At 37.9% G+C, this 69531-nt stretch overlaps 6 protein-coding genes, 1 non-coding gene and 2 pseudogenes across 8 annotated transcripts in view; 6 read left to right on the top strand and 3 right to left on the bottom strand.

Annotated features, from left to right (window-relative positions):
• Positions 1 to 3030: 3030 nt before the first annotated feature.
• On the top strand, positions 3031 to 4743 carry LOC137748934 (putative acetyltransferase At3g50280). Its single transcript, XR_015956388.1, has one exon. It is a non-coding gene; the product is annotated as a putative acetyltransferase At3g50280 (transcript).
• Positions 4744 to 5850: 1107 nt separating this feature from the next.
• Positions 5851 to 7567, top strand: LOC137747849 (putative acetyltransferase At3g50280 pseudogene; annotated as a pseudogene).
• Positions 7568 to 12662: 5095 nt separating this feature from the next.
• Positions 12663 to 20225, top strand: LOC137747252 (histone-lysine N-methyltransferase CLF). Its single transcript, XM_068487326.2, has 17 exons — positions 12663 to 12934; positions 13576 to 13680; positions 13785 to 14104; positions 14919 to 15080; positions 15664 to 15748; positions 15920 to 16075; positions 16160 to 16207; positions 16284 to 16355; positions 16453 to 17162; positions 17647 to 17782; positions 17896 to 18119; positions 18321 to 18452; positions 19068 to 19158; positions 19335 to 19382; positions 19458 to 19586; positions 19672 to 19749; positions 19829 to 20225. The coding sequence occupies exons 1-17, from the start codon at positions 12872 to 12874 to the stop codon at positions 20018 to 20020; spliced, it is 2751 nt and encodes a 916-aa protein (XP_068343427.2). The 5' UTR covers positions 12663 to 12871; the 3' UTR covers positions 20021 to 20225.
• A 5220-nt stretch (positions 20226 to 25445) lies between these two features.
• On the top strand, positions 25446 to 28194 carry LOC137746985 (PI-PLC X domain-containing protein At5g67130). Of its 2 annotated transcripts, XM_068486987.2 has the most exons (9): positions 25446 to 25711; positions 25795 to 25917; positions 26060 to 26197; positions 26418 to 26516; positions 26618 to 26921; positions 27001 to 27221; positions 27309 to 27395; positions 27668 to 27768; positions 27854 to 28194. In XM_068486987.2, exons 1-9 carry the CDS (start codon positions 25589 to 25591, stop codon positions 27858 to 27860), a joined length of 1203 nt encoding a protein of 400 aa, XP_068343088.2. In that variant the 5' UTR covers positions 25446 to 25588; the 3' UTR covers positions 27861 to 28194. The 2 variants fall into 2 exon arrangements, with proteins under 2 accessions (XP_068343088.2, XP_068343087.2); XM_068486986.2 differs by having other exon boundaries at positions 27668 to 28050.
• Positions 28195 to 28919: 725 nt separating this feature from the next.
• LOC137748338 (F-box protein At5g67140) lies at positions 28920 to 31473 on the bottom strand. The gene is made up of 5 exons (XM_068488480.2): positions 31243 to 31473; positions 30963 to 31109; positions 29689 to 29824; positions 29495 to 29593; positions 28920 to 29396 (listed from the first exon to the last, which is right to left on the bottom strand). Exons 1-5 carry the CDS (start codon positions 31329 to 31331, stop codon positions 29187 to 29189), a joined length of 681 nt encoding a protein of 226 aa, XP_068344581.2. The 5' UTR covers positions 31332 to 31473; the 3' UTR covers positions 28920 to 29186.
• A 1339-nt stretch (positions 31474 to 32812) lies between these two features.
• On the bottom strand, positions 32813 to 44839 carry LOC148698682 (uncharacterized; annotated as a pseudogene).
• Positions 44840 to 56916: 12077 nt separating this feature from the next.
• Positions 56917 to 60351, top strand: LOC137746619 (transcription factor SPATULA). The gene is made up of 8 exons (XM_068486626.2): positions 56917 to 57648; positions 57990 to 58085; positions 58215 to 58280; positions 58377 to 58442; positions 59102 to 59416; positions 59497 to 59566; positions 59694 to 59823; positions 59913 to 60351. The coding sequence occupies exons 1-8, from the start codon at positions 57307 to 57309 to the stop codon at positions 59944 to 59946; spliced, it is 1119 nt and encodes a 372-aa protein (XP_068342727.2). The 5' UTR covers positions 56917 to 57306; the 3' UTR covers positions 59947 to 60351.
• Positions 60352 to 61587: 1236 nt separating this feature from the next.
• Positions 61588 to 67274, top strand: LOC137746616 (nicotinate phosphoribosyltransferase 2). The gene is made up of 15 exons (XM_068486624.2): positions 61588 to 61995; positions 62132 to 62279; positions 62394 to 62513; positions 62638 to 62772; positions 62885 to 62946; positions 63188 to 63263; positions 63764 to 63865; positions 64111 to 64227; positions 64340 to 64398; positions 65071 to 65245; positions 65478 to 65612; positions 65687 to 65785; positions 66475 to 66583; positions 66722 to 66834; positions 66936 to 67274. The coding sequence occupies exons 1-15, from the start codon at positions 61847 to 61849 to the stop codon at positions 67011 to 67013; spliced, it is 1677 nt and encodes a 558-aa protein (XP_068342725.2). The 5' UTR covers positions 61588 to 61846; the 3' UTR covers positions 67014 to 67274.
• A 240-nt stretch (positions 67275 to 67514) lies between these two features.
• LOC137746620 (DNA polymerase alpha catalytic subunit) overlaps positions 67515 to 69531 on the bottom strand; it is a 9665-nt gene continuing 7648 nt past the window's right edge. Inside the window, exons 23-31 of the mRNA XM_068486627.2 lie at positions 69499 to 69531; positions 69249 to 69362; positions 69056 to 69145; positions 68898 to 68971; positions 68544 to 68763; positions 68320 to 68373; positions 68095 to 68214; positions 67919 to 67993; positions 67515 to 67818 (exon numbers count right to left, since the gene is read on the bottom strand). The exon at positions 69499 to 69531 is cut by the window's right edge and continues 51 nt beyond it. Of these exons, the coding sequence (XP_068342728.2) occupies positions 67672 to 67818; positions 67919 to 67993; positions 68095 to 68214; positions 68320 to 68373; positions 68544 to 68763; positions 68898 to 68971; positions 69056 to 69145; positions 69249 to 69362; positions 69499 to 69531 (927 nt within the window). The 3' untranslated portion in view covers positions 67515 to 67671. The remainder of the gene's footprint in view (positions 67819 to 67918; positions 67994 to 68094; positions 68215 to 68319; positions 68374 to 68543; positions 68764 to 68897; positions 68972 to 69055; positions 69146 to 69248; positions 69363 to 69498) is intronic.

Genomic DNA, 69531 nt, shown 5'->3' on the forward strand with positions numbered 1-69531 from the left:
CTGCAATGATTTCCTTTGATTGCCACCACCAATATTCTCCCCCTAAACTTAAGAACAAAGCCCAATCAGTGGTTGAGGCGTCGGAGGTCATTTTAAGGTTGAATCGAAAACACCCATTTCTAGGGATTCCGGCGGTTCTTGGCATTTTTAGATCACTTCCCGGCCGAATTGGACTTTAGCCCAGGTATGAAAGTTGCTCCTCATTGAGATATTCATTCTTGTAAACTTTGGGAATTTTTGGAGTTGTTCGATTTTTTAGCAAGTCGGGGTGTGCAGCAGTGCATGCGGCGGCTCATAGGGGAAAACCTGAGGTCCCTCCTGAGGTTTTTCTACGTGCCGAATCCGAATCCGCCGTCCATTTTCCCAAATTCTAACGTTGTAGTAGAGTTTTACTAAAAGGTTCCTTATTGTGTTTAGGCGCGTTTGCGGCAAGCGACGTCATCCTCCCTAGTTTAAGCGGTCCTTGGACAATAAAATATGTGAGTGGACCCCTTCTAAACTTATATATTTTTCATAAAATATTAGCCTAGCATGCATTGCATATTTTATGAATGGAGCATGATTTATATTACATTTTACAGATTTTCATACTTATGATTTATTTAAATTGCTTTTACGGAATAATTTACGATTTATCAGATTTATATATTACTAAGGGTTATAAATCATTGGATTTTCGTTTATGAAAATCTATGGATTCACATATATGTTTATTATGGAATTATGAATATGATTTGCCATGGATTTATGAGACGAGGTTTGAGCTTTTAAGCTCTGATGTTTGATACGAGTTTTGAGATATGTTTTGGTACTTATCTAGTGGGTTATCATATGGCACATTCGCACATCATGGGTATAGATGTCTATAGCTATAGGACACAGATGATGAGGAAGAGTGAGATATGATATATTATATAGCCCAGCTTCACTAGCCACGGCTAGTGTCCATGTAGATGTATGATATTTTATACAACTTCACCTTCGGGTGATAGACATGTTATTCAGCTTCACCTTCAGGTGATGGACAAGTACTGCCTTCGGACGACTATGATACCCCTAGTTAAGTACATCACGGATACGATTTACAGATGTTTTACATGGAATGCTAGGGTTTTTATAAAACCTATATGTAGTATTATACATGTGTTTTCAAAACAGGGGGTTATAATGTTCCAAAATAAAATGTTTTCCTACTACTATTATTATAAACTTGGTCCATTCACCTTTCGGTTTTTGTGCCTCCTCAGGAGTTAGGATCGAGGCACATGATCCCAGCGTCAGGGCACTTCGGCGTAGTTATCCTCGAGTATTCTCTGTGTAGGTATCATTTCCTTCTTCGTACCTTTTCCTAATAATTCTTTCACATAGTTATTTCTTAGTTGTATACTCTGAACACGTTCCTACTTTGGTATAATCATTCTAATTGCATATATTTTAATTATATGCGTGTTTTAATGGCTTTGTCACCCTCGGGTGTCGGTCAGCACGTGCATACCTTGGTATGTGGGGATATCGGGGTTAGGGCGTGTCAGATAGTGGAGGCTCTACCAGGAATACCGCTCTGTATTTTTGTCTTCTCTCCTTCGTACCTCACGGCTTTTTGGATGTAGTTGTAGGTACAAAAGGACCACAAAGATAAAATGAGGTTGTGTAATACTATTGGATCCATATCTAAAACATAACTTACCATTAATGCCCGATCCCATGGTAGCTGAGTAGTTCACCATTACATCAGATGCCATGAGTGGTTGGAGGTATTTATTTCTCATCCATTTGCCATTGTTTGGTTGGAGGTATTTATGTCTATTTCTTTGGAAAATGATCCTCTTTGGATTCTCTATGTGGGAATTTGGTGGATCAATTAACCACGATCGTTCATTGTATATCGTACGGTCAGAAATTATTTAAAATTTAAAATTTAAAATTGAATATAAATTATATATAACAAAAATTGACCGCACGATATACAATGAACGACAATAATTGATAAATTTTTCGAATCCCCACAAAAAAGATCCGATGATCATTTTCCTATTTCTTTGGCCATAGATTCCAAATCTGCTAGTATCTCTAGGCTTTCCTTCACATTTATCTCTGATAGTTGGGTTTTGGACCCGTTTTCTACCTGTCATCCCTGTAGACAAGACCCTTCAGGCCCAAGATTTGAGAGAGGTCAGAGGTTTAGTAATTTTGGAAAAGGGGATCTGAAATTATGAGAGGAAAATTCTGGATGTATGAACTTGAAAACACTATCTTAAATGGAGTGACTTGAAAAGTGTAAGGGATTGGAGTAACTGTGCACACAGAGGGATCAGAGGTTTAAGAATTTTGAAAAAGGGGATCTGAAATTATGAGAGGAAAAGTCTAGTTGGATGGACTTGAGAGCGCAATCTTAAAAGCTCCTATAGATTTTGGTGACATGGGCTCCTCCCTGGCTCTCACAGAGAGAAATTTTTTTCAATTTAATTGAGTTTGGTTGAAAGAGGATGAGGACAAGATGAGGACAAGGAGAGATTTTTCAGTGTGATTGGTACACGAAATGGTACATCACGTGTTATTATACAAATTGTGGAATATATGTGCTAAAAAGTTAATAACTTAAAAAAAAAAAATTATCACCACTTCTATTAAAACATATGGTGTACCACTTGTATTCTCATCACAATTAAAAATTTCTCGAAAACAAGAGGATCAGAAATTGCTTTGTGGTGGGGTTGAGTTTTGTCGAGATTTGGGTTAGGACACGTGGGATATTTGGAATCAAAATTAAACTTTTGATTATTTTTTTTATTGTCATGGCTAACCTGTGGTATTGCTATATGCAACGTACATTTTTTCCCACCAAAAAAAATTGAGTGGGGCATCCATCTCCTGGGTCTAAGATGGCTCTATCCTTCTGTTCATATTTTAGCCTAAAAATTCGTCACATGTAATGGATTGTGTGAGAATGTAAATGACAAAGTTCTACATAGGTGATGCAACAAACCTTATCAGATATTATAATGAGTAAAGTTATTTCCAATATTACCAATTAATTTTATAATTAAACCTCAACTTCAAAATCCAGCCTCCCAGCAAAGCCTAGTATATAAATATATGCCTACCTCTCGAACCTGAGGATTGAGCCTGTCCCAAAAAACAAAAAGATAGCGAGTTTGCAAGACATTAGGAAAAGCCATGGGAGGCGCCAAGGTCATCTCAACATGTACAGTGCAAGCCGCGAGCCATAATGTTAATGAGTATTGCTCAACTCAAAGAGTTGAGTTAACTCCATGGGACCTTCAATTCCTTCTTGTTGATCCCATCCAAAAGGGACTCCTCTTTCACAACCCGAAAACTTTATCACAACATATTCAACATCTGAAAGCCGCCCTTTCTCGAACACTTAACTTCTTTCCTCCACTTTCCGGTCGCCTTGCCACTATTCACCACGACAATAACACCACCTCCTTTTTCATCAATTGTAATAATGCAGGGGCCCTGTTTGTCCATGCCAAAGCCGACGGTGTTACCCTCTCCGACATAAATAAATCTGTCTATGTTCCTCGTGCTGTTGTCCACTCTTTTTTTCCTCTAAATGGTGCTAAAAACTACGAGGGAACCTCTAAGCCGTTGCTTGCAGTGCAAGTAACTGAGCTTATGGATGGTATTTTCATAGGCTGCACCGTCAACCACACAGTTGTTGATGGCACTTCCTTTTGGCACTTCTTTAACTCTTGGTCCGAAATTTCTCGGGGTTTTGATTTTGTCTCAAAGCCACCTGTTCTCAAGCGTTGGCTTCTCGATGGTACTATTAGTCCCTTTCGAATTCCATTCTCAAAAATTGAGGATCAAGTCTCCGATAAACACATCGGAAATATCCGAGTACCATTACTAAAAGAAAGAGTCTTTCACTTCTCAAAGGAAAAAATTGCTCAGCTGAAAGCAAAAGCCAATGCTGAGATTCAACTTGAAAATACTAAAACAAAAATCTCCTCTTTACAAACAGTGTTAGCTCATCTTTGGCGGTCTATAATCCGTGGTAGTAATGGAGATCTTGATCCTGATAAAGAAAGTAGTTATCGATTTCTCATAGGTGCTAGGTCAAGAATGAACCCACCATTGTCACAACAATACTTTGGCAATGCAGTTCAAGCGGGAACTGTGACCATTAAAGCAAGGGAAGTTATCGAGCGCGGGCTTGGTTTTGTGGCTTGGGAAATGAACAAGATGGTGGCTTTGCACACAGAAGAGAAACTGAGAAAATTCTTGGAGTTTTGGGTACAAGAGCCTAAGTTGCTGAAAGAAGGAAACACGGCTGTTCACGCTTTGGTCACAAGCAGTTCACCACGGTTCGACGTGTATGGAAATGACTTTGGTTGGGGAAGGCCAGTTGGGGTGAGAAGTGGTGCTGGGAATAAGTCACATGGGAAAATTACAGTGTTTTCGGGGGTTGAAGAAGGTAGCATTGATATTGAAGCTTGTCTTTTGGCTGAGACTTTGGAGGCTATGGGAAATGATTCAGAATTCATGGATGCGGTCACAGTCTAGTTGTAGGACCGTTCACCTTCGGGTTTGTGGATGAACGCTCTGTATCCTCCACCTTTATACTCCAAGGAGCTAATATCGCCTAATATTTTATTATAATAAATGTTTTGATGCGTAATCAAATTGTCATTCTCTATTGATATGTCCAATTTGCTGGTGTAATCATTTCTTCTCAATTAATATTCAATACAGAAAACGCATGTCATGCATTTCTAATTTCTAGAGTGGAATAGTAGGATAACATATGAATGCTTTGCCAAGCGATCACGCATTGGCCACGGGAAGCTCGCCATGTGCATGGTAACGATTTTGGTTGAGGAAGGCCTCTGGCAGTTAGAAGCGGCGCTGGGAACAAGTTCGATGTCAAGCTGACGGTGTTTGCCGCGGCTGAAGATTGAAGCATTGATTTTGAGGCTTGTCTTTCGCTGCAGACGGCGCAAGCTAACTTTCTTCATGGCGGAGGACGAAGAGTTCATGGCTAGTGTGGCTTAGTGAACTTTATTTTACTTTATTTTATGTTTATGTTTTTCAAAAACTTCGGCGTAGGGAGAAACTTTATCATTAGGGATCTTGACGTTGATTTCTTTGGTTTATTATTGTGCCCATGTTTTATTTTTGTGTAATTTATTCTTAAGAAAATCCACCGTCCCACTTAATTATAGTCTGGTTTGGTATTGAGGTAATTCTGAAAAAAAAGTTGGTATAAACAAAAATTGGGAGCTGTTTTTGTGTTTGATAAACATTCAGCTTCAGCTTTTTTTCACAATTTTGGATGAAAAAAAAGCCAAAAACAAGAAGCTGCAAAACTCAGCTTTGAAAAACCGGCTTTTTTTCACATCTATTTTACATAAAAGTTTACCAAACACTATAATACTGCCTTTTTTTTTTTCAAAAGCACTTTTAAAAAAAAATTACCAAACACTTTGCTGCTTATTTTTACAGCACAATAGAATCAGCTTTGTTTCAAAGTACAGCAATACCAAACCAGTCAAATCCTCCAGTCAATAATTGAAAAATTGGTTGGTTTTATTACTGTTCTGGACAATTAAAAATGGTCGTAGACTTGTAGGCGTTCCCCTTCACCATGTCATCATGAGTCAGCTTACAGTCAGCACCGTAAATAATGGGTCAGAATTATTATAGGATAGTGTCGTTGTTTTGTTTTATTTTTATTTTTATAGGATAGTGTTATTATTCACATTTTTTTTTTTCCCACATTTTTATTAATTTTTATTCGTTGATTTTTTTCAAATAATTTGATATTAAGAAAAGTGTGAAAAAAAATAAAAATGTGCGTATAGAGACACCCTCATTGTATCGCATCATAATCGATGCTAGCCTTAGCCTCCAGCCGGTCAACAGCAGTTCTAATATTTTTATTTTGTTGTAATTGTTTATGGTCCAGTGCCACACAATATTGTAGCCTTAGCCTCTGTGTTTTCCAATTAAATTTTGAAACGAAAAAAATGAGTCGGATTCGGCATATCTCCACGACGATTGTCCGGCCAACAAGCTGTGATCATCTCTTAACTCGAAGATTAATCGAGTTAACTCCGTGGGATTCGAGACTAATCCAGCTTGATTACATCCAAAAGGGACTTCTCTTTCAAAAACCAGCAGAGAGCAGCTTGATACGACACCTAAAAGACTCCCTTTCCCGAACTTTGGATATCTTTTATCCACTCGCTGGCCTCCTCGCTGTGACGGAAAATAAGGATAAAACCCTTTCTTGTTTTTCTATCAACTGCAATGGCGACGGAGCACAGTTTGTCCATGCAGCTGCTGATGGTGTTGGAGTGGCTGATATTCTCGACCCTGTTTATGTTCCGGAGGATATTGTCTCCAACTTCTTCTCCATGAATGGGATTTTGAACTACGAAGGCGTGTCAAAACCCTTGCTTGCCGTGCAAGTAACTGAGCTGGTTGATGGCATTTTCATAGGTTGCACAATGAATCACTCTGTTGTTGATGGGTCATCATTCTGGCATTTCTTTAACACTTGGTCGGAAATCTCTCGTTCGGGGCAAAAATTCTCAACCCCCTCCCATTTTTGATCGCCAACTTCTTGATGGCTTGTTTCATCTCCCAATTCCAATACCCTTCTCACACAGCGGAATCTCAGATAAGGTCGCTCGACCGATCTCATTGAATTCTTTACAAAGGGTATTTCATTTTTCCAAAGAAAAGATTGCACATCTCAAATCCAAGGCCAATGCCGAGACGGGCACCAACAACATTTCATCCCTTCAAGCACTCATGGCCCATCACTGGCGAGCGATAACTCGTTGTGGACATCTCAACCCTGATCAGGTGATCAGTTATCGTGTTGCAGTAGGATTGAGGCAAAAATTGAAGGCACCATTGCCAAAGGAGTACCTCGGAAATGCACTTCAGGGAGTTTCTGTGAAGTCCACCGCATGTGAGCTTTTACAACACGGACTAGGCTGGGCGGCTTTGCACATAAACAAGACGATTGCTTCCCCGACAGCTGAGGAAGTGAAGAAGATATTGAAGGATTGGGAAAAAGCCCCAAGTGCTAGTACTGTTCCAAATATGAGGAATGCTATTCCAACAAGTACTAGTACTGTTTCATTGCTCATAGGAAGCTCGCCGCGATTCAATGTGTATGGTAACGATTTTGGGTGGGGGAGACCTGTTGCTGTGCGAAGCGGAGCTGCTAACAAAATGAATGGGAAAAGAGCAGTTTTTCCGGGGGCCGAAGATGGATTGATTTTGAAGTTTGCCTTTCGCCTGAGACTCTACATGCTATGGCAGAGGATGCAGAGTTCATGGAGGCTGTGGCCACATGAAGTAAACCCTGCATGTCTGGAAGCTGTCTTGCAGATTAAATTACCAATTTGGTTAAATATCCAAAGGTTAAGGTTGGTATTATTAGCTTTCCAGATGAATAAAGAATCTGTAATAAATAGACGGTTTGATGACCATTTCGTTTTTAAATTTTGTTTTCAAATTGAAGAATTCAAAGGGAAATCAAATAAAAGTGTGTAAGAGGAGAAAAAAGTATGAGAAAATCATTTTCCTTACTTTTTCCATCTTCTAAATTTGTCCTTGTCATATTTTAATTCATAATTTCATGCTTCCTTATACCGGCATCTCCAATTTTTCTTCTTACATCGTTTATTGGTGTAAGTTGACTCGATACAATTAAAAAAATGAGGAGTAAGTTTATTCGGTTCGATACCACCCAGAGTATTAAGCCTAAACTTTTAAGAGGTTTTCTATTTAAAATCGCTAAAATAAATCCCGGCCTAGTGCTCCATCTCATATTAAAACCCTTAAACAAGTAACGTCATTATGTTTTCGTTCCGTGTTTACTTTGTTAATTCATCTTAAAAATCAAGCTCTGTACTCAGACTTTGTGTTTTGTTTTTTTGGTTGAACTACTCAGAATCTGTGGTTTTGTACCATATTTCGTAATAACAACTTCAAATCACGGAAGACACCTGCTTGAACATTGGCAAACCCTAGATTTGAGCGAATTAATTGAGTTTTTTTAAATTGTTACCGAGTTGGGAGTTTAACACCAAATAATCATTACTTGTTGAAATAACATAAAGACATGCCAAACAATAGGTACGTCTCAAACGCACATTGTATAACGTTTCATCAGAAGGATACATTTCAAAAATAAAAACTTTATGTACCAAACGTCTGGTACGTTCTAAATTCATATTATTTTTGAACTCAACAATCAATATGTCAACATAAGATTCACTTAAGTATCAAACTCCCGGTACATTACAAATTTGTTATGAAAAGAGGGCATTGAAAACTTACAGTACATTGAGTTTAGAAAAACAATTCATTCATGATTTGTAGTTGATCGTAGGGGTGTTGAGTTCAGAAGTTTATCGTTGTTGACCATCTTAATAGCCAAGGTGAACAATAGTGAATTCTAATTTTGGAAAATTGTTTTCCAAATCGACAAATTAAATGCGTAACTAGTGTACTATTGTAATTTAAAATTTTTAAATTTACAAGATTAATATCTTTAAATTCAAATTCTTATTAACTTGAACAATCAATATTATTCTTAAATTAAAACTCTGAGGCATCAATTAGCAAGAATTTAGGAACCTCCTCTCTTTTGGCGTAAGGAAACTGGATACCGAAATCAGATTTGTTAAAAGCTATGGCAGATCATGTAATTTAGGTACATCAAAATGGGTAAATTAAGGTACACATGGCACCAAATTGTAAAAGAATGGTTAACCAAATTGTTAAAACAAACAAATGTTTAGTTTAAGAAGCCTAAAAAGTTTAAAACGAGGGGCTATATCAAAACATCCCCTTTTGGAAATATGCATTTTTGATATAGTTGAATTATTGGGTACGTTTTAATTCGGAGTTGGTACGTTTTTATTTGATGTTGGCATGACGGATCTGGGAAATATTATTCAGAAGGTCACATGTAAAAATTCACAAACATTTCTTAGACATATAATAACTTAAAAAAACTGTAGTTCCATCATTCATAATTTTATAAAAAAAATAACAATACAAATTACAATTGTCCACGATGTAGCGGTTTCATATTTTGAAAACACCGCATTATATCTCCATTATCAATGAAGGAAAAAACAATGATATATGTATAAACTATTATGCTATCACTCAATCATTGATCTTCCCTTCGGTTACTCAGAACTTTTCACAACATTCATAGCGGAAAAGGCTCTCCACTGAAGTAGTAGCAACCGATAGAATTAAAGTTAATATAATTAGCAAATACACATGATTACTATGTTCCTTCCCTCTTCACCATTTTTTGGGAAGACTACCAATTTAAATTAAGAAAATTCACTACTCGAACGCAAATCAAGAATATAATGCCCAAATTGATATATATTTTTTTAAATATCTAAGCTACCTATTAATAGAAGTCTATTTATCAACCAAAACTCTATAAAATTACTATTCTAACCCTCTCATCAAAGCTAAACAAAATTAAAAGATATGGCAATTTAGTAATTACATATCACTTAAATTTTCAATTTTTACACGAAGCTCACAGTTAGGTAAACATGACACATCCTATTTAAAAAATAAAAAATGAAGGAGGTTTTTTCTTTAAACCCACGTCTCCCACTTTAAAACCACCCCCAACCTCTTCTTCAAAGTACCACGCCCAAAATTTTTTTTTTTTAAAGTTTTTTTTTGTTTTTTTTTTTTAATTTTTTTAAAGAAGAAGAAGTGATATAAATATTTTTATAACAAAAAATAACCAAATTTAATTACACACATATAACGTGTACACACATGACTAGTTGCTTATTAACTTAACCGTTGTATAGTCTTTGACCGATGTTCCACCTGCCCAAGGTTAATCGTGGGTGTTTTCGCTTTGCAAAAAGTCAGATTTCTTCCATCAATAGCACTGCGCAAATTTGGTTTCAACAAATAAATTGATTTCAGACAACTAATTATAACAATTGAATGAAAACAAAAATTAATTACCTTGAAAAAATACAATTTTTTATTTTAAAAATAAAAAAAAGCTGAGATAAAAACCTATTAATAATAATAGATTAAGGGCACAAACTCAAGACTCAAGGGGACTTTGATGGAAACTTGAAAAACTAGTAAACTTTCAATCAAAGAATATTAATGATTAGAGACGCATTCAAAATAGACGATGATTATTCCCCCGCCGCAATTTATTGCATTTTTTCCACTTTCTCACTGACCCAAAAAAAACACAATTTCCTACCAATAAAAAAAATATTTAAAAGAGCACACTCATTCATTTTTTTTTTTTTTTTTGAGATATTTTAATACAAACGCCCGAGTTTTGAATTCATTCCACTAAACATCTATGCCTTATAAGTTTTTGATTGAAAGTTTCTTTTACTAATCAACGTCCAATACCTTTTTTGTTGATTCAAAATTATGTAATCTATAGTTATTGGATTTATCTCCAATTAATTAAAAGTTGTTTCAGACTTATCTACCAGAGCATTTTCTTTGAATCAAACATATTTTTAAACTCTTCCAAAATGATGAAATATGCATTTTTGATATAGTTTAATCATTGGGTATGTTTTAATTCAGAGTTGGTATGTTTTTATTTGATGTTAGCAATGGCAGATATAAGATAAATATTATTTAGAGGATCACATGTAAAAATTCACAAATGTTTCTTAGACATTGTAAACACAAATATTTCTGCGATGAATGAAACAAGAACACGTGTACAAAATAATATTTTGTATTAATTTTAGGGTTACAATCTCTTTTACAATTTGATCATCTGATTCTATCTTCATAAGGTGTATATTTGTGAATGAGTTGTTGATCCAAGGGGTTGTCGGGGCTTGGTCTAGGGATGAATAATGGTGCAGATTTGTTGATGTTGTTGATCCAAAGGGCTGTCGATGCTTGATCTTAGGATGAACGATGATGAACAGATCTTCAAGGGCCTTCGGGGCTTGGTCTTGATGAACAATTTTGTGGATTTCTTCAAGGATTTGATGAAGAACAAAGACAGCTTTCTTGATTCTTCGGGATTCTTGGGAATTTGGGACCTTGGATGCTTTAAAGCTTTTAGAGTTTCAAAGCTTCTAGGATTTGGAGAATTCTCTTCTAATTTGGGAGTAGAGAAATGTATATGTCAATTCCTCCCTTGATCCCTTGATGGAGAAGCCTGTTTATAGACTTTGAGAATGAACCACCACCATCCTTTTTTTTTTTAGGTGAAGTAAGTGAGATGAGTGGAGGTTGTAGGTGAAGTAAGTGTACGATGTAGGTGAAATGAGTGAAGCTCATAGGTGAAGTGATTGTATGATGTAGGTGAAATGAATGAATGTTGTAATTTTAATGCATTGATCAACATTTATTTCCCCGAAATTTAGATGTCTACAGACATATAATAACCTTAAAAAAAAAAAAAAATCGTAGTTCCATCATTCATAATTTTATAAAACAAATAACAATATAAGTTACAATTGTCCACGACGTAACATTTTCATCTTTTGAAAACGCTTGCATTATATCTCCATTATCAATGAAAGAAAAAACATTGCTCTATGTATAAACTATTATGCTATCACTCAACCATTGATCTTCCTTTCGGTTATGCAATGAACTTTTCACAATACTTATAGCGGAAAAGACTCTCCATTGAAGTAGTAGCAATTGATAGAATTACGGTTAATGTAATTATCAAATACAAGTGATTATCTACTATGTTCCTTCCCTCTCCACCATTTATTTGGAAGACTACCAATTCTTTTCAATAGAGAAAATTCACTACTTGAATGCATATCAAGAATATAATGCCCAAGTTGATTTTTTTAAAAATATAATAAGAACAGTAACTCCTTTTTGAGGTGTTTTATCAAACAGTTGAAGAGCATATATAAATGATAAATCTAAGTATGTGGAGTGTATTCAAAGTTCAAATAGTTGAAAAGTATGTGAGATGTATTAAGAAAAATTTTATTTGAAAAAAAAAAGTGGGGTTTATTAATTATGTGGGGTGTATTCAACAATGTGTGAGATGTTAATATAATAAGTCATAAAATATTGAAATTGAAATGTAATTAAACTCAATTAAACTAAAAACGGCTCGAGTCAGAGCATCTTAATCAAAAAACTTAGAGCTCTTTTGGATGTGCTTTTAAAATGATTGAAAGCACTTTAGAGAAAATGTTTTTTTGTTCCAAAAACACTTAAAGTCCTTTCAACAAGAAGCATCAGTTATGTGCTTCTTCCAGGAAGCACTTTAAGTGTTTTTCCATAATTTACTTGCATTTTTACTAAGGATTAGTTCCAAAAACATTTTCACTAAAAGTGCATTCCGTCATTTTAAAAGTACATCCAAACGAGCTCTTAAAAGCTTAATAAAAAGGAAACTTTAACGAAAAACTTTCGGTATTGTTCACTTTAACGAAAAATCACATTTTTATACTAAAAAAATCAATCTTAGTAGTATTCACTTTATCCTTTATTTTATCTTTATCGTTAAAACTCAGGTTTCAATATTTTTCTTTAATTTTCTTTAATAAAAAACTAAAAAAAGCATAAATGTTCAGTTAAAAACGTCTGGATGGCATCTAATTCTAATTTCCACTTTTTGTTTTTATAAAATAAATAAATGAAATTACGTCTCCGTTAAAACGGCCAAAAATCCTCCGCCGGTCCCTCCCACATTGAGACCTGATTAGCGTTTCAAGCCCGACCCGCCAAATTCCTCTGTCCCAAACCCTACCGTACCGTACACTTCCCCAGTCTTACCCAGGACTGCCTCTGTACGAATCGGATCCGATCCGGTCCAAAATTGCGTTCCCGGCCCGAATAACCTCCCCCAGCTTCGCCGCCAACAATGGCGTCGAAGGCTTCGCCTTCAGCTTCCGCCAACAGATCGGAGCTTAACGAGGACCCTCCGGTATAATCCTTCGGCTCTCCTGCTCGATCTCTTTCTCTCTGTAAATCAATGAAAACTCTGCTTAAATTATGACATTAATGGAAGCTGTTGTATTGTGTTTAATCTGGTCAATGTGCGTGCCTACATATATATATATATATTTGTTTTTTATATTTATATACATTCAATATGCATGTAATATAAGTGCATATATGTAGGAATTTTATCAATGTGGGTTGATTTGGAGAGATATGTAGCAGCATTGTTTATTTGGCTTCTGCTTCATTAGATTTGAAGTGCCAATTTCGATGATGCTATATATGTTACGGTTAATTTACCATGTAATTTCAACGAGTGGCTTTCAACTTAGGAATGGTACTGCAGCATTTGCAAAAATTGTTCGCTGTCCGACGGTTCTGGACGTAGTTTTATTTTTTCCTGCTTAGCTTGCATTTAAAAAAGTTATTGCAATAGAAAGATCGGATATAGCTTTTTGTGCTCAAATTGTTGATAGAGAGTGCTACCCGCTCTTGAAACCACTTTGTTCTGTGTTCATTCAACTCCAGCTTGACTTCTACCTGCTTATTTATTCTACTTTTTGTCTGGGTATTTTATGATGTAGGGTTATAAGTTGGATCACACTTAACATCTAGTTTGTGCAGATGACGAGATCGCAAGAAAACATGGATGTAACCGGGAAGGAGATTTCATTGCTCATAGAAAATCTAAAGAAGCAAGTTGTTTTTAACCGGGCTACTTCTATAAAGGTGCATCTTCATGGATCTTATAGCGATCATTGTATTGATACCAGAAAGTAATAGAACTACATCAGGTTTTTGTTCTCATAATACTAAGTATTTTCTCATTGCAGAAAAGAATGGAGGTAAACAAGCAGAAGTTGGCTGGTGTCACCAACGACATGTATAAATTGTCAACGGAAAGAGGAAGTAGTAGGTTAACTGATGCTAGTAGAAGTGTAGATCTATTGACAAAGAGGCAAAAAGATGCATTTGCCTTGCAAAATGGAATTGAATTGAGCAATGGGAGCAACGATAGCTCTCAAGAAGATGGTCATGGGTCCACGGCAGTTCTACTAGAATCTAATGTAGCAGTCAAGAGTTCTGTTCGTCCTATCAAGCTTCCGGAAGTTAAAAGACTACCCCCTTATACCACATGGATATTTTTGGACAGGTTTAGCCTACACATGGTCTATTCTTTTCACGACCCATATACTTCAGCTTCAATTATATTCTTGTGTTGCATATCACCATCACATGCTCCATGGTCCTTGTTCGCTTGTGTGAAGGGGAATATGTTTTACATTCTGGAACACCAAAAAGATTAAATTTATAAGTTGATTAATGAAATTTGAGGTCCTTCTACAGAACGTCAGCTAGTTGCAAGTATATTGTATAGTTTAATCTATGTTCATGGAAAGAAATTGAAAAGAGATTGAAATAGTACAAAGGGAATCAGTCTCATTTGTCATACTCTTTTTGTAGTTCCAAACTAATATTGTGTGTACATTTTATTGAATAGCAGTGACTGGTTGAAATAGATTTAATATTCCGGACAAGAGAAAACATTTACTATTATGTCTTCAATCCATTGCTATAAGCAAGATAAGATTCGTTGTATTTATTGGTTTCTTTTTCCTCTTATTCTCCCATGTTTCCAATTAGATCATGCAATTTTTAGAGATCATTTCATCATTAAAATCCATCAACTACTGTTTCAAATATATATCGTTTTTCACTTTGTTCGTTTGACTTTTGTGTCATCTTGTATTGCGCTATTAATTGGATTTGGTAACATGTAGTTACTGAGTTCTACTGTTCATTGGATTTGGCCTCTTTTAGTTGATGATTTACATTGTTGTTCAACAATGTGAAACTCATGTCATATAATCCGTCTGTCTTTTTTTTTTTTTTTTTTCCCGTTTCTATTCATTTGTGCCTATTTGTGATATCATTGTTTTTTTTTTTTTGTTTGATATGTGGTACAGAAACCAAAGAATGACAGAAGATCAGTCAGTGGTAGGTCGAAGAAGAATTTATTATGATCAAAATGGAGGTGAAGCGCTTATATGTAGTGATAGTGAGGAGGAAGCAGTTGATGAAGAAGAGGAAAAAAGGGTTTTTGTTGAATCTGAAGACTTTATACTTCGGTTGGTATAACCATGTGTACTAATGTGATAAACTATGATTTATTTCCTTTTGTGTGCAGGCCTAATATGGTGTAGGTACATATATAAGTTATCAACATCTAATCCTAGAATATTTTGTCTTAGCCAATAATACCACTTCAAGTGGCTTTCACTGACCTAATTTATGGTTGTAGTCCTTAGCTTTAGCGGAAGAGTTGAGTTAAATTTGTTTAGTGCCTGTCACTCTCTCTCTGGGATGGACACAGTTTTATAATAGCTCGGTCAATTTTGAACGTACAACATTGTAAGGGAGAAAAAACCAAAGTCCATTTTGTACTGGGTACAGTTGAGTTAATTGAATTATTATTTTATTTCTTTTCATTAATCGGAAACTATATAAATGTGAACTGAACTGACCTTTATATTCAGTCCTCTATTGCAATAATATTAGTCCAAGACCTAAGTTCTCATCTTGACATAATAATTTCAGTTTGATATATTTTCCTTAAACATATGTTGAATCTCAATTTTGAAATTGTATGTGCTTGTTTACTGTATGAAAAGTGAACTAATTGTTTTATGGACGTTTCATTGAATTTACCAGCTCGGCTATAAAAGAAGTTGGCTTCTCTGATCCAATGCTGGAGTCATTAGCACAATATTTCTCTAGAAGTCCATCTGAAGTCAAGGTATGGAAGTTTCTTTTTTCTATTTTGCAGGAATGCTTGCCATTCTGCCATGCTTGTTTCCAATTTATAACATGATAAAAACCAGTCAGTGTAAGCTTTGGTCCAGCCGTTTCCCATTTGCTTTGTGCTGGCTTTACAGAGATATGAAACTCCATCAAACATCTTATACAGGCAAGATATGATACTCTCTTAAAGGAAAAGAAGGCTTCGGGGGGTTGTAAGAATAGGGATACTGAAGACATTTCACAAATTGGGAATTCTTTTCTTGATAAAGATCTGGATGCAGCTCTTGATTCATTTGACAACCTATTTTGTCGTCGCTGCCTAGTAAGTATTCTTTTTCTACTTTCAATTGCATGTTTGTTGGGTTATCTTTTCTAACTCTGATCTGCGGTTGTTTCTTTTTGGCAGGTATTTGATTGCAGATTACATGGATGTTCACAGGATCTTGTCTTTCCTGTAAGTAATTTTTTTAATAGCTGTCTGACCATGACACCGGACTTTTATATCCTGTGCTGATAAAATTTATTGTCAGATTGAGAAACAACCTCTGTGGAGACCCCCAGATGACGAAAAAGTATCATGCGGTCCGAATTGCTATAGATCAGTATGTGTCGTGCACGTGATTACTGTGATGTGTAGCTGGGAATTGTGTAAAGAAATGGCAAAAAATGATTATGTGGTTTCAAATTGTCTCATTTTAGGTACTGAAGTCTGAAAGAATTGCTAGAGTGAGCAACGGTGATCCTGAAGAAAAAAATGCCACGTCAATGGATGGTGCTAGTGCTCAAATATCAACCAGAAAGAAATCTTCTAGAAAGAAGTCAAAGTCTGGACAAAGTGAAAGTGCTTCATCAAATGCAAAAAACATCTCGGAAAGCAGTGATTCAGAGAATGGATCCAGGCAGGGTAGTGATAAAAATCATCCATCGCCCAAAAAGACTAAGCTAGCTGGAAAAAGTGGAATTCGTAAGAGGAACAGCAAGAGAGTTGCAGAACGTGTTTTAGTTTGCATGCAGAAGAGGCAGAAGAAAATGGTGGTTTCTGATTCCGATTCCATTGTTAACGTTGGTCTTTGTTCAAGTGATATGAAGTTTAGATCTAATTCATCCAAAGATAATGAAGACACTAGTTCTTCTTCACAAAAGAATCTGAAATCTTCTACCAGTGGAGGGTTTAGGAGGAAGGAATCACCTGCCAAGGGCAGTAATACGGTTGTTCAGGGTGAATCTCTTGATGGTGCATTGGATGAGATGATCGCTGATCCACCTGCCACAAGTAGTGATGACAATTTGAGGAGAGAAGAATGTGTTGATGAAAACATATATAAACAAGAATTAAGTGATGATAAAACATGGAAAACCATTGAGAAGGGCCTTTTTGAGAAAGGCAGAGAGATATTTGGCAGCAACAGGTCAGTGCATGTAATGTGTTTTCTTTAGTTGATTTCTTCTCTGTTGTGTATGTAATTAGTTAATGGTACTGATTTTGGGTATTAGTTAGATACATGTAAACTTATCTGCACAAAGAGCAGCAACCCAGACACACAATGCCACCCCCTCCTCAAAATAAAATAAGTAATGAAAAGAAAAGAGTTCACGAGTATGTCTTAATTTTTTGTTTTGATGTGGGTATGCCTTGACCTTGTAATGTTTAGCATCCTATAGTTTTGTAATCAATCTACTGTATCGTCTAGGGAAGCTCCTAAGGTGGATACAGAAAAATTTGGTTAAGAACATCCATTCTTGAAATATAAGGTGCAACTGTGCCAGTGGTAGAGAGTTTCCTTTTGATTTTAATTGCATCTATATGTCTGGATAGCCCATTGGATTTATTAATTACTTAATGTACTTTTTCTTGTTTCCATCTTATAATGGGTTTCACATCTCTCATCGCAGCTGCTTAATAGCAAGGAACCTTTTAAATGGTATGAAAACGTGTTGGGAAGTGTTTCAGTATATGAATTACTCAGAGAGTAAGATGTCCTGCCAAGCAGGTGATGCTGCAAACTCCCTTGTTGAAGGGTATTCCAAGGTTGACTTTAATGGATTTATAGTCCCTTTTTTTTATAGGCTTGTCTACTTATGACAGAACCCTCTCTGCCCAAACAAGTGATTCTATTTTGTCTATGTTGAAATGAACTTTAGGGTAATAATGAAGCTAGAAGAAGATCAAAATTTTTACGTAGAAGGGGTAGAGTTCGTCGTTTGAAGTATACTTGGAAATCTGCTGCTTACCATTCAATCAGGAAACGAATTACTGAGAGAAAAGATCAGCCTTGCAGGCAGTATAATCCATGTACTTGCCAAACAGCTTGTGGAAAGCAGTGTTCTTGTCTACAAAATGGGACTTGTTGCGAGAAGTACTGTGGGTGAGCTTTTCTTTTTCCTGATAATTATATTTCTGAAAAAGGACAGATAACTCAATGGCTTTTGTAAAATTTTCTCTTGCTCTACAGCTGACCTTATTGATTTGGCTTCATAGATTTAATTATTTCTTTAGTTCATGTCCATCAAATTTTGGCCTTTCCAATGATAATTCCAAACTTATCTGCTCAAACTTATTTGTCTAGGTGTCCAAAGACTTGCAAGAATAGATTTAGAGGCTGTCATTGTGCTAAAAGTCAATGCCGAAGCCGTCAGTGTCCTTGTTTTGCTGCAGACAGGGAATGCGATCCGGATGTTTGTAGGAATTGCTGGGTCAGGTGCGCTTATAACTTTTTGTTTGGTGAAAAATCTTTTCGTATTACTTAGTGATGTGTTTGGAGCCTGGACTATGACGCATGGCATTATCGATGTGCTTCAGACAGCTCATGCCTCGTTGTGATCGGATTTATAACTTTTAGTTTTGAGCACATTCAACTTTAACCGTTTTTATTTGCAATGCTGAAATTAGTAACACATTTAAATTTTCTATGCCTAATCTATGGCTCTGTATGTCTACACCATTTTCACATTTTTGAATCGGATAGGCATAATTAAGTGGTAGCAAATTCAATTAATCCCGTAAAGATTTTCCACCATTCTGGTGATTGCGTGAACAATGCTCATTTTCTACTGTATGAATTCGTTTCTGAAGTTTACAGTTTGATCAAATAGGTTGAAATTCATCTAATAAGTCAGAATGGCGTGTCATTTTATGCTATAAGTATGTGCAGGGTTTGGACAATATAACTTATCGTAGGCTTATGTATATGGAATATATGAAGGTAGGAGCAGTAGGTGCTGTGTGACTAAGAAATAAATTCATACAAATGTGGGCTGCATTTTTTTCTCTGTTAAACTTTCAACATACGGACCTGTCAAATTTCATTTTTCAGTTGCGGTGACGGTACCCTCGGGGTTCCAAGCCAAAGAGGTGACAATTATGAGTGTAGAAATATGAAGCTTCTTCTGAAACAACAGCAAAGGGTAATCACACACCTCTTTACTGTTTCATTTCTTTTTCTTTCCTTCTATAGATGCATGGTCAAAATCTAGCACATTATGTGAAAAATTTACTTCACGGGTTGTTGAAGTTGCAGAAGGAATACTCAAATGATTGAAATCCTATAGTAATGACTGCTTTTATCCTAATTTATCTTCAGGTCTTACTTGGAAGATCTGACATATCTGGCTGGGGTGCGTTCTTGAAGGTAGTGTTCCATTTTAATGATATCTTGTGTGTGCTTTTCCTTTTGCGCTGGCTTATTTTCCTTGCCACCCTTCAGAATAGTGTCCCCAAACACGAATACCTTGGTGAGTATACTGGGGAGTTGATCTCACATCGCGAAGCAGATAAGCGTGGAAAAATATATGACCGTGAAAATTCATCATTTCTCTTCAATCTGAACGATCAGGCATGTATATCAACACCTTTTGATTCCACGTCATATCTAACCTCCTATTGTTCAACGGCATGAAATAAGCATTTGTCTTGTGCAGTTTGTCCTTGATGCTTATCGAAAGGGTGATAAATTGAAGTTTGCCAACCATTCTCCAGATCCAAATTGCTATGCGAAGGTACCCTTTTGACATCTTTTCTCGTTCTTTTTTCCCTCTAAAAACATTTTGGATATGACAATAAACCCGTCCATGGCAGGTCATTATGGTTGCGGGAGATCACAGGGTGGGCATATTTGCCAAGGAACGAATTGCTGCAGGAGAGGAACTTTTCTATGATTACCGTTATGAGCCTGACAGAGCTCCTGCTTGGGCGCGGAAGCCTGAGGCATCCGGGTCAAAAAAGGACGATGGAGCTCCTTCAAGTGGTCGTGCGAAGAAGCTTGCTTAACCGGAAGATTAATTTGAATCAGTAGATTTACGATTCTTTCTTTGGCCATTCTTTTAGAGGTAGAGAAGATGCATCATTTTCATTGACCACAGATGTATTCGTGATCATTTTGTTGGAGAGAGAGGCCATTGCCTTCTCAAAACAGAAAAATTGAATTACATTTTCTAACAATTCATGGTTATTCCAAAAGCTAATTTTATTTAAATGGCATGATCTTATTATTTAAAACATAGATGTATATGGCACCGAATACATTGACTAGAATGATGAAGAAGTTGTTTGGAAATGCTTCTGCTAAATTATTAGAAGCACGATAAGAACTTACTACATAAAATGGCACTTAGAAGTGGAGGTATCAGGTGCTACTTCGGGAATTACAAAAAAATGCTTATATGTTTCGTGTGGGATTGGTTTGGTATTGCTTTGTTTTGAAAAAAAAAAAAAAAAAAAAAAAAACTGTTTTTGCTGTGCTGTGAGAATAAACTTATTTTTGCTGTTTCACGTTTTCAGCTTATTTTCACTCAAAACTTTGAAAATAAGCTATTTTTAAGTGTTTATCAAACACTTTTTTGAGCAACTTTTTTTTTTTATACCCATTTTTTATAAAAGTATCTCAGTACCAAACCAATACTTAATATTGGTGACTAGGGGAGGGGAAAGTTTCAAGTTCGGGATATATGCGTAGAATAAACTATGAAATAGAGAGATAAATATGAAAGTTGGGGAGAAATAAGAGTATATTTTCTCATTATATAGCTTATTTATAGGTTTAGAATTTACATAGAAAGGGTCCTAACTAATTACATATTACATATGACCAAGGTAAACAATCACTTAATAATATTTACAATACTTCCCCTTCGATATTCACCAATCAATGGTAATTGCATCAATAAAATCTTGTATTAAAAACCCAGTGGAACGAAACCTAAGTGAAAGAGAAAAATCGGACACCACCTTTATCAAACATTGATATGGTAGTGGATGCCCATAATGTTGCCTTACAAAAACCTTGCCAGAAAAAAATCACTGATATAAAAACCTTCAAAGGAAAAATAGCACAACACGTTTTTGTGGTATAAATTAGTATCGAAGACTCCCCCTGACGAATAACTCCCCTTGATGATTTGATGATTAACTCCCCCTAAAAATAGTAAGCCTTTATTTGATTGTCGTCATGGTTGAGTTCAATATAGACGAACATTCATCTTTAGTAATTGAACTTTTAATGTAACTCGTTCTTAGGAAGTATAGGAGTTTATCAGGATTTGACAATAACATTTTGTGTCCATGCAAAGAACAAATAAATACAAAACAGAAAATTTAGGATACGAAATAAACTAGAAGCATTTTATAACTCCATGGCAGATATAAGCCATAATAGGCTCTTCTAGAGTCGCTCTAGAAATGGCGACTCTTTTAATACATTTGAACAATATAATTTTAGTTTAAATTAATCAAAGTACGAGATAATTTATACTAAATTTACCTAGAATAGGTATCAAGTACATATTTTGAGATTCATACTCGTATTTTGAAATTTAATAAAGAATTTCATCTTTCTATACGTTAACAAATTGCTTCTGAGAAATATAGTTTGAACACATGCCATAAGTCTCACGTTTCAAAAAATGCTATACTTATAGAATGTGGTTGATCTACAATGGGAGAATATAATCGCGTTTATATACACCCAGTAATAATACTTGGGGTTCAAGCTATAGGTTCACTTATTTCACATTGCTCTCAAAAATAGATTTTGCCTCTTTCCAATTTGGCCAATACTATTACAATTTGTAGACATTAATGGGAAAATGTGGTTGAATAGCCCTTGATGATATGAGTAACTATTATAATCAATAGATAAGCTTCATTTCATTTCATTTCAATACCCATTTGTTGGTATTGTGATTCACTAGAAATGTAACATCTGATTCAGTGTATTGCGCTTGATACAGTAAGATGCATACTTCACTAAAATATGGTACTTCTGAACCAAGTATCGATTCACAGAATCCTATTAGAGGATGGATCATCTTCCTTAGTATCCAAATATTGGTTAATCATTTGAGTATTTTACTCATGATTTACAATTCACATGGTTCTTTAATACCATAAGACTTTGATGGATAAGAATTACGTTGGCATATTGTTCGATCTACAGCTCAGGATAATATTTGTCTTTCAAAACATTATAATCTATATAAGCTCTTCAAGATTCCAATCTAATATCAAATCTTGCAAAAGATTTAGTATGTTGCATGAATATCATAATTAAAGCATTTCTATTTCTTTTTTTGTCAAACATGATCAAAATATATATTTTTTTTAGTTGTCAAAAAACACTCTTAGCCATTTCGAAGGCAACCCCAAATAAACTCTAATATAATTCAATAAGCGATTTGGCTATATGTAAAAGCTTTTAACCATTTTAAAAGCAACATCAAATAGCACACATAAATGCATTGGCTAGAGCGAATATGATTCTTCTACACACCCAATTTTGAATTTTTCTCTATAAATTTAAAAAACACCATTCTTCATAAAAGAGTTTGAATTTCCTCTCTATAGTTTAAACTATATCAAATAAATAAAGTATCCTCTTTTTTGTTTACAACAATTAGATAATTTACACTAAATTCATAGGGATGAGAACTCGAACAAGAAACCTTAAATACATGAACAAACGCTCTTAACTAAGAGCAACTCCACCCCTAAAGACTTTGTGCCAGCACCCCGCTCATTTATCCACTCAAGTAAACAGTAATAGACTCAAGTGTACAGTAATAGACTAAAGCATCTCCGCCCCTAAAACCAAATAGCCTAGTCAATTTTATTAAAATATTATTAATTTTTATTATAAAATAATAATTTAACAAAATGAAGGGATATGAAACTCCCCCACTGCTCCCCTCCCCTGTCTCTGCCCAGAAGCTCCCCCACCACTCCCTTCCAATGTGCAGAAGAAAGAAACCCATTAGCAAGATGAAGGGATATGGGAAGAACACAGTGGAAGGGATCTCTCTCTCTCTCTCTAAACCTCAGCCTCAAGGAGGGCGTCGAAGGCCCCCAAACCCCCATCCCCATCGCCCTTTGCTCCGCCTGCAAATTGGCCTTCTTCAACCTCATCCTCGAGGAGCTCTGCACCAAGATCTCTCTGCGACGTGTTGATCGTACGGGAGGTTGATGGCCCCGCTGACGTTAGATGGCCCGGCATGTGGGTCTGTCGATTTTAGGCCGGTCTCTTGCCTGGCTTGGGTTGGGTGCCGGTCAAAATGCTAGGCTGGAGTGGATAGCCTGGGTGCCGGGTTGGTTTTTTGGCTGGGTGCTAGCTTATCAGTTCTCCGGTGGAACTGCTCTAACTGACCTACAAATCACTTGCAATAAAATATCCTCCTAAAAAGTAATAGCATTGTCAAACAGGCTACATGCCCAAAACTTGTATAATACAACAACCAGGCTGCATTTCTTGACAAACCAACCTAACCACATTACATTATTGAGCTTAGCATTATGTTTCTTGTTTGTAAGTCTGAACTACACACAAGCCTACAAACGAAATTGCGTGACGACATACGCAGATAATCCCACACTGAGTGTCCTGTTTTTTGAGAATTTTTTAGTGTGTCTATAACACGAAAATATATCATAGATTATTATACAAGTAAAATAATACTCGAAGAAAAAATATTTTGTTCATTTGACTTATGACGTACGGCTCGTGTTGCTATTTGAGAAATCTCTCCTGCTCTACGCTTGAAGTCGCTGACCAGACGCAAAACCTACCCCCTACCCCACCATGTGAGAGGCACTAAAATGTAACTTCACAATGTCATCATGGAGGAAATTTCAAAAGCTTTTAAAAAGACATATGATATTCATATTATGTTTTTATACTACATTTTTATATCATCTTAGGTGGTATCTGATGTGGACAGCCACATCATTTAAAAAATTTGTAAAACCTAAAGAAAGAAAGGAGAAAGATTCTTCGTATACCACAATCATCATTTAATTAACTAGTTTTTCGTAATTATTAGTTTATTAAATAATAAACTAAATTTAAAAATCTGATTAATTCAAATAATGTGGTTGTTTACATCAAATGTCATCTAAGATGATATGAAAATGTGGTATAAAAACATGGTATAAATAACATTACTCTTTTAAAAGACAAACAGCCACAGACATAACTAAAGGAAAATGTAAACGCATACTTTATATACTCACTTTATAATTCATTATTTTTTAAATTTGATATCTTATCTTTTTATTCTTTTAATTTTTTATTACAATCCATTTTCTTGTCCGACAGAACAAAATAAAAAATTAGTGTGTATAATATCAATTATATGACAAATTAATTTAGGCTTGTTGCAAGGCCAATATAACCATTTTGTATAAAGATCAGTTTCTAGAGTGTGTTTTTAAAGATTGCAGAAGCATAAGAAGCTTAATTATCTATATTATTTATTAATAAAATCTTTTTCATCTTACAAAAAATCGAGAACAAATATAATGGTATTCTTTCATGCATAATTGAAAGAAAATAGGATTGAGGGACGGTCTAAGGTTTGATAGACGTAAAGGGATTCAAAACATTTTGATGGAGAGAGATTTAAAACTTATTATTTGTGCGGTTCAAGGAAGTTGGGAGGTCCCTTGAAACCTTAAATCCATAATTGAGAATATTCGTGGCGGATGTGTTCTCACCATTGTTTAACCCCACTTTGGGAATCAATGTCTTCCCTCTCTAGCTGCCCCCAATTTTGATTTGCTTGGGCCGTGCTTGGCGTAGAGGATTTTTCCTTTATTTGAAGTTTTTTTTTTTTTTTGATAAAAAAATTGAAAGAAAATATTTAAAAAAAACCATGAACATAAAAGTAATTTAGCCGAACAAAAGTTTTATTGTTTTTTTTTCTTTCACCCACGTGTTATCAAAATAAATAAAAAAGATAAAAAAATTCCCCTCGTTCAAAAATAACTTTACCAACTTTTTTTTCCCTTCATCTTTATAACTTCTCCAACATCCCTATTACTGGTAAATAATAATAAACACCGGTTGTCCATTGTGTGGCTTAACCAAACTCAATTTCTTAGTGTTAAAAATATCGATGTACTAAACAAAAATTATAATAAACACCGAATTTGTGAGTATGTAAGAGTAGTCAACTAACTAAACCATCAACGGGAGAAAAAAAAAAGACGAAAATGTTATTTTTATCATCTATTTGTATTATTATTTAATATTATTTTTCTAATAAAGATAAAACTCAAATGGGTCGATAATCCATATGTATGAGAAAAATAATATAAAGAATTGTACAAATAGACAGATATAGAAACTTGGCACTACCGTAAAAAAAGAAAACGAAAACTAAAGGCTTTTTTGTTAGTCAGAAAAACGCAAAGGTGAAAAAGCCCGCGTTTCACACCCAAAAACTTGTCACCCTCCCTTCTCTACACTAAAAGTTCTCTCTTTCTTTTGCTTTCTCTCCGAAACTTCTCACTCCCTCTCTCTCTCTGGGCGGTGGATTTCTGGAGCTTTCTGCAGAACCACAAGCTACCATGCCACCGTGCTCGGCGGAACGCGGCGGCGTATCCAGAGCCTCGTCAACTGTCGTCCTCTTCCTGCTACTCTTCTCAGTCCTGGCCACCAGTTCCACTGCTTGCTCCAACGGCAATTGCCAGGTTTCTGTCTTTTCTCCCCGCAAAGATCTGCACAATCTCACATTTTCTCTCGGAATTTCAGCTGAAGCGTTGATATTTTACAGGTTCTAGATGCTTGTGCGGCGGCGACGGACTGCGGGCCGGGTCTTTACTGTGGCAACTGCCCTGCTTCGGGTAAGAATCAGCCCGTTTGCACCAGAGGCCAAGCAATCGTACCCACTTCAATTGTGAGCATTTTCGACTTAAAATTTGTAAATTTTTTATGGGTTTGTATATTTTGAGCTAAATTCAAGAAATTTATGTCTGCCCATTTTTGGTTTTTGTGAATTTGATGATGGGTTTGTGCTGTTTTTTGGAATCGTGTTTTAGATTAATGGGTTGCCATTCAACAAGTACACATGGTTGGCGACTCATAATTCTTTCAGCATCGTTGATGCACCTCCCGTGGCTGGTGTTCAAAGACTCACATTTTACAACCAAGAGGACACTGTTACTAACCAGTTGAGAGTATGTGCCCTTGCTTTTAAGTTTTAACTTTACTGTTTTCGGTATATTCTTTATAACGAAAAAAAATGAAAGGATCAAGTCACTAGAACATATACGTTTGGAATGTCATTCATTTCTTTAGCTTTTTTTATTCGAATCCAAAATTATAATGAAACTGTCTGCTTGTTTTATTCATTAATTATTCGTTTATGAGTATTAACTTATGCCATATTGTTTTTAGAATGGAGTGAGAGGGCTGATGTTGGATATGTACGATTTTGAGAATGATATCTGGCTTTGTCATTCCTTTAAGGGGCAATGTTTCAACTTCACTGCATTTGTAATCTCTCTTCCCTCTTATCAATATATGACTTATTATGTGAATTTTATGGTTATAGTTTTGCGAGGTTGTTTATGATGTGTCCATTGGATTTTTCTCAGCAACCTGCAATTAACACTTTGACGGAAGTGGAAACATTTTTAAGTCAGAACCCGACAGAGATTGTGACCATTATAATTGAGGACTATGTGAAAACTCCAAAAGGGTTAACGACATTGTTTACCAATGCTGGGTTAAATAAGTATTGGTTTCCTGTAGCGAAAATGCCAAGAAAGGGTGAAGATTGGCCCACTGTTACTGAAATGGTGCAAGAGAATCATCGGCTTCTTGTTTTTACGTCTGATGCTTCAAAGGAAGCACAGGAAGGAGTAGCTTACCAGTGGAAATACATGGTGGAAAACGAAGGTACTTATAAATGATATATCATTGCATCTTCAAATTATATTTGAATTTTATAGTTAATAGCCTGTTTATTGGGTTTCAGCTGGAGATCCTGGGGTAAAACCAGGCTCATGCCCGAAGAGAAAAGAATCAAAGCCTCTGAATTCAAAAAGTGCATCTCTTTTCTTTCAAAATTATTTCCCAACATATCCTGTTGAAGCTGAAGCTTGCGAAGAGCATTCAATTCCACTGGAGCAGATGGTCAGTACCTGTTATAAAGCTGCAGGGGTGATGCCGAATTTTTTGGCAGTCAACTTTTACATGGTATGAAAATTTTAGCTAGGGAGAAGCACATACTAAAACATCATCCAACTAGGAATTTTAACTAAGCATAAAATGATATCAATGCAGAGGAGTGATGGAGAAGGTGTGTTTGATGCTGTTGATAGAATGAATGGTCCAGTGCTTTGCGGGTGTAGTACTGTCAGTGCCTGCCAGGTTTGTTTGTATAACTTGTTTCCACATTCATTTTGTTATTTATGAACTTCTTTATTGCTTTTTATGATCCAAATCGGTGGTTAAAAGCTCATGGCATGAGTCCTACTTTGTCCAACCTTAGCAATAATCCAAAAGCTCACCAAATATTCAAACATTTCCGATCTGTCTAAAACTTTAGGGTACTTCTACTGATTTACCCATACCCTTGTGATGACACGCCAATTTTCGTAGTAAGGAAAACTGTAAACCACTCTACTGTTTGATTTTCGCAGGCTGGAGCACCTTCTGGATCTTGCAAGAATATTTCTGTACCAACTAGAAGTCCATTGACCAACAATGCAGGAAGCTTTACTGGCTCTGTTCAGTTTTCAAGGTCTGCTTCAACAGTCTATTCTCCAAATCGCTTGGTTGTCTTCTTGTTTTATCTTCCGTTGATGGTATTTTGGCTATGACTGCAGCTTCTAAATACTAGGATAGGTCATTAGTGAGTTACTTCTGGCGGTTCTTCTATGTAATATACTAAAATTTAGAGTGATAACCGTTACACCCTGCCTAGTTGAGTGGAAGGTCAAGGAGTCATTCTGTGGTTCTAGAGTAATGACACGTGATTGTAAGGAAAAGTCTTTTATAATTATATTGGGACAAGGATTATGGAGTTGCAGAGGCATCGGAAGTAGATGGTTACGACGAAGGACCAAGAATGTGCCACGAATCAATTCAGGTATGTAGCACTCTTCCTTATATGGCTGGTTCTCAGCCGTTGCAATGGATTTGACAATCCTATAGTTTCGTCCTTTAACTTAAGAGCTCAGTACAATTATCACATAACAGATCTCGACTTCATTTCTCTTTGTTACATATGGTTGGTCAGTACTATGAAAGCATATGGTTTTTCAAGAGGTCACTTGGGGTTGAAGGACATGCCTCCTTTTGGTTGATTAAACATTTTGACAATAAATTGGGTCCATCTTTTTATGGTCTGATTTGCGTATGTTGTAAGGAAAATTGCAATACAAAATTGGTCTAAGGAGGCCTTTTGTACGGAAATGATTTATGGGTGATGATGCTATTCACACATTTTTACCGCTCATACACTCCGTTTCTGGGTGTTGGATGGAATGAATTGAAGACCAATAGATAATAATTAACAAAAGTGTGTGAGAGGTAAAAGAATGTGTGGATACTGAATAGCCCTATCCTTGGTTTATACACATATCTTACTTTATACGCACTTTTTTTTAGCCATTAGATTGTGAACAAATTGAAGGAGAATCAAAGTGCTAGAATTAAAAAGGGAGCGTAGAAAGTGACAAATATGGGAGATTACCTCTTGTAATTGGAGACGCCACGAGGCAAGTATGTAACAGACAAATAACATACTATTTAAACACATTATAATCATCTATGCCATCTGTAACGTCATTGAAACTATGCATTGGTTTCAAGAGAATCTCAAGAACAGTGCATGAATCACTCTTCTATTTTAACCACACAATAGTCAACTTAATCTGACTTGGAAATCTCTTTTGAGTTTTAAATCACTTCGACCTTTATTCACACCTTGCACAAAAGAATATAGGTGGCTGTAATTCATTGAATTATATACGGAACAAGAGTATTGAGCTGATAATTTAACCTCAACCTCCCACATCGAGGGCGTTGAGCTGCACAACGAAAAATACATACAGCAATATCGGAAGAACTTGTATGAATGGTCGGCTTATACATCGGGAAACATAGAAGCATCAACATTTAATGGCAATGTAGAAAGAACTTATATGAACAGGCGGCTTATGCGATGGGCAACATCGAAGCGTCCACATTTAACGACAGTCCTCTGGGTTTTATCTTTAGTGCCGGACTGATAGTAAGCAAAGCAATGAAGCAGTCTACAGGAACTCTCGTCCCCCATACATTGATGGATTCAAGCTTGCGGCAACAGTTTACTAGAACAAAGAGGCCGTTCTCGGTTACATGACGGCAGCTCCACAGGATGATAGTCTGGAATAAACAAAGGAGAGGAACAAACAGAGGTGAAATGCACTTGAACAAAATTGGGGTAGTGAAACCTTGTGTCGTAATTTCCATGAACAAGTTACCTTCAAATGCGGACAGCTATGAGCAATGGCATATAACGAGTCATCAGTGATAAATGTGCCACCGATATTCAGGTGGTGCAAGGAATTAGCTCTTGATATCTGTTGGAAAGGAACGCCAAACTGAGAAAGTTAAACAATAACTCACGTAAATGAAAGCAGTAAATCAAACATACGACATTTGCTTGTACACGTACCAGTTGAACAACACCTTTATCTGTGATCCCTGTGATGCCCCATAGCGATATGGATGTTAAGTTGCTGATACACTTTGCCATAGATATTCTGTACAATCCAGTGTCGGTTATCTGGCAACCCCAGCGACGCCTTGAACTGAGGAAACAAGAAGATAAATCAAGAACTATATCATGAAAGAACCACATTGGTACATCTCCAAAGAACTAAATCTTGAAATGAGAAAGAACTAAATCATGAAATTCAAATGCTGAGACTATGACGGTATTTAGGTATCCCTCCTACGAGCTTTAACTATGCTGTTATGCATGAAACCAGACTATTCCAAATCAAATACTTACAGCAATTAGATGCAAATCTGATGAAAAGACAAAGGAAAAAGCATAGACATTGGTGAATTCCAAGTTTATCTATTAATAAACCTGGATACAAACAGAACGACTTCTTCTTTTGTGTCGCTAAACGCGGTACTAAGTACAGAATCATGGGTTAGTAGTACTCAATAGTGATACCAACCCAAAAAATTTCTGCCAAATGCCAATGAAAACCAACAGATAAGAACACTTCTAACTCGGATAACTTTTCCAAAGTACAACCTAATCCTTACAGACCTACTTTGTACTGAATGCGAAAATACACTCTAACACATAACATAACCAAGCACAAAAACTTGGAGGTAAGTTATTTGGGTAATCTTGAAAAATGACACTCAAAATTGGGCACGAAATCGTGAACTTCAACCTAAGCCTTTCGTGTTCTTGTTAGATTAGGAAGCTCTACACTTACAACCAAGTTCAGAGCCTAATCTCTCTTCTTCTTATTAGATTGTATCTCAATTTCTGAGTACTTGCAGAGCTATATTTCACAACCAAAAAAATTCACCAAAAAACAGATATTTAAAAAGGAAAACTAACGAAAAGTTTTTAAAAAATTTAGTTTTAATGAAAAATGACAAATAAAGGTATAGTGAATAGTACTAAGAAAAAGTAAAAATATGATTTTTCGTTAAAAATGATCAGTGAGTTAAAACTCCCAATTTAAAACCTACAAAATAATTCAAGAAACAATGTACATAACCTTATCCATAAAACTTTAACTTGTAATTAGACTAATTAATCACTTAACTCTCTAAAAATCAACAAAATTATAGAAAATACCACCAAAGGTTAAAATTTTGAAACTTTTGCTCTGAATATTCCCTCAGACATTTAAAATTAAACAGAAATTCCTTAAAAATAAATAAATAATTTAGTAAGTAAGAGAGTAGATAATATACATGTCGAGCTCTTTGAGGCTGTAAGCAGAGCGGAGCAAACGGGCGGTGGAGTCATCGTCCATCTTCCAACCAGCAAAGCTCAAACTCTCCCTCCGCCCCAAAGACTGCTTCACCGCCTGTTTCCATTTCCGGCAAACACCGCTTGCCCTTCACAGAATTCACAACCACCACACAAATTAAAAAACAAAAAATAACAACAACCCAGAAAATATAAACCACCAAAATTACAGAAGAAAATAAAAAAGGAAAATTAAGTCGGAAAAAGAAATCAAAAACTTACTGGGCTAAATCAGTGAAGGAGGTGATGAGAACAAATATATGAGCCAAGAGGTCTATTGGCAACAGATCAATCTCCGCCTCTCCCTCCATCCCACCAAGTTCTTCCACCCCACGAAATAGTTCTTTGGTTCGTAAAGATTTCTCAGGAACTCAAGTTTTGTGGTACCTTGAAACTTGAAAAGTCGTAGACGTAAAAATGGAGAAAATATAAAATAAATGGAAAGCCGGACAGGATGTGATCATGTTTCCGTCATTTTTGCTAAATAATCAATTAATCGAAAAAAAATAAATGAGCACAGTAAGTAACATTTTATTATGGTGGTGAAAATGAGTTGAGCTTTGTATGATTTTTTGAATTTGAACTTCATCGTTAACTAATTTAACATCTAATGTAATAAAATCAATTGTTTGACCCAAAAAAAAAAAGCACATCTTTATAATTATGGACTTGCAGCGCACACGTGATTTCTCTGTGAAATAATTCATCTTTATAATTAAAATGATCTGAATTTGTAAATATTTCTATTGTATAATTCAATTTTATTTTCAAATAACATATATCTTTACTAAAAGATAAATTGAACACCTTTTTCTATTTCTCAATAATTAAAAATATTAGCGTTGGTCTATTCTTGCATATTCCTTTTCCTTTTGGTGGGGCATGTTCTTTTGGAATCCGGCTTACTATTTATTTTCTCTGCTTTGCGTGTACATTTTTTCTTGATACAACCGTTTAACGTATAGATTGTATGTTTGAAAAAGTCTCTTTGCGTTTTGTTGTCTATGAATCCGGTTCAATACATTAAGTGTTATAATATAAATTTTGGATGTTTGAAAATAAAGTCAGCCTCTTGTAATATAATACTTCGCATACCAAAGGTGTTTCAGACACATTGAAAAATTTCTCGACCATGTCCATGCATTTTGTTGTTGTACTTTTCGTGCATTCATCGTCAATTGTTGCAGATTCTTAGTGTAGCATCCTATTCAACCCACTATGTTTCATCTTGGCTTCTTATTTAGTTTTTGGAGAAATTTTTTAATGTGCCTGAATCGGTACACCATGGGTACAACTGGTTGGAATTTTTTTTGTTCAAATATTCAATTATTGGTATTATGACACTTGATGCGCTGGACCGTGTTCTGGACATACTGAAAGATCTCTCTAATTTTTTATTGGGTAAATTACACTTTACCACCTCAAGTTTGGTGTCGATTTCAATTTCTTACAACATCTTTAAAACATTTCAATTTCATATCTCAAGTACTATTTTATTTCAATATAATACATTCGTTACATTTTTCATCTATTGATCCGTTAAGAGATGACGTGGATGTCACATTTGTGCCACGTGCCTGCTAAATTTGCACCACATGACAAAAAAAAAAAAAAAATTTAATTAAAAAAAAAGAAAAAAAAGAACAGAAAACGCAGAACGCCTCCCCCCACCTCCCCCGTAACCCCTCCCCACCCCTCTTCTCCCTCCCGAGCCTCCCAACCATCTCCCTCTCCTCCACTATCTTCACCTCCCCTCCAATCCAAAAACGCACCCCATCCCACCCCACCCCACCTTCCCCAAGCCCTTCTATTTTCAACCGAGCCGGAGCAACCGCCTCAGGTGTCGGGTCACCGAGCCATCGTCAACAACCTTTGACACTTGCTTCTTCCTTGAAAACAATGGCAACGGGAGGGCGATCAGCTCCGGTGGCACCACGAACGACCATCCGACGTACACGTCAGTTTTACCACCCACCGGAGACCTTAGATCCACAATCCCCACCTGCTTCTGCACCATTTCTGGGTTGGGCCGGAGCCTTTCGGTCCCAGTGGCAACCAAGCCACCCTTTTCATTCATCTTCGAGTCCAAACACTCTCCGCACCTCAAGATTATGACTTTCTGCATGTTGAAACCCTGACGTTCATCATTGGAGCTGGATCTCTTCGCAACCACCGCTGGCAGTGGCTGCGCCTCGATTCTCCTTTATTCATATTGCACCGCCGACTTTCTAGATCTAGGGTTAGAAACATAATTCTGGTTAGCAATAGGGTTCCCATAGTAGCTCGGGGAAGGTAGGGGTGGGGTGGGTTTTTTGGATGGGAGGGGAGATGAAGAGAGTGGAGGAGGGGGAGGGGTTCTGGGTTTTCAGTTTATTTTTTTTTAATTTATTTATTATAAATTAAAAAATTATTATTATTGTCACGTAGTACAAATTTGGCAGCCACGTGGCACAAATATAGTAGCCACGTCAGCTCTTAACTGATCAATGGATGGAAAATATAACGGATATATTATATTGAAATAAAATAGTGCTTGAGGTATGAAATTGAAATGTTTTAAAGATGTTGTAAGAAATTAAAATCGACCCTAAACTTGAGGTGGTAAAGTGTAATTTATCCTTTTTTATTAGATAAACTCATGATGCCTTGAACCCCAAACTAGGTAACAAGCTTGTAAACTCTATTCCAAGCTTGATGAGCTTGTTTAAGGTCATATTGTGATTTATGAAGTTTGCAGACAAAATTGGATGGATGGTTAGGACTTATACAACCTGGTGGTTGTTCGGTATTCACTTCCTTCTTAAGAACACCATGCAAAAAAAAAAAAAATATATATATATATATATATATTTTAAACATCTAACTGCCTAAGAGACCATTTGAATTGAGTTGCTATAGCAAGAATCAACCTAATTGTTGTTGGTTTGATCATTGCACTGAATGTTTCATCATTTTATCCCTTGTTCTTGACTGAATTCTGTGGCAACTAATCTGGCTGTATGCCTTGCTATAGATGTCACATCCCAGCCTGGGGTCCACCACATCCCGGGCCCGCTTCACCACCGTAGCACGATATTGTCCACTTTAGGCTCCGACCACACCCTCATGGTTTTGTTTCTGGGAACTCACACGAGAACTTCCCAGTGGGTCATCCATCATGGGATTGCTCTCGCGCGCTACTTGCTTAACTTCGAAGTTCCGATGGAACCCGAAGCCAGTGAGCTCCCAAAAGGCCTCGTGCTAGGTAGGGATGTGAATATACATATAACGATCACTCTCCTGAGCGATGTGGAATGTTACAATAGAGCCATCTGCACTCTTCTTGATTCTACAAACCCATTTACACCTAACTAAATTCTTATTTGGTGGAAGAGTAATCTAAGACCAAGCTTCCTGAGAATGAAGGACATCAATCTCTTATTTCATAAAAGATTGCCATTCTGCCACTTTAAAGGTTGCTTTAAAGGTTTTAGGCTATGTTGTAGACAAACTGGAAGGGATTATAGTAGCAGAAAAAGCATGTCTTTCAATAATCCTACTTTTTGACCTTGTTTGCATTGGATGTAAATTCATAGGTAATGGTAAAACAACAGTTAGTTGTTGGTGTTGAAAATCATGACCCACAGTGGTAAGAGACTATGAAGTAGGAATAAAGGGTGGAATTGAAACAAAAGGCATTGGTGTAGTTATAGACTTTGTGCACTAGATGCAGTTGTATGAGTAAACTTTGAGGCTCTAGATGAAATGTTAGTCAAAGAGTCTGATGCTCTAGATGCATATGCATGAAAAAAAAAATTCTAAAACTCTAGATGAGGATGAATGTGGTTGCGATGAAGGTGATAACACTTGATTATACAACAAAATTGATTATGTAATGATTGTTGTGATGATGTTTTTCAGTGATATTTTTATGTAAATTGGGAAAAATTTGTTTCGTAAAAAAAAACATGTCTAGAAATATAAAACTTATTTGCAACCTGATCTAAATAGATAAATCCTATATTGTCCTGCATATACAAGAAAGGCACAAGTTGTGGTTTTAGGTTGAAATTTGGATGTGTCAGAGGGTTTAAGTAATGGAAAACATTCACATCCAAATTTTTTAAGATGATTGATATCTGGAACTTGATCATGCAACAAAACAAAATAAAACTTTGTTTTTAGTGTGGTAGAAGGCATTTTATTGATTAAGTATGTTGCAGCAGCACAAGCATGAAACTAGAATTTGGATGGGAGACTTGTAGTTTGAAGTAATACCATAGCAGTTTCTACAATGTGTTAATGCTTTCTTTTTACTAAACCATTTTGTTCTGGGGTATATAGACATGAATTTTTTTTTTTTATGTAAAATAACATGTTTCAGCAGAAAAAGTTGAAACTTTTGACTAATGTACACCACCACCATCACTGGAAAAGCTACGCGAGGGTGAGGAATGGCGGCCGCGAGGGTGAGGAATGGCGGCCGCCCCTCCCCTTGTTGGAAAACACGATTGGAGTGCTGGTTCAGCCCCTCCCCTCGTCGGAAAACCCAACTGGTTCAACCCTCCCTGTCTTCGGTCATCGCAGCAGTAAAACTGAAAAACCTTCTTTTTTTTAAAACATCCAGGCCAAAATGACATTGTTTTGGTACTAGTAAAAAAAATTAAAAAAAATGAAACAAAACGGCGCAGTTTTGATATATGTTTGAAATATATATATATATATATATATATATAGAGGACCGCGTGTCGCCTGTTCCTTCCCTCTCAACCTCTTTCTACTATATCAGCCAATCAGAGAGCAAAATTGCAGTGCTCTCCTCAAATTCCCAGCAACGAAAGACCAAGCTTTTTGCTGCTGCCATTTACCAGCCACTCTCCAGGATCCAGCCGCAAGCTTCCAGGCTTCCAGCCACTCTCGACTCTCCAGCCCAGTCGCCAGCTTTTAGCCTTTAAAGCCATTCTTTAGGTAAATTTTTTAATTCCTAAATTTATAATCCCTAACCCTAATTAATTATTTAATATGAACTTTGTTTAATTGGTATAGAATCATATAGTAATGCACTAATATGGTTATTGGTTATTGAGAGGCCCGGCCTAGGCCCAGTGCAACCAGGGCCATTATCCAGGGCCCAAAATTGAAGGGGCACAAAAAAAAAAAAAAAAAAAAAAAATCCCAAATAATTAGGTATTAAAAAAAAAAAATTGTCTAGAGCCTAAAATAGGGATTGGAAGGCAAGAGGCCTAAGTTTGACAATGTAGGGAACGGCCCAGGTTTTGGGCATTTAAAAAAAAAAAAAACATAATGGGACCGGCCCAAGTTTTGGGCATTAAAAAATAAAATATAACAACACAAGGAGACCACTCATCCCCAATTTCGTGCCCAATTATATTGTGGTATTATGGTCTAATGGTATTTCTCTTCACTTGTAAGTGAGAGGTCTTAAGTTTGATTCTCGCCAAAGGCAAATTTGAACCACATTCACATTATTATGACTAGCTCAGTGTGATGCTTTGTCCACTCCTTTATCCCTTAATGTAAATAATATCATTTGTTAAAAAAATATATATATTTATATGGTCCTTAAATTTTTCGATTAGATTACGATTTTGACAAAAGTTTATATTTCATCATTGTTATTTCATGTTGATTATTATATAATTTTATATAGGCAAAAAAAAAAAGAACATGTATACTTTTGTGGTACTAATTTTAACTAGCCCACTGAATAAAAAATTCTAACTCCGTCCTTGCTCTTGGATATATATACATTTGTTTTATGTATCTACTACTTGCATACCAATCAAAAGCAGATTTATTAGTACAAATTAACTATAATATATTGAAATTACAAAACGAAGGACAAGAATCAAACTAAACCTGGTAAAGAACATCGCTAACCAAGAGATGATTGTGGCTAATTTCAAAATTAGAAGCCATGCATTCCGGTAACACCACCTTCTTTTGTAGTTTAACTATTTCTCGTTGCATCCCACATCAACTGTAGTAAAAGATAAGTAATAGTTTAAATATTACAATTCCATTCTAACTAACATCGAGGCATTTTGTGATAAAATCTCATACCTGATGAATTATGCATGTGGTAATTACCAAGTTGGAAACAACATCGGTGTTGTTGGAAGTAGAGCCACTAGCCCGTCTCTTTGATAATTCTATATGGTATCACCATATCAGAGTCAGGGAGTGGGCCCGTATTGCCACGTGATGAGTGGGTTCCCTTGGCCCAGTCCAATGATGGTGGGTCTCATGCCCCCGCGTGTAGGATGAGTCCCCTTGACTCCATATGGTTGCTCACGTGTGGATATCGCACATGTGACCAACTAATTGGGTCTCATGTGAGGGGCATGTTGAACCCCACGTCGACTGTAGTAAAAGATAAATAATATCTTTTGTGATAAAACTCCACACCTAACAGATTGTGCATATGATAATTACCAAATTAAGAACATCATTAGTGTTGTTTAAAATAGGGCCCCTAGCCAATCTCTCTGATATTTCGATATTTCTGAAGAGGTAAGTTTAACAGTTTAGGTTGCTTGAATTGAGATTGAGAGATGCCCTTGGCTGATTTATACATATATATGAACATTATGCTTCGTAGCAGGCCTCATTCCACGGACCATCCTCTGCACTTTATAACTTTGAAATAACATTCGTTGACTTTTTTATGTAGAGTGTGTTACGAGAAGTTGTTGTTTTTTTTTTTTTAAGACAAGACGTGTTGCAAGCGCCTTAACTGACTTATACAGAAGCGATTCATCCATTCCATTTTAGAAAAAGTAAGTCTAAGCTGTAAAAGTGAGGACAATATATAGCACACAAAGCGAAATAGAGGATGTTTATAGGCGCCCATCTGGATCAGTGAAGGAGGGCTTTTATTTCTTTGAAACTACTAGAGGTGGTATGAGTGCTAAAAGTTATTGTGTTCGTTAAGTTTGAGAGAGGAACTTTTGTCGAATTCTCTTTATGAGGATTTTGAAAATCTTCCAATCACATTCGTTTATCGTACATCGTACGATTAATTTTCGTCAGGTACTGTTTATATTCAATTTTAAATAAAAAAATTACAATGACTTCTAATCACATGATGTACGATGAACGAATGTGATTTGAAAATCTTCAAAATCCTCACAAAAAATATCCGATGAAGATCCTCACTCATTAAGTTTTACCCTCGACTCCAGCTAGGCTAGAGTACTCTTAAAACTCCACCACCCGCAGCATTTGACCTTTTCATCCTTCTCTGTCCCATATTACCAAGGCAATGAGCGAACATTTGTTCAGATCATATTTGAAACCCAACACAGATGTATTCTCCTAGGTCGACTTGCTTTTTACTGGTTTGAGAAAGTTCTAAAAAAACAAACCAAAAAGAAAGGAATACAACAATATAATTGGGCTTTGCAAAAGTGTAAAGATGAAGAAGTTCCAAAGTCTAATCAATCAGATCAGTGAACGGAATTCATTGTGAGAAAATATTTAATCATACATCAACATGTCATGCATAAAAGACATATTCAATAAACAAACCAATATAGAAGATTACCCAAATCACAAACATTTACGCAGCCCGTTTACCAAAAAAAAAAAAAACTTTTACGCAACCCCAAATTAAGCTAACAAGCACATAAACTCCACACTATCCAAAACCCTAGTGTAATTCATGACCCTAAATCTTGACTGTCGTTGCTATGAGTCGAAGCCGCGCCGCAAATTTGTGGTACGATAGACAAATTTGTGGATTCAACATGGTCTCCAACGATCTCGTTGTGAGTAAAAAGCGAGCATAAGTCTTGATTAGACTTAGAAAAACATATAAGCATACCACAATAAGTCCTGTAAATCGCTGATGGATCAACATTTAGAGATAATAAACGATATTGGAGACAAGATATTAGTAGTTAACTTGGCACAAAGGAAGAGCCAAAAATCAGTGATGGGGAACTTAGATTTGAGTATGGCTCAAATCAAATCACCGCAAGGAAAAATTATCCACTTGAAGGAAGAAATGAAAAGACGAGAGACAAGGGAGACAAAGGGTTCTTTTTACCGGAGACAGAGAGATGAGAATTTGGTTCCTTTATAGTTTAGATGAGTGAAAATTTTGGAAATATAATATGAACTCACTTTTTTTTAATTTGTTATATGAACTAAAAATTTTAAGCGATTTTTCATATCAATTGTTCGAAAACTTTTGGTTGGTAAAAAGAACATGCTAGGTTCGTTCAAAAACTTATAGTCAACTAAAAAAAAAGACATTAGGCTCACTAACATGAATTTTAACTAACTGCAAACTTTGAAAATTCAATGTGGTCATCATATCAATAAAAGAGAGTAAAATGTCATAAAAAACTTTGAAATTTCTAAAATTATTTTGAAGGAGAGTGGAGATTTGAAATGTCCAAAATAACCTTGAAAATAAGTCATGTGCAAGCCACATGGCTTATTTTGAATGAAAAACTTAATGAAGTTAATGAGATGACAAGTTAATGACTTTGAAAAATTGATATGACAAATTGCTTAAAATTTTAGTTCATATGGAAAATTGAAAAAAGTGTATAAAATCTTGTCTTTGTTGTAGCCTTATATGGTTCACATAGGGGTGGAGGTTTTATGCTATATTTTGTCCTAATTTTATTAAACCTCTTGATCAAAGAAAAGGATTTTGGAGTATTCTACTGAATGGGTCAAAGCTAATGTTAGCATCTTTAGTAAACACAATCTTGTGCAGGTTCTCTTGGCTTGGGTTTCTCCTCCGTCTAGGACATTACAATTAAATGTGGATGGTGCTAAGCTTAGTTCTAATCGGGTGATTGAAAGTGGAAGATTTATTAGAGATTGGCATGGTAATTTGATCATTGGTTTTATTGCTAAAAAATGAGTTGGGGAAGTTCTCCATGTTGAGCTTTGGGCTTTGTTTTATGGGTTGAAGATAGTTACAACTACAAATTTCTCTCATCTTATTGTAGAGTTTGATTCTACTTTGGTAATCTCTCTCATTCATGGTTCGCCTAGCATTAATCATCATCTCTATGCTCTTGTCTAGGAGTGCAAAAGTTTGATCATAGAGAATTGAAGTTGTAATTTGCAGCATGTTATTATTGCCTTAATGAGTAGTCTCCATCCCGTAAAATGAATTGCCCGACCAATTAGTATTAAAATATTATTTTAGGGAATTGTTATTGACACTCCAAATTCCTCATTCTACACTCTAAACTTTCTATATTTAGAAAGAAAATACACTTGTGAGGAGTGTAGAATGAGATTTTTGGAGTGTCAATAACACTTTCCCCTTATATTAAAACAATTAATATAAAATAGAAATATTTATTATTATCATTATTAAGGGAAGAGTTATTGGCACTCCAAAAATCTCATTCTACACTCCTCACAAGTGTATTTTTCTTTCCTAATATAGAAAATTTGGAGTGTAAAATGAGATTTTTGGAGTGCTAATAACAATTCTCATTATTATTACTAGCATTTGCCTACATATTGTATGAACACACTTTTTTAGAAAACGAGAGAGACAGAGAGAGAGAGAGAGAGAGAGAGAGAGAGAGAGAGAGAGAAAAAGAGTGTGGGGGGAGTGGAAGGTTTTTGTTTTTTTTTTAATTTTAAATATTAGAGATATTTTAACATCACCTATAAATGAGGCTTCAATAAAAAACTGTAAAATTTGGACCTATGAAATTACATTATTGCCCATCATTCTTTTTTGTGTGATAGAAGACTAAGTTGTTTTTTCACCCTCTTTTAGTTGACAAATATGGTTTCATTAATTAATAAAGATTATTACATTTTTTTTCTTCTAGAAACCTCTTTCTTCTCCCCTCTCATTTTTCTCTGTTCTCTCTCCCTCTCCTCCTCTCTATCTCCTCTTTTCCTCCGTGCCCTCTCCCTCTCCCTCTTCCTCGAAACCTCCCACTCACTCCCTCTTTTTCTCTATCCCTATTTTTCTTTGTCATTTTTTTCTCACTCAGCGTAGAAAGCGGAGGCAGCTTAGACAATGCCGAGGTCGAGGCTGTTTATAAGGAACACAACTAAGCAGAAGGCGATGACATGGAAGAATTGAAGGGTTTTCTTCACATCAAACTCGACGATTTAGGGTTTCAATTTGTCATTAACTTACTCTCTCTCCGTTTGTGATTTTTTATGGTCGCTAACGTCAGATGGCACGGGCGCGAGGATGAATTTTTCAATGTGACCAGCACACGAGATGGTACATCACGTGTCACTATACAAATGGTGGGATAAGTGCATTAAAAAGTTAATAACTTAAAAAATAAAAATTTTCATCATTTACATAAAAACACATGATGTACCACTCGTATTCCGATCACAATAAAAAATTTCTCGGGCGTAAAGTAGCGCCAGAATTGCTTGATTGGGTAGTACGGCAATGTAGGGCCTACAGATTGGATGACTCCTTTTATTGGGCTATAGCAACTTTTTCATTTTTTGGGCAATAATTGCCCAAGTGACCGTCCGATGGTAATACGAATCTCAAGGGGGTCAATCATATCTTATCCTCTTGACACGTCCAGATCGAAGACCCCGGGCCCACCTGAGGATAGAAAGAGCCAATTACTTGGCGTGTTTGGCCGATGATCCTACGTGTATGACGTCTGTTGATGGTGACACGGATGCTCTGGTAGACCCGCCCGTACGTGGCGGAAGAGGGAAGGACATGATATCATTTTATCCAATTCGAAGGCGCCACGTATGTCACGAAAATAAGGCAACGCGAAAGAATAAAAGATATTGATATATATTTTTGCTACATAATTTTGTGTGTGGTTAAGGTGACGTTGGCTCGGACATGACAGCGACAAGGATGTGAGTGGTCTGTTCCTAAAAACTACAAAACAATACCAACAAAGGTTAATGTTATGCTACTTACTATAAAATTACAGCTATAATTAAGTTAAAACAAATCATCGTTTTCCCTTGTGTTGTCATCTTTTACGCCGCCTGATTCTTATTGACTGCGAATTTACAATGTCAGTATGCAGAATCTTGTGCTTGTTTTTAAGTAGCAAGGGATTGGTGAATGGGGATTTGAATCTATGTGTTAGTGTGTTTGTATATATTTGCAGGGATTGGTGAATGATATTTGGATTCAGTGATTATCCATCATTTCTACGTTTTCGGTGATGAAATTTGGATTTGGTATGTATTCGGTTGCGGATTTGTTACTTTTGTGCTACAAAGTGTTGGTCGAATTGACCATCCAATCGTTTTCTTTAGTGTTGCTGCCTTAATGGTTACTGGCAAGACTTTCATGGCGATTATGACGGCGGGCTCTACTTTCTGCAATTGGAGATTAGGGATTAGAGTTTTTATTTTTGTTTATTTGAGTTTTTGTGTATTTTTTCTCCCCCAACATATTTTGGGTTATTTTGCCTTCCTTTGGATTGGGCTGTAATTGTTTTTACTTAATGAATGTTACTTTTCAACAAAAAAAGAAAAAGTTTATTTTTTATAAATAACTAGTTTGAAATTTAATTACTGCTTGCTCAATGGGTGGTGCTATTGCATGAATATTTCACATTTTGTGCCTATATTGTGGAGCCTAAAATAATCACAAAAATTATAGAGACGACACGTGGACTTTTATTTAAGAAAAACAAGATTGTCCTCAATAAATGGGCAGGCTTCTCATATGCTCCCACGTGCAGCTCACATACTTGAAGGTCCCAGCAGCTGAATACAACTGCTCACGGCTTACCTGCCATTGGCAAGGAATTAAAGATAAGGATTAATTACCCAAATCTTATCTTTAATACATTCCCATTTGAAGATTGACTCCAATCAAGTAAGTAATCCTAATTTAAATAAATTAGGGATAATTACACCATTATCTCAAGATATTATTTCATATTTAATATCTTAAGAATAATTAGAAAATATCTCTCAATAAACACCATGGCCGGCCCTATCCCTATAAATACCCCATATTCTACCAAATTTTTAGAGCTTTTGCAACCCTAAAAAAGCCCTAAACACCTTACTCTCTCAGAGAAACTAACTTAGGCATCGGAGATCCGTTGACGTAACCACCCCTCCCCCAACACCTCGTGGGCGCGTGAGACTTAGGTCTTTGATCAAATGTGTTGATTGTTTTGTAGGTGCATTTTCGTTAAGACTGAAAACAAAAGAAATTTGCATCGACAAATTGGTGCTTTCATTGAGAGCTTATTCAAGATACTTGAATAAGCATTTCGCATTTGTTTCCTGAATTTTCTATTACATTGAATTTCTCACACGTCGTATCAATTAATTTTTTCGAGAAAAGTTTCTTGATTAATCCCTGGAGAAAGGATACAATGGTAGGAAATTCAGAAACTAAGACGAATGGAACCCCGTACATGCAAGGATTTAGACCAAAGAGTGGAGGTGATGACATAGCCCCATGACGAAGATCTTCAAGGCTCAATGCAACAGCGGGAGGAGCCCCACCGTCGCGGAGCCGTGCCACCACCAACACCACTGTGACCCAGCAGCCACGGTAAGGCCACCAGGCCACGACATCACTTCCATCGCCGTTGCCCTTGCAGCGCCGCACCTAACCAAACCCTATACAGGAGGCCCAGCCCACTGCGACAGTAGGCCCAAACTCGAGCCCAGAACACGGCAGCTCAATGGGCCCAAGCCCAAGCTACCCAGCCAGCAGGCCATGATGTAGCAGTCCAACGGCCAGGAGGGCCCACGGCCAGGAGGGCCCACGGCCATGCAGGCCCAAGGCGAGCAGGCGTCAGTTCTATGGCCACCACCTTCAGTGATCCAAATTCCTACCACCGGACCTGCGATCGATTATGGATTATTTTCACCCCACTTTTCTACAAGAATGCCCGCTTTGGGCAAAAGTTTTATACCTGCAATCCACTATACTTCCACCACACATGGAGATGCCGATTTTCCAGGCTCTTCCAATCCCAATGGCGAGCACCACCTGCCTCAACAGGTCACCAATTTGACGAATGCCTTCGCGCAGTAGACCACCTTGGTGAACCAACTCCTTGGGCTCATCGAGATGCAGCGCGCCTTAAACGAGGTGTCTCGAAGCAGGACAAGGGCAGAAGAACGTGACTCATTTCAGCGACGTCCCAACAAAGAGCCGCTCAGCCTGTCACGAATCGAGCGTTCGGGTAGTGTGCACTCTCGTTTGGGCCCTTGGGGAAACGTCTTCTCCAGCCTAGATGCGCATAAAAACGTTTATTGCCGACTCAGCTCACAAGTCAGTATGCATTCAAGGTTGGGTCCACACTCCAATGAGCACTTAGGACATTCCAGGAGAAATGTCCACATGAGGCTAAGCCCATAAAGAGATCTTCCTACGAGGCAACGAAGTAGGTAGCTGCATGACGCTCAAATGAGAGCACGAGAACAGTCTAGTTTAAGTTCCACTAGCAGCCCCTACCAATAGCGACGTCGAGCAGCACAAGGTGAACCACGTGCACCGTAACCATGGCATGGACGAACATGACATGCTGAATAGCAACATGGACCGGTAGGTCAACACCAGAGACAGCTGGAGGCTTTGCTGCCCCACCAGGGGTAAATCCAAAAATAAGTACAAAGGCTTGTAGCAGAGCAGCTGCGCAAATTCCAGCGCATTGACACTACCAACGATGCCCTTCGGAGAGACGTGGCCAACTTGAGCATGTCACTTTTTACAGACGAGATCGAGCAGACGGAGCCACTATAGAAGTTCAGCTCGCCACATTTCACCTTGTTCAAATGAGATGAAGATTCGGATAAGCACATAATGCACTACCGAAGTGTCATGACCCTCTACGTCAACAATGACACTCATATGCAAGATCTTTGCCACGACACTCCAAGGCGAGGCACAAGACTGGTTTCACACCTTGCCGCCACGTTCAAACTGAAACTTCAGCGAACTTTCATTGGTTTTCACTAAGGAATATTCGTTCTACCACTCAATCAAAAAAAAGTCTAACCACCTCTTCAACATGAAGAAAGACCCGAATAAGTCACTTCGCACTTACGTCAAGAGATTCAAGGCAGAGAAGGCGATGATCGTCGAATGCGATGACAACATCGCATGCTTAGCTTTCCGAATGGAACTCCTAGCAGATCATCCACTTTTCGGAGAATTGATCATGGGCGAGAACTTAACCATGGCAAACTTTTATGCTTTGGCAGAAAAACACTACCTTTGTGATGAGGAAAAGTGCTCTCAGAAGCCACCTAAGCAGTTGCGCAAAGACGCAGAACTGACTCAGAAAAAGGCAAGTGATAAACTGCTCAATAATAAAAGCAAGCTAAGAGATAGACGAAGGAATCGATCCCTAACAAAGGGAGGCACAACACCTAAAACGTACACCAAGTTCTCAGTCCTGATCAACCAGATCCTTCGTGACCTCAAGGATAAACCGTGGTTCAACCTGCCACCACCCATGAAGAGGGCTACCTCCAAGAAGGACCAGACAAAGTACTGTGCATTTCATAAAGGCCCTGGGCACACAACTAATGACTGAACCATGTGGAAAAGGTACATTGAGCAGCTCGTGAAGGAAGGCAAGTGTGATCAGTATATCGATAGACCAGCTGCCCGGCCAAGACGAGAAGCAAATGCCGATGTCGAGCCCCTAACAAAGACAATCCGAATTAACGGAATCTTTGCCGAATCCGAGCATCTGGGGGCCACTAATAACTCCAAAAAGGGGAAGATCCAACAAGCAAGATCAGTCTATTAGGTTCAAGCCACAAATGTTGTACTTAAACTAATCGTCGGCTTCATCAAGCAGGACACTGAGGGAGTAGACTTTCCCCACGACGATGCCCTGGTGATTTCTATACAATTGGTCCACGCCATCCTTGACAAAATTATGGTGGACAATGGCAGCTCAGTCAACATTCTACAGCTGTCAGTCATCCAGAAGATGAGCCTGGAAAACATGATCTAAGGCAAAGCAGAGGTCTTGACCGGATTCAATGGACTCACCTTAACAGTCATTGGCATTATCACACTCGACATAACCAACCCTCCGATTGTCTCATCGCAGACCTTCATGATCATCAGCGACCCATCTTCCTATAATGGGATATTGGACTGACCATGGCTATTGAAGATTGGAGCTATAACCTCGATCGAGTACCAGAAAATCTGATTTCGCATCCTGGGATGAGCAATTTGAAAGATCAAATGCGACCAGGCCATGTTTCGGAGATGCACCGTACAAGTTCTTAAGGAGTTGAAGAAGAAGTCTTTCACCCAAGCAGTAGCAGCTGAAGTGCAGAAAGACGACTCCAGCTCCGCTAAATAACAATAACAGTAGACAAGTCAAGAAGATGGCATCAAGGTCGATAATGCTCTGGAAGTTGAATCAGGATGGAAACTTGAGGAGGACACCAACGACATCATTCTTAACCCCCACCATTCGGAAAAGACGGCTATAATTGGCTTACGTTTGAGCTCGACGGAGAAGCAAGAACTCACGGATTTCCTTAGGGAAATCATGACGTTTTCACATGGTCACCCTCTAACATGCCTTGTATTGATCCAGCCATAACTTGCCACAAGCTGCATGTCAATCCCGCTACCAAACCTATGATCCAGAAAATGCGACATTTCGCACCTGAGTGAGTAGCGATTATTAAGGCAGAGATCAACAAATTACTGAAGACCAGATTCATTGAGGAAGTGGCGCACTCAACATGGCTGGCCAACGCTTCCGAGAGCCATGGACGACAACTGAAATGGTTACAAAGGTCGTTTACTTCTGTAAGTAAGACGTCCGACCGACGAGTCAACTGCTGGTGCCCCAAGGCAATCCGTAAGCTAAGACTTACATCTGCTATAACTACATGAACTCGCCTACTTACTTAAAAGCAGCGCTTCCAACAGACGAACTACGATTTAAGTTTTGTTGAGACAAAGTCGAGGTACGACTATAGCAGCTACGCGGACTTCCTATGTTTCCTACGAGAAGTATGAGTCCGGCCGGCAGCTCTATAAGTTAAATACTTCGCAACACGTCCCGAGAAAGCCAAGGCCTAAGAAACCACTTGAAAGCCGAAATACAACCATAGTGGTTACGCAGACTCCTCTGCTTTTTACGAGTAGCACGTGTTCAGCCGCCAGCCCTATAAGTTAAAAAATTTTACAATACGCCCGGCGAGGGCTAAAGCTCATGAAGCTATCCAAGGCCAAGATTCATAACTATAGTAGCTACATGAACTCGCCTGCTTCCTACAGAGGCAACGAGTTTGGCCGCTGACTTTATAAGTTAGAAATCTTGCACTTTTTCCTCTTGCAGGTAAAGCTCTAGAAACCCCAAAGACAAAGCTAAAACCGAAGTGACGACGTGGTATCAACTGCATCACTGAGGCATCTTACCTAGCCGACCGTTGTAGGGTAAAGTTTTGCAAAAAATCAAGGCAAAACAGAAAGATGAAGCAAAACAAGGAAAACTGTTTATTAAATTTCTAACAAATTGATAAACCAGCTCGAAGGCCAGCAAAGTTCAAATAAAGCAGAATGAAAAGGAAAAGAAGAAAATTCCTAAGTCTAAGCAAAAAGACTACTTCTTCACAACTTGCGTAACCACTGGTTCCTTGACTGCCACGCCTTCAGCAGCCTCACAACTTCTAGCAACCAAAGCTTCCATCAGCTCATCCTCAATTGTCCCTGCCTAGATTGCCTGTCCCTCTGCTGCTCCACCAAAGGCAGCCTTAAACGAGAAATCAAGTAGATCAATTGAAGAAATGGAAAAAGTCTTGAAGTCATTCTCGAAAAATTCATAATCCGACAGTCTGCCCTAAAGATGGTCTACATATCCAAGCTTGTAGAAATCAGCCTGACAAGAAGCAAGCGCCACTTTGTGACCAGTTTTCTCATTATTCAGCTGCACGTTCTCCTCAACAAACCAATGTAAGCACCCTACAACTTATCCAATTACTTTTTCAAGTTCTCGCTAGCATACAGTGCACCTTGCAGATCCACTTCCTTGGACTCAAGCTTACTGGCAACCTCCTTGAGATGAGACACTTCAGCATGCATGAAGATAAACTCCTGGTCCTTGGAAAAACAAGCATATCGTATCTCCGAATTAACACATTCAAGGTTCTCGACCACCGGGGAAACACGACTAACTTCTTTCTCTGCAGCTTCTAACATCGTTTGAGTCACATTAAGCCTAGCCTTCAAGTCAACGACCTCTTGATAAGCGATCTCCAGCTGCGCAGAAGTAGGGGCAAAAACATCAGACCCCTTTAAAACGGCAAGTTCAGATTCGAGCTTCTCGATTTTTTCAGCAGCCAAGCGAAGCTGAGCCACCAATGCCACTTTGGCCTCCTTAGCACACTTGACAGCATCCTGATTAACGCGCATAAACTCAGCTGCCAGGATCAAAGTTGTATGCATTGTGGCAATCAAGGAGAACCGACCGAACGATAACTTTTCTAACACTGTTAACAAATTTAGCGCATGCATCAACGTCTTCAAGCATGTCAGCCATCAGCAGGGCACAAACTTTAGGAAACTTTCCAGCCTCAGACTCAGTGGATCTTTCGTAACTGCCTATGCAAGCATATTTTCCCTTCTCAACAGACGAGTCAGTCACAGCAGAAGGAAGAATAGGCCCAGGCACCGCTTTAGCAACAAAATCCACCTTCCCACTATTCATAGCGATGAGCTTTTCAGAAGCCAAACCAAACTTAACTCTCGATGGACATTTCGATACAAACTCGGACACCGGGGGTACCAAGAAATTTATCAGGCTCAACGGTCTTCTTCGCCTCTTTGGAGGAAGTTAGATCAATGACAAATTTCTTGGTAGTAGACGAGCTCCCACGAGCAGCAGAAGAAAAAGTTATTGGCTTCTTTTCGGTCAAAGGCTCACAAGCAAGTGAGGAAGATCTCTTGTTTCCACCCTCATTGGCAGCATGCTCTACAACAACGATCTGACGAGCCAATGCCTCATCATTTGTCCGCTTTATCTCTTCATTCGGAGGCAACCCATCTTTCTCCCGATGAAGAGGACTAAGCAACCAGTGCCACTCAGCAGGAATGCCAAAGGCAATGTGCACTTTCTTTATATTTACCAAAGTCCTTGGAGTTGAGCCAAACTCCGAATCTACACAAAGTGAGGATGACGATCAATAAATTGAAGTCATGAAGCAGCTCGACAAAAATTCAAGCAGGACAAGAATAAAGCAGTTCACTTACCACTGATACAGGTAGTCGGGACACGCAGCTCAGGAGAATAGTCAGACTCCTACTCCTCGTTCACCTCCAAGGTGTTTCACGCCTACTTATGATCACCTTTGCAACAAGCATCAAGCAGCCTATGGTGAGACCTCAATTACCCCACACCTTCCTTGTGGCCAATCTCGAAAAAGTACCAAAACTCATTTATGGTCAAGCCAAGATCAAAGAACCTACTCAAGTTCGAGATACCCACCATCGCACGAACTGCATTTGGGGGGCACTGAGTAGGTGGTATGGGAAAAGTAAATCCCAACACAAAGTATTACGGATTTGATAGCCTTTTTCCTAGCAATGGCGCCATCGCCGCATGGTTCATGATCGCTATCATCTTTCACTTGCTTGACGCAAACCCCCGACGGAATCGCATGCTTGTACGCCTCAAGGAAATCCCGAAATAGCTCATCGGAATTAATATTAACATATGCAGCCTTGAAGTAGCCCACATTGCCGAAAGAACCACCTTGATGATACAAAGGTGGATGATATTCGTCACTTTTGTTGTTGAAGCAAGACATCTCAAAATCTCTACAAGTACGAGGAAAAATATTTAAAAGGCAGCTCGCGAGGAAAGAATAAAAAAAAATTAAAAAAAATAAAATAAAATCGCGAGCCCACCACCCATACGCCAGGCCTCACGGTCCTCACATTTCCTTGCAAGCAGCTAAGCCCAACTTGGGAGAAGGCCCATGCCTCTTCTCCCATTTTTTCCTCCTCACGCCAGGCACTCCAAGCGGACCCGTATGGCCCTTCAACCCAAACCAACATAGAAAGGGCTAGTGCCCCGTGCCTCTCTCCCTCTCCTCTACACTTTGGCAAGGCCCAAGGCCCTTAGCCTACCATGCCAGAGAGAAGCCCTACCTGAGCCGACCTCTTCTTTTCTCCTTCACTCTTCTCGCCTGCATACGCTCATGCCCAACGGCTTTAAAGACCCTGCCCAAGCCGGCATGCCTGCACCCAAGTCCCCTTGGCCCAAGCCAACCCAAGTCCTTAGCCTAAGCTAACTAACTCTCTTGCCGCACCACCAGTAGCCCCGTGGCATCCTTGCCACACCACTTACACCTCATCGGCCCCCACCGAGCCAATTTCTCAAGTCCCAAGACTCCCAAAAAATTCAAGAAGAAGAAAATTCAATTTTTTCTTACCTTGGTGCGACACAGAGAAGAAGAACAACAACGAGAGACGACTCTTTGCAAAGGCAAGAAACGAAGAACGCTAGGGCAAAGGGATAAAAATTTCCTCTGGCTTCTCTTCCTTGTTGGAATAATGATTGTTCTCCAAATTTATTTAATCCCCTGCTTAAGGCAGAATTAAAGAAGTATTAGGGGCAATTGGTTTCCTTTTCCTAGAAGAAGTTTATCTCCAAATCAAGAAAGAAGATCAAGTTCAAATTGGGAAACAATTCTACAAACCCAAGCAGCTTGGGATTTCTACACCTACTGCCATTTTCACGCATGAAGCACAGTAGGTGTAGGGGCATTTGTGGAGCCTAAAATAATCCCAAAATTTCTAGAGGTGACACGTGGACTTTTATTCAAGAAAGACAAGATTGCCCTCAATAAATGGGCAGGCTTCTCAGATGCTCTCATGTTCAACTCATATCCCTTAAAGTCCCATCAGCTAAATATAACTGCCCACGGCTCACCTGCCCTTAGCAAGGAATTAAAGATAATGATTAATTACCCAAATCCAATCTTTAATACATTCCCATTTGAAGATTGATCATAATTTAAATAAATTAGGTATAATTACACCATTATCTCAAGATTTTATTTCCTATTTAATATCTTGAGAATCTTTAGATAATATCTCTCCATAAACACCATGGTCGGCCCTATCCCTATAAATACCTCATATTTTACCAAATTTTCAGAGCTTTTGCAACCTAAAAAAGCCCTAAACACTTTACTCTCTCAGAGAAACTAACTTAGGCATTGGAGATCCGTTGACCTAACCACCCCCCACCTCGTGGGCACATGAGGCTTATGACTTTGATCGAAGGTATTGATTGTTTTGCATGTGCATTTTCGTCAAGACTGAAGACGGCGAAAATTTGTATGGACATATATCACATAAATTTCATATTAACATTGCAAATTTTCTTCATGGTATATATCAATGAGTGGTTAGAAAATCAAACAGTTAAATTTTGCATAAAATTCAAATTATTGAGTGAGATATACTATTATAGCAGATCCATAACTTACATATACTTTTAGAAGTTTTTTTATAATTTTTTTTTAGTAAGTTAAAGAGCATACTTGCTTTAGTTCTAATTCTACAAGTCCTAATATTGAGTTTTTATTTGAAAAATAATAAATGATGATATAAAATGTAGTGGATTTTGTGAGTAGCTGGTAGCTGCATATGTAGGGAGGGTACAATGTATTAAGGATACAAATGTAATTACATCAGGAAGAGGAAATACTTAGAGATTAAGCAATCTTTATTTGCTAGCTGTAATAGTCTTATATAAATACCCACAGTGTAACAGTTATTAATTGAGTTAATGAGAAATATTTACCTAATATGGTATCACTCGCCTCCAGTCTCACGACCTCTTTTTCGATCTCTTTTCCCGCTTCTCTCTGCGTCGATTCATCTTCTTCTTCGATCGGTTCTTGATCTTGATCGTGCTTTTTACCAATCACGGCCGTCCAAATCGGGGTAATTTTCAGTCTCGTGGCAACTCTAGATACAACACTGGCCGGAATAACTCCTCTCGGAATCCTAATCAACGATTCTCTCGTGGTTCTCGTCCACATTACTCTTCTCCTCGAAAGTTATTCTGTCAGATCTGTCGCCAACCAGACCATGAAGCTTGTGCTTGTCCCCATCGCATGGATCCTCACTACACTGGCAAAGCTTCTCATTCTGCCATGATTGCTAATACTTCCTCTTCTACTCCTACCTGGATCGTCGATTCTGGTGCTAGCTCGCACATGACGAATTCGACTGCCCATCTTCAGAATACAGAAGCATATACTGGTCCAGAACAAGTGTATATTGGAGATGGCCAAGGTTTGCCCATTATCCACTCTGGTGCATCATCTTTACATACCTCTACTCATTCTTTTTTGTTAAAGAATGTTTTACATGTTCCTGCCTTAAAGCATAATCTTCTCTCTGCGAATCAATTTCTACTTGACAACTCCTGTTCTATGCATCTTTATCCCTCTCACTTCACTGTGAAGGATCTTTCTTCGGGGAGGATGCTTTTTAAAGGTCCAGTTCAACAAGGCTTCTATCCACTCTCCGCAGCATCATTACTTGCTCCTTCTTCTCATGCTTTAGTTGCTTCTGTCAAAGCTCCGAGACATCTCTGGCATCAAAGATTGGGCCATCCTTCTGTGAAGATTGTAAATAAGTTGGCTTCTCAATTCTGTATTGCTGTTGTTGATCGTTTAAATAAAACCTTTTGCTCAGATTGTGCACTAGGGAAATGTTCCAGACTTCCATTTTCACGAACTACTTGTACCTCCAGCAAGCCTCTAGAACTCATTCACATGGATGTTTGGGGCCCCTCACCTTCTATTTCTCATCAGGGTTTTCGATACTATGTCATTTTTCTAGATGACTATACTCGTTATTGCTGGTTCTATCCTTTGAAGTATAAATCTGATGTACTTACTGTGTTTAAGCCATGGAAATTACTTGTTGAAAACTCTCTGTGTTCCAAGGTTATTGCCTTACGCTCAGATTCTGGTGAAGAGTTTGTTAGCACTGCTTTCTCTCAGTTCTTATCTAGCTCTGGAATTCATCATCAACTCACCTGTCCTCACACTCCTGAGCAGAATGGGTGTGCTGAGCGTAAGCACAGACACATAGTTGAGACTGCTCGGACTCTCTTGGCAGCATCTAAAGTGCCCCACACTTATTGGGTTGAGGTTTTTGCTACATCTGTCTATCTAATCAACAGGCTCCCCACTATCTCCCGGCCTTCTCCCTGGCAGTCTCTTTTCAAGAAAACCCCAGATTATAAATTTCTCAAGGTCTTTGGCTGTCGTTGCTTTCCTTGGTTAAAGCCATACACTTCCTCCAAACTTGATCCCAAAAGCAAACCGTGTGTCTTCTTGGGGTATAGCCTCAATCATAAGGGCTATCTCTGTCTCCATCCTTCTTCTCACAGAATCTATGTTTCACGCCATGTTATCTTTGATGAATCCCTTTTTCCTTTTCATTCCTTGACTTCCTCTTCATCGCCTCCTGTTCTTTCTTCTTCCTCCTCCCCCTCTTCCATTCCCTCTTCTCTTACCTTTTCCTTTCTCCCCTCACCTCCTGTTCTTTCCTCACCTTCACCCTCATCTCCCTCTGCTTCTGTGAATCCTGTCCCTCTCTCCCCTTCCCACCCTGCCCCCTTATCTCCTCCTGCAGATCCCTCCTCTTCCCATTCCTCACAGTCTCCAGCACCCACCAACCTTCACCCTATGCAAACCCGATCCAAATCCGGCATCTTTAAACCTAAAGCTCTCACTGCCACTAAGCATCCTATTCCTTCCCATCTTGCTGTTGACTATATCCCCACAACCTACTCCCAAGCCTCCAAATACTCCCATTGGCGCACGGCAATGCAGGAAGAGTTTACTGCCCTTACCAACACAGGTACCTGGTCCCTTGTCCCATCTTCTTCGTCTCCCAATCTTGTGGGTTGTAAATGGGTTTTTCGGATCAAACGAAAGCCCGATGGCTCTATTGATCGGTATAAAGCCCGTTTGGTGGCTAAAGGCTTTCACCAGCAAGAGGGCTTGGACTACACTGAAACTTTCAGCCCTGTAGCCAAACCTGTCACCATTCGTCTTCTTCTCACTCTTGCTGCTCAGTATGATTGGTTCCTAAATCAGCTCGATGTAAGCAATGTCTTTCTCTATGGCACCCTCACTGAATCTATGTTCATGCAGCAGCCACCTGGCTTTGAAGATCCATCTAAACCCCATCATGTTTGTCATCTTCACCGTTCTCTTTATGGTTTAAAACAGGCCCCTCGCGCCTGGTATGCTAAACTTCATACGGCCTTAACTTCTCTTGGGTTCCATGGTTCTCAGAGTGATCACTCGTTGTTTATCAAGCAATCTCCCACTTTGGTGTTCATCCTTGTGTATGTGGATGATATTTTAGTGACTGGCCCTTCCTCTGCAGCCTGTCAACAGGTTATATCGCATCTTCGTACTCTCTTTCCAATCAAAGACCTTGGTGCTCTTCACTACTTCCTTGGTATCGAAGTAAAACGGTCCTCTTCAGGTATCTTTATCAATCAGACTAAGTATATCTTAGATCTTCTGACTAAGGCACACATGGAAGGTGCCAAGCCCTGCACCACTCCTCTCAGTACCACTAAGCTTGATCACACTTCTCCTCTCCTTGACAATGCTTCTGAATATCGGTCTCTCGTTGGTGCTCTCCAGTACCTCACCTGGACTCGACCTGATCTAAGTTTTGCTGTTAATCTGGTTTGCCAGTTCATGCACACTCCACGGCTCTCCCATATGCAGGCTGTCAAGCGCATTCTGCGTTATCTCAAGGGTTCTCTCGACCTGGGCTTATGGTTTTCTAAGTGTTCTCAGGCTCCCTCTCTTCATGCCTTCTCTGATGCAGATTGGGCAGGCTGCCCCTTAGACCGGCGTTCCACAGGAGGTTACTGCATCTACTTTGGCAACTCTCTCATCAGTTGGAGTGCGAAGAAGCAACCTACTGTTGCTCGCTCCTCCACTGAAGCCGAGTATCGCTCTCTTGCTAACACTGCTGCAGAACTCACATGGCTCTGCAAAATCCTTGCTGATCTTACTTATCCTCTTCCTCATTCTCCCCAGTTATGGTGTGATAATATCTCAGCTCTCTCCTTAGCCAAAAATCCCGTTTTCCATGCTCGTACCAAACATGTCGAGCTCGATTACCATTACATTCGTGAACAGGTTCTGGCAAATCAAGTCTCTGTGCATTTTGTGGCTTCCCAGGATCAGATTGCTGATATTTGCACCAAGGCTCTGTCCAAGCCCAGATTCCTGTTTCTCCGTTCCAAACTTCACCTGAGAAGTTCCCCGTTTCGTTTGAGGGGGGATATTAAGGATACAAATGTAATTACATCAGGAAGAGGAAATACTTAGAGATTAAGCAATCTTTATTTGCTAGCTGTAATAGTCTTGTATAAATACCCACAGTGTAACAGTTATTAATTGAGTTAATGAGAAATATTTACCTAATACAATGTACTTAGATTGTCTGTCTTCCCTATTTCATATCATTTTTATCCCGTTTTATATTTTGTAATCACAATTAAATCGCGTTAATATTTTATATTATCATTACTTTTTGTTTTATTATTTTTATAAAAAAATTAATATAAAATATTAACGTGACCTAACCGTGATCATAAAAATAAGAATGAATGGAAAAGGTATTGGATAGAAAGGGCAGAAAATCCAAGTCCGGAAACAAAAGCACTCAAGAAATTCGCAGCGTTCTTCTTCGGTCGAAATCCAATTCAGACTTGTCAATGTACTAGCTGTCCTTTTACCTCCAAAGATCATGATAGCCTTTGATAGGTGGCGATTGCTCGACAGAACACGACACCACTGACATGGAGTATTGTGTCCTTCGGATTATACTTCCATTTTTGCCTGACATACTTTGACATTTAACAACGAGCTCGTCCTTCCTTCTCCCTTTCTTAAAAGGCCTTTTGGGAACTTTGTCAAACCGCAAATACATTACAACATTGAGGCTTGAATCCTACGACAATTAAATTTGTAAGGTTGTTGTTTTGTGTGTTGGGGTTCAAGAAAATTAGTGAGTATGAGGTCATAGAATGGAAATGTATGTGACAATAACGAGGCCCGAGTATTTTTTGGCTATGACATATTTTGTGACGCAAAACTCGTAAATGATAGAAGAATATGAAGAAAAAGAAAAAACAACACAACAATGCTGAGCAAAAATTGATATGATTGTAAATTTCAAGTTTTGGCTTGATTTACATTGTCTTCAAGTGAATTGTTTTTGCAAGAAAAATTTACAGTTCAAAAGTTCTTATATACGTTAGTGTAACTTATGCACCAAATTTTTTAGCCATTAAATTTTGATGTTTTAATTCTAGATTGAGAATTTAATGGCCAGTAGTCTGGGTCAATAAAATACACCTGGCTCCCATGTTTGTAGTTAGATTTACAAAGTTTTCGAAATATGTAGTGTCCCAATTACTGTTCTAAAAATTCTAGCCAAACGTTACCTAAGTGCTAAGTGGCTAGCCACCACCCCAATCAATTTGTAGGCGTTTAAAAATTAAGAAAATGTGTCTGGACCTACCTTGGCGCCGACCTAGGCACCCACCTAGATAGCGACTCTCATTTAAACAGAAAATAAATAACTTTCATTTTGCATTCTATTTTTCAGTCAATATAAAAGACTTGTTGAATACTTTGATGAACGCTCATTATATAAGTGTTCTTTATATTTTCAATATATTCTAACATTTTATAATTTATATGTCATTCTATTTTGTAATTTATATATCCAATACAATCATGTATTCATTCTAATTAAAACTAAAAAACCGTCTAGCCCACGTATACATGTAGGTGCTAGACTTCTACCTACTACTCGTCCTGTGTCTTTTAGAACTTTTTCTCCCAATATAAAACTTAGTTCCATTTTCCTAGTTTCCTACAAATGAAAAGAAGAATAGGAAAGCTCAATCCGGTTACCAAAACAAAACTAAAACCCCATTCAAATTAGACAAAAATCCTTCTCCGTACGAATTCCACAAAAGACTATCAAATTAACTTTTACTTACAAAAAAAACCTCGAGTCTACACGGATTACGGAGGGAAAGAGTCAGAAGACTCAGAAATCTCTGCAATATTAGTACTCAGTGCCCCTCACCTGCAGCCATGAGTGGGACTTCACTCCTCGTCTTCCTTAATTAAATTTTAATTTAATTAACTTTAATTTAATCTGCAGACAAATGTAAACCCGCCCACTCCGCCACGCTCCCAGACGCAACAAAAGCTTAAAAATCCAAAACAACACTAAAAAGCAGAGAAATATTTGCGGCAATGGGGGACACTTACGAATGCGATCGTTATTACAAAAACGCCACTTGTTCTTCTTCTCCTCCAGCTGCTCCGCCGCATTCGGCCGCCGACGACATGTCGCTTTTTCTGCAGCAGATTTTGGTGCGCTCGTCTAGTTCTTTGGCTTCCGGGAAGGCCCCGCAGTCTTTATTTTCGTCCTCGCCGTCCGTTGGTGCTCTTCTGCCTGGTAATCTCGACCGTCCGTGCCACTCTGGTTTCTTAGGTGATGGGATCCCGGCCGTTGATTCTTTTGCCGCGTTTGTGTCCGGTCATCCCAACGGGGCGAGTGAGAACGAGGCCAACGAGTATGACTGTGAAAGCGAGGTGCTTTGTTCTTCTAAGAATTGGAATTTTAGAAAGTTCTATATAAAAATGAAAAAAATTCTTAGTTAAGGTGCGTTTGGTTGCTGAGAAAATGTAGGGAAAGTGCAAGAATATTATAGTATCATGCCTTTACTTGGTTAGTTGAGGTTTTGATCCATTAAAGTTCATATTTTTTTTCTTCATGGTCCGTTTGGTTAGTGAGAAAATGAAAGAAAAGAAAACATACTTGTTTTGACTGAATCAGTAAGCTGTAAGTTACAGGCTGTAACTAAGAAGTTAGAAAATAAAAATAATTTTCCCATTTTTGTCTTTTGTTAATGTGAATCATTCAAGTTGAACAGGAGGGTCTTGAAGCGTTTGTGGAAGCAAGGCGAGGTGGCGGTCGGAGTTCTTCAAAGAGAAGCAGAGCTGCAGAAGTTCATAATTTGTCTGAAAAGGTTGGCCTATAATCTGAAAGCTTCTTAGTAGAATTATGTGATTTGAAAATTTCTGATTTTGTTTTTGCTTTTTCGTGACAAAATCGCGTTGTTCTGGGGGTTTTCTGATGTAATCGGTTTGTTGGGCAGAGGAGGAGGAGTAGGATCAATGAGAAAATGAAGGCATTGCAAAATCTCATCCCAAATTCTAACAAGGTAAGCCAGACACACCAACATGCCTTGATTTTTTATCTGTAGTGTATGATTCGTTTTTATTAGTGAGTTGATGGTTCATCTTGTTAATGTGGGCAGACGGACAAGGCTTCGATGCTTGATGAAGCCATTGAGTACCTCAAGCAGCTTCAGCTTCAAGTTCAGGTATTAGCTTTCGTTTTTGCATCTTAGTTTGCGATGAAGCTTCAAGTACTCTTCATAGTTCGTTGTCTCGGATCTCATGTTAATTCACGTATCCCTTATGTTGGGTGCATTCCCCATTCAATGTAATGTCAAGGTAAGACCTTTGTTGCTGGTTTCATCATGAAATTGAGAAGAGATAGGAAAACACAAATATGATTTGCGTGGTTCGACCATGTGAATGCGCCGAGGGGGATAAATAGGATCCAATAACAGAGCAAAGAGCCAAAGAGAGTCAGGTTGTCACGCAATTTCTTGCTGCTCTGCCTTTCAACCTCTTCGAGATAGCAATTGGTAGATGCGATTCAATGAGGTAGTCAGACTAAAATCAAAGTTTTTAGATGATGCAGTCTCACTCTCACACGATAAGTCTGTGCTCAGATAACATTTGAGGTCTTTTATTCTTGTATGGTTAGCTTTTGTCAGCCTTGAACCCGATGAGGAGCCCTAATATTGCATGAAATAGGTCAGCTTTTAGCTTTGCAATGTTGATGACTGCGGTTTGTAGAAAATCTTACGTTCTGGTTGAAACTTGGCTATGAAATGCCAGCTGCACTGATGATCGTAGAAATAAAAATCGAGAATTTGGTTTTGATTGATTTACTTTGTGATTTGTATATCAGATGTTATCAATGAGGAATGGCATGAGTCTACATCCTTTGTGCCTACCTGGAATGCTGCAACCCGTACAGCTCTCCCGGATGAGAATGGAGATTGGTGAGGAAAATAGGCCTCTGCATTTGGACATGACAGGCACACTGCATATGAACCAGGAATCTTCAACACAAAATTTGTTCAATTTATCCAACCAGTGCACTGCTGCAAACGTGTCATACGTACCAGACATGTCAAATGTAGTTAATTCAGAAACATCGTTTGGGTTGGAACCGTCAATTCAGTCTCATTTGGGACCCTTTCAACTGCCAGCCTCATCTCAGGTAAAATTATCGCCCTGTGAACAATGCATACGGAACTAAGCAAACGATATTTAACCTTTTTACATTATTTCCATACGAAGGAAATCTGCAGGGACAACCTTTTGCAGCACCAAAAAATTGATGCAAAACATTTGGAGATGAATCTTTCAGGTGGGTCGATGATCCTACAGTTGTCCTTTCAAATAACTCTGAACAGTATGTGCACAGGATCCTAGTGTTGATCTAACATGTATTTCACTATTTTGTTTGTTGGAAAATTTTGAATTGGGAATCACAGCTACTGTTTCACTTCCCTTTATCGCACAAGTATCAGATCGGAAGAGTACTTTTGATACATGCATCATAGGAAGGGACGGGCAGGGAGGCGGGCTCCTAAAGTCTATAGAACAAAACTTTCACATTGATAGGTAAGTACATTTGATCAATAAGATGTTTTATCCTTTCTTCGCATGGTTGCCTTTGTTCGCTGTGTAATTTACATTTAGTATGTGCACAGGAAAAAGGGTCTTGAACGATACCATCAAGACTGAAAGAAGGAACAAATGATGCATGTTAAGCCCGGCTACTCTAGCACATTTTGGATTTGGTGTAGCCACTTGTAACAGCTTTTGTAATTCTCCAAACTTTCCTAGACCCTCAGTTGCACGCTCGAATTATACATATACCTCATAGCAGACCTGCAATTCGTAAGAGTTTTCTCTTCAATGCTTTTGGCAAGGCTTTTCGTAACTGGTAGAAATAGTAAGTTTGGGGGATGAGACACATGTAAACTCCATCTATCCCTTTTTTCTATGGTTCCTTTTATTTGGAATTAAGCTCCTCGTCACATTATAAATCATCTGTCATGTCTGAGAGAACACACGCCCGCTGTTCGTTATGTATAAACTATATGAAAATCTTGTTCATAACATCAAGCTTTGTATTGTATTGTTTCATTGCTCTGGTATTACTTTATAATTCTGATTTAGCTTCGTCGAAGCTGCATTCAGACTGTAATACTTGATTTCTGCAGAAGTCTCAGGATCTTCGAGCTTTCGTAAAACGTATTGATCACTGAAACTTAAAAAGGTTGAGCTTGAAATGAGCAATTCTTTCCATATTTCTTATGTTTTCTTTAGTGGTCTGTTCAACGAACAATTGGGATAAACGTTGAACAAGAAAACTGGAATTTCCAACGGTTGAAATTTGACTTGGATTTCTCCACAGGTGACTTAGAAATTCATACAACTCGAGGGTCAAGAAAGTTTTAAGAGATGGGTTTCGGGTAAAATACGTTAACAAGACTCAAAGTCAACACGAACGACTAAACTGTCCACATGATATTAGACTAACAAATTGATAGCTTTTGTCCTCTTTTTTATGATGCGTAAGTTATCGTGTTATCATGTTGTTCTTTTGTACCAACTTGTGTGTCACGGATGAAGAATTGACACAAACACAATAAAGATATAAATAGATAACACTATAGATTGATACACTTTGTATGCTGGTTCAGTATTGTGTCTGTCATCAACTTTCAAAGAAAGTTCAATGCAGAAAGGGAAGTCAAAACGTATTACTTCCACCAAGTTCATCTTCTTTTTCTTTCTCTTTTTATTTTTTCTGGTCTAAAGATTCAACACTACTGGACCAGGGGAATTATTCCCTAGAGTTGGAAAAGAAAAAGGAAGAAAGGACACTACTTAAGGGTTGTGAACTAGGTTCTTATCTTGACTTGTTCATTTGGAGCACATTCATTGAACCAACCAATCTATTATATGGGTAAATTATATTTTAAGACTTCAATTTTGGATCACAACATTATTTTTTAACCATGTAGATTCATGAATTAATACGTTAATTTGACCGTTAAATAATGATGTGTCAATTGTGAGTTTTACATTTGTACTCACGTGATGTTAAATTTGTGTCATGTAAACAAACAACCAGTTAAAATTATATGATTATAAAGTAAAGTAGAGCGAATTTTGAGTTTTTGAAAAAACAAATGACTGACTTTAAGTTCATGTTTAAAGTAAAATTAAAATCAAATTTGTAGGTATAGATAAGCCTTGTTTAAAAACAAAATGGACTTGGATCTTTTGACACATGACAAACATATAAAAACATGAATTACAACAGAAAACAAATGTAAAAAATGATAAATATAGAAAATAAACCGGAATATATTCAAATATATATGGTTGGTATACGAAGCTGCCTGCGTAACACCATCAGCGACACGTCAGCCGCACACCCCTTCTCGCTCTCCTGCGCTTGGATTCTTTCTTCTTCCTCGTTTCTGACGGTCTCTCTCTCTCTCCTCTCTTTCTCTCTCTACCCTTTCGGTCTTTTTCTCTCTCTTTCTATAAATACACACACACACACACACAGAGAACACACATATCTACCAGAAGCAGAAGAAGCAAAAGAAAACTAAGCAATACAAAAATGGCGGGGAAATCGAACGGTCCGATTGATACGGGGCGGGTCATTCCGGGCCCCACCAATCCAATGGTCACGCCCTTGCTCACGGATCTCTACCAGTTCACCATGGCCTACGCTTACTGGAAAGCCGGCAAGCACAACGAACGAGCCGTGTCAGTCTTCTCTCTCTGCTTTCTCACTGCGTTTGTTTCCCGGGAAAATTCTACACTTTCCCGGCAACCAAACAGAAGCTTTACATTTTATGGTTGCATAATAATCTAAATATGTTTGCATATGAATTTGTTACAGGTTTGATTTGTATTTCCGGAAGAACCCCTTCGGCGGCGAATACACAATCTTTGCCGGTTTGGAAGAATGCATCAGATTCATTGCCAATTTCAAATTGACTGAGGATGAAATTGCTTTCGTCCGCGAATCGTTGTCTTCTTCGTGCGAGGTAAATCAATTCTGAAACTTTCACTATGAATTTTACTGCTTTCTGTAGTTTCAAATTGTGATTTTGCACGTGTATCGAAAGCTCGAATAATCAAATTGCAATGGTGAACTGTAGGATGGATTCTATGACTATCTTAGAGGAGTTGATTGTTTAGGAGTTGAAGTGTATGCCATTGCTGAGGGTACAGTTGTTTTTCCAAAGGTTCCCCTGATTCGAGTCGAAGGGCCAATTGCGGTGAGAACCGTTAGTCTACTTTTGTTTTCGGGTTTTTGCAACTCTTGTGGTTAGTTGTTGTTGTTGTTGTTTGTCAATCCAGTTGTTATGCTGTGTGTTTTGATTTACAATTTTATTGTTGCAGGTGGTTCAATTGCTCGAAACTCCCTTTTTGAATCTTGTTAATTATGCATCTTTAGTTGCTACGAATGCTGCAAGGCATCGTTTTGTTGCTGGAGAATCAAAGAATCTGCTTGAGTTTGGGCTTCGACGGGCTCAGGTATCTGGAACATGCTTGGGCTGTGACAAGCTCAGGGTTTTCACTTTTTGAGTTCTCTTTTCTGAAGTTCTGAGGTCGGTCGTAACAAAGAAGTCTTTGTTTTGATATTTAGGGACCTGATGGGGGCATAGCGGCATCAAGGTACTGCTACCTGGGAGGATTTCATGCAACAAGGTAATGCTTATCGAAAACTCAGCTGTGGCATATGAGCATTATGATTTTTACTTTTTCACAACTCTTTTGGATGATGTTTTTCCTTTTTCTAAAGCATATTACTTCTCTTTATAAATCATATTCACGCATTTCTGATATTGGAAAATGACAAATTTCATTTTACCTAAAATTAGCGGCCCTTCTGTTGTTGTCAGTAAAAACCTGGAATAACTTATCTTTATTTCTATGTTACATGTGACAGTAATGTTGCAGCTGGGAAGTTATTCGGGATACCACTTCGTGGAACCCATTCTCATGCTTTTGTCAGCTCATTTATGGTAGGTTACTCTTGCATTCTTATTGGGAATTCAGAAAGAACAGCTTCAAATGCATATAGACTTGGGATCTATATTGCATAACATAATAGGTTACAAAAGAAACATTATAGTTCATATCTACATTTATATCATCAGTGGTAACTAGAAACGAGTAAGTCTGTTTTAACTATTAAAATACCATTGTATTTATATTATAAGGTAGGTTTATCAATGTTTGAGATGCATTTCTTGTATAAGTTGAGCGCTAAAGCCATATAGTTTATTCATTAAATCTGAGATAAAATTTTGCGATTTTAATGTTATTGTTTTCATCTGATAAGGAAATTACAAACATGATATATCATAAATCCTTAGTAGACTATTAGATTGTGTTTAGTGTCTAGTTCTTGTTCCATGACATTGGAACACTAAATGCTATGAGCATTATGTTGTTGTCATCATGATTTTTATGCCTTTGCATGTGAAGCTACTGTTTTTCTAATTTATCAAACCATTTGCAGAGCCCTGACGAGATAATTGATAAAACACTTCGTAGTAGTGATGGCCAGAGTACTTGTGAGGATTTTGTTAGCCTGGTTCAGACTTGGTTAAGCAAGATTAAGGTGTATGATTTTGTTCTTCACTTTAAAATTCATATGCTTTTCTTTATTTCCACGTTTCTCAATATGCGTTTTTTGCATTCTACTCCTGTTCTAATTTATTCACAAGATTTTGCATATTCATATACACGTCTGCCTTCTTCAGCTGTTTTACACTTTTAATCTCAAATTTTTGTTTTGCTATCATAATAGGATCTAAGATCAGTTCACTCAGACCTTGACGTCATTAACTCATGTGTGCTTTGCAGTGGTCAAAATCATTAAATGGCACTTTTGGCGAGACCAATCAAAGTGAAGTAGCAGCATTCACATCATATGCATTGGCATTCCCTAATAACTTTCTAGCTCTTGTAGACACATATGATGTAAGTAAACATTATTCTTCGTAATGTTTAATGATGTGGTTTCGGCCCACTTATACTTTATTGTCTCTTTAAATAAAGTGAATTTTAAAAACATGCTTTCATTGTTTACCAGGTTATGAGGAGTGGAATCCCTAACTATTGTGCCGTTGCTTTGGCACTCAATGATTTAGGGTATGTTCAAAAGATCTTTCATGCAGCGGTTTTAACCGTTCAATAGTGTAATGTTATCCGTTGGATGATTTTAGTATTGTGCAATCTGGAGTGGAATTAAAAAACTAGGTATCCTCTATTGGTTTCAAATGGAAAACTATGGCAACACCAATAAGGTTGATAATGATGACTATGGTTTATAATGTAGGCTCAAAAGCAGTTTGTACGGTAACACATTTCTTTTTTAAGGGTTAAAGCCAATATTAGTGCTCAAGCATTTAGGTTGTAGGCATTGACCTCTTAATTTTGAAGCCTACTTTTGGGGGGTGTTTTGGTTGCTTTATTGAGTAAAAGGTTCCCTTTTAGAAGTGAGCGAAAGACCATAGGCCGGTTTAAACCACTGTTGCAGGCTTATGTTGATGTTGCTTCATAAAAAAAATCGCTGTTTTGCAGGTTACTTTTTAAACAAAACATTGCACACTGAAAAATCTCTTCCAGAAAGTTGCCTCTACTCTAGGAACTATTACATTAACCTTGTCTTTCCAATTTTTTATTACCGTTGTGACATCCATATTAATTTGTGCAATGTGCATGCAGCTTGACGACCCTTGACTTAATTAGTTTGGAATCTTTAGGCAATCAACCAAGTATTATTGTAGCTCTCATTGATGAGTTAGATGATGTTATGTCCAGGTACAAAGCAAGCGGAATTAGGTTGGATTCAGGTGACCTAGCATATTTGTCTTGTGAGGCTCGGAAGATTTTCCGCATCATTGAGAAAGAATTTGGAGTACCTGAGTTTGGAAAGACCAATATTACAGCTAGTAATGATCTGAACGAGGAAACTTTGGATGCTTTAAACAAACAGGTAATGATTCTGAACTTGTGGGGCTCTAATAAAGTATGTTGTGTCTTCTCAAAAAATAAAGTATGTTGTGGCTTAAGAACTGTACAAAGTTATCTGATTGCTGTTTTTTTATAGCATTGATATGGCAACCTTCAAGTTGTTTATCTTTTAATCTAGGGATTTATTACCACACGACTAAATAACATTCTGTTTAACTCTAATCTCTCAACTAATTCAGCTGTTTCTTGTGTAGGGTCATGAGGTTGACTCATTTGGAATTGGAACCTACGTAGTTACTTGCTATGCTCAAGCTGCTTTAGGATGTGTTTTCAAGCTTGTTGAGATAAATAATCAGCCCAGAATTAAACTTTCTGAAGATGTTACAAAGGTTTGATCATACTGCCAACAAGTTTCCAGTACTATTATCCTTTAGATTATGATATTTTTCTATCCATATTTTAGGTCTCCATTCCTTGTAAAAAGCGGAGTTACAGACTGTACGGGAAAGAAGGTTATCCCCTGGTAGATATAATGACGGGGGAAAATGAACCACCTCCAAAGGTACCTTGTCAACTTGGCCTCTGCATCCATTACGCCACATGCTATCTCAGATTGTTTAGTAGATGTTATATTTCTCATTCATATATCCGAGTGCATATTGACATGTACATGCAAACAGAAACATCTTTCATAATTTGGGTTAGCTATTCCAAAGAGCTTGCAAATTAGTAAATATATTTTGATTATCGCATCAATTATGGGTTTTTCTTACGTCAGAAAGCAGAGTTATGTACTGGAAATCTGGTCTCTCTTTTATTGTTGAAATAATAATGGAGTGCATTGAACTTGTCATGCTATATGCTAGTTGACAAGGTGGGCAGGAAATTATTAATTTATTTTCCCAAGAGGGTTGGAAAAATACAAAAAATTAAAAGATGATTCTGCACTTATTGTGAGTTCCACACCCATGAGTAGGGGCTCCAGTGGTTGACGTCTTCCCGAAGTAGGGTCGTTCGGGGGGATGGAAAGCAGTTCAGGGGACTTAATTCAAAGAGATATATGGAAGAGAGTAATATTGCAGACCATCTAATAAGACGTTTATTTTAATTCTTTAAATCCCTAATGGCTTATAATTTCAGTGTACATCATTTGCTTGCTCCTTTGGATTCTATACAAAAGTTTACTCCATGTGATGATCGCTAGAATGATGAAGCATAAAAGTCTTGTTTTATTTACATTTCAACTTGCAGGTGGGAGAAAGAATCCTGTGTCGTCACCCTTTTAATGAATCAAAGAGAGCATACGTGGTGCCACAGCGCGTTGAAGAACTTATGAAATGTTTCTGGCCAGGGACTCCAGGTAGACTTTCAGGGTATTTAATAATCGTTGGAAATAGAACATCATCTGAACGTATAGCGTTGAGTAGACTCCCATCCCATTGTTGTTTTGTGTTATTGGTCTCTGTAACGTCTGACCCCGGATTTTTGTTGATTGTAGGTGGAGTAAGAGAAGATCTGCCATCATTAAGGGACATTAGGGAGCGCTGCATTACACAACTCAAGAAAATGCGTCCCGACCACATGAGGAAACTAAATCCAACGCCGTACAAGGTACGAATGAACTGAATCAATTGATATTGGTACGTCTGCTGAAATTATTCTCATTTCCGAGTGACTACATATTTAACTATAATTATTTCTATGCCAAGTAGGTTAGCGTGAGTGCGAATTTGTACGAATTCATTCATTTCTTGTGGCTCAACGAAGCACCTGTTGGGGAGTTGCAGTGAGTGTAATAGCAAATGGTTTACATGAAGCAGTATACGCTTTCCAGTGCAATCGACGATTGAAGTTAAATTGTAGAGGGGTAATTTATTGGCTTTCTCGTTAGTGGAATAATGTTGCTTCCTTCCCTGCATGTTGTTCGACAATGCGATGCATCATTAATTTTTAATAAGATTTAAGATCGAAAATTTGAAGAAAAATGTAGATAACAGCATCGCATCCTCTGAGCCACTTGATCGGAATGGATGTGAACTACTTTTTGCCAACTCCATCTCTAGTGGCAGCAAAAGTTCTACGGTGTTCTGGCGTCTTATTTTTCCGACTTTGTAACCGTAAGATTTTGGTTTGTGTTTTTGACAAAAGATCAGACGGCTAAAAAGCTCAGAGTATTTCTATAGCACGCTAGAAAATCCTAGTCTCTTTTGTTAAAAACTGGGAAAATTCTTCCCTTTTGTTATATCAAATTTTCAAAACCAAATTTGCAAATCAAATAATTGACGTGATGATTGATAAACAGATTAGGATTTTGGATTATTACTTGAATTCCTTTTATAAACGTTGCTGATAAAGCAGTGACCAATCAATCAATCAATCAATATATACACACACACACACATGAAGAATGACACTTTACCCTGAGATCTGCAAAACTTCCAAAACAACTTAAACTGCAACGCAAAGATCTTGCAGCTGTATCCATCCGTACGCACAACGGTCCCGTATCCTCTGAACTGTTGAGGCAGCCAAATTCACGACTGACCGAACTTTGGCCAACTCCATCTCTACCGGTGGTCTAGTGCTTGCCTCCGTCTGCAAATCCGATTGCACCAAAAGATTAAGACTTACCATTCCTAAAAATACAGGCTCCACACCAAGAGCTAATGCCCCGGTGAAGAAAAAAGTCGATTACCTTTTCTATGCAGCGCACCGTATCCAAGACATGGCAGAAAAACGAGAGCTGCTTGTACAGATCTGCTTCCGTGTACTGGTGAAGGCGCGTTAACAGCAATATTAGTTAGCTAAACGAAAGGAGAGACTAGAAGAAAGCGTTTTTATACTTCTCTTGAACAAGTTTTTGATGCATACCCTTCTTACAAGACGCCCATTGCAGCGAGGGTAGTCTGGACAAACTGTTCCCCTCTCAGCATTGCCAACAAGCCGGAGGTTGAGACTTCGTGTGTTGTATTGGCAAGATTCATCGTCACACTGAAAGTAAAATCAGGAGATTGATATTTAATTTGAATTTATCAACCAAAAACAATCACTACACCCGTGCGGTTCCCTAGTATAATCTGCAGGAGGAAGATTTACCGTCATAAAGCCCCTATAGTACATTGAAACAAAACCGTCTACTTGCCTTTTCACCTGAAAGACAAATACAGTATCCGAAGGAGTGTGTTCATTAGATGCCCGACAACAATTTGGAAATGAAAACCATAAGCACTTTTTCAGACCCCAAATCTCTAAAGATTTAACAGTTTCATTGACAAATAATTATAGTGGCACTGTGCAAAGGGATGAGTTAGTCTATATACCTGGTTGGCTATCATAACAGGAGACAGTCTGCCCATGTCTCCTTCCCCGGGGCATTTTGAACAGCGTAATGTATGCCAAAAATCACTGGTAGATTCCTCCGCTTGTGAGTTTGTTTGCTTTTCGGTGATTGACTTAGAAATGGAATTCAAGATAGCTGGACAATTAAAAGTATCGGAGCAGCTAGGACATGCCAAGATCAAAGGCTCACAACCGCGAAATCTGCAATTCATCACATGAATACATCTATCATTTCCAGATAAAATTTTCATCAGGTTCATTCCAATTTTAAACAAATTATAGAGTTTAGGAACCAGTGGACAATATGAAAGACTCGAGAAGCCAGATAAGGTTACCTCTCTTCATCATCAAGAAGAAGGGACAAGCTGGAAGGATCATCTCTGACAGCTTCACTTGAGTTACCTTTGAACTAAAATTTTCCAATTTCAAAGTTACATACAATGAAAAATCCTATCAATCACCTTCAGAGAATGCCTGGGGATGTTGATTTTACCTTAGAAGAGTCAAGTCCTAAGCAATCAGCCAAGCGTCCAGGGCTGGTACCCTGAATTGAAGCACAAAGACGTGATACCACAGGATGAATCTGCAGAACGGAATTAAGTCATCAACCAAACAGCAGAATGTACTACACAAATGACAACACTCCATGACAAGTTAGATTAGAGCAAATAAATTGGATAAAGAACCTGCTGGGACAAGTAGTAATCAATGTCAATCATCCATTTCCCATCTTCTCGTTTTAATTCATCGGGATGTCTAGCACGTTGAGCAATCGCCATTGAATTACCTAAACTAGTCCCCTGTCCAAGAAATGGGAAGGAAAGTGAGAGGCTAAACATGATTAACATCACCATTTTAATATTAGAACAGGGCTCAGTGTTCAGTTGTTCACTAAATATTTATTCAATAGAGAACACATTCTACTGCATCACAAACCTGCTCACAGCAAATGATATAGGGGACTGTATC

This window comes from Pyrus communis, chromosome 2 (assembly GCF_041283825.1).
Source record: "Pyrus communis isolate YQ-2024b chromosome 2, ASM4128382v1, whole genome shotgun sequence".
NCBI lineage: Eukaryota > Viridiplantae > Streptophyta > Magnoliopsida > Rosales > Rosaceae > Pyrus > Pyrus communis.

What these genes read in the sequence shown, in the direction of transcription:
- LOC137748338 (XM_068488480.2), bottom strand. Translation starts at nt 31,331, where the DNA reads ATGGAGGGAGAGGCGGAGATTGATCTGTTGCCAATAGACCTCTTGGCT. An exon ending in ATAAAGGTGTTGTTCAACTG is followed by an intron (nt 29,594 to 29,688) that starts GTACGTGTACAA and finishes CCTTTCCAACAG; the next exon opens with ATATCAAGAGCTAATTCCTT. An exon ending in ATAGCTGTCCGCATTTGAAG is followed by an intron (nt 29,397 to 29,494) that starts GTAACTTGTTCA and finishes TGTTTATTCCAG; the next exon opens with ACTATCATCCTGTGGAGCTG.
- LOC137747252 (XM_068487326.2), top strand. Translation starts at nt 12,872, where the DNA reads ATGGCGTCGAAGGCTTCGCCTTCAGCTTCCGCCAACAGATCGGAGCTT. An exon ending in AGCTTAACGAGGACCCTCCG is followed by an intron (nt 12,935 to 13,575) that starts GTATAATCCTTC and finishes TAGTTTGTGCAG; the next exon opens with ATGACGAGATCGCAAGAAAA. An exon ending in TCTGAAGACTTTATACTTCG is followed by an intron (nt 15,081 to 15,663) that starts GTTGGTATAACC and finishes TGAATTTACCAG; the next exon opens with CTCGGCTATAAAAGAAGTTG.
- LOC137746985 (XM_068486986.2), top strand. Translation starts at nt 25,589, where the DNA reads ATGCCACCGTGCTCGGCGGAACGCGGCGGCGTATCCAGAGCCTCGTCA. An exon ending in GCTCCAACGGCAATTGCCAG is followed by an intron (nt 25,712 to 25,794) that starts GTTTCTGTCTTT and finishes GATATTTTACAG; the next exon opens with GTTCTAGATGCTTGTGCGGC. An exon ending in GTACTGTCAGTGCCTGCCAG is followed by an intron (nt 27,396 to 27,667) that starts GTTTGTTTGTAT and finishes TGATTTTCGCAG; the next exon opens with GCTGGAGCACCTTCTGGATC.
- LOC137746619 (XM_068486626.2), top strand. Translation starts at nt 57,307, where the DNA reads ATGGGGGACACTTACGAATGCGATCGTTATTACAAAAACGCCACTTGT. An exon ending in AGTATGACTGTGAAAGCGAG is followed by an intron (nt 57,649 to 57,989) that starts GTGCTTTGTTCT and finishes CAAGTTGAACAG; the next exon opens with GAGGGTCTTGAAGCGTTTGT. An exon ending in AACTGCCAGCCTCATCTCAG is followed by an intron (nt 59,417 to 59,496) that starts GTAAAATTATCG and finishes TTCCATACGAAG; the next exon opens with GAAATCTGCAGGGACAACCT.
- LOC137746616 (XM_068486624.2), top strand. Translation starts at nt 61,847, where the DNA reads ATGGCGGGGAAATCGAACGGTCCGATTGATACGGGGCGGGTCATTCCG. An exon ending in GGAGGATTTCATGCAACAAG is followed by an intron (nt 62,947 to 63,187) that starts GTAATGCTTATC and finishes TACATGTGACAG; the next exon opens with TAATGTTGCAGCTGGGAAGT. An exon ending in TAAATCCAACGCCGTACAAG is followed by an intron (nt 66,835 to 66,935) that starts GTACGAATGAAC and finishes TATGCCAAGTAG; the next exon opens with GTTAGCGTGAGTGCGAATTT.